We start from the raw sequence: 71,408 nt of genomic DNA on the forward strand, positions 1-71,408 counted from the left end.
AATGTGGATCAGAGCTTGGGTTGGGCTCAGCAGGGTGGGTCTTCTGGTCTTGATTGAGCACACCTAAGTCATCTAGAAGGTGGCCTAGAGACTGATTGGCCTTAGCTGGAAGGACTTGTCTACCTTTCACAGGTTAGGTTAGTCTTGTGCACATGTCCCGTGTAGGGTTCCAAGAGAGCAAGTGGAAGGACGCCAGATCTCTTGAAGTTTAGGCTTGGAAACAGTGCAACATCTCTAGTGCCTCATTCTACTGTGTTAATTGACTTTGTTACTGTGACCAAAATACCCAAGAAGAACAAAGGAAGGAAGATTTCATTTGGCTCACAGTTCCTGTGGTTTCAGTCTTTGGTTGGCTGGATCCATTGCTTTGGGCCTTAGGTAAGATAGAACATCATAGCATAAAAATGTGGTTGGAAAAAACTTCTGAGCTCACAGCAGCCAGGAAGTAGACAGAAAGCAAAGAAGGGACTGGGGACAAGATATAATCTCTAAGGGTGTGTCCCAAAGGACTTATTCCCTTCAAATATGTCCTATCTCCTACAGTTTCTACTTCCTTCTAATATTCTATACAAATTATTAAGCCATAAAGTGGATTAACCCACTGATGCAGTTATAGCTCTCATGATCTAATCACTTTCTAAAATACTGATGCATTGAGGACCAAGCCTTCAACATATGAACCTTTGGGGAAACTCCAATTCTGAACCATAATATCTACTGAGCTAAGATACTCTGTCTTATAAGATCAGCCCCAATTTGCAATCACATCAGGTGGATGTAAGAAGGAGGAAAACCCTGGCCAATTTTACAAATAACTTACCACATCATCTATTTCTTGTTTAAATCCCTTCCTGCTTGAAAGACCTAGATTTTCTCTTTCCCAGAGTGAATCTTGACATATATAGCATAAAGCTGCATTTAAGAAGGCAATCAGAAAGAGGAGGCAGGCACAGTAGTCTTCCCTTATCTGTGGTTTTCCTTTCCACAGTTGCAGCGGTTAACCACAGTCAGAAAATATTAAATGGAAAATTCCAGAAATAATTAATGTTTTAAATTAAGTGCCATTCTTATGATCATGATAAAATCTTGGGCCATTGTGCTCTGACTTCCTGGGGGCATGAATCAGCCCTCTGCCCATTGTATCCATGCTGTATATACTACCTGCCCATCAGTCACTTAGTAACCATCTCAGGTATCCCATCAATTGTTGTGGTATTCCAGTGCTTATGTTTAAGTACAATATAATGAGGTGTTTTGAAAGGGGGTTGATATTCATGTAACTTCCACTATCACATATTGTTATAATTGTCCCACTTCATTAATAGTTATTGCTGTCAATCTCAGACTGTGCTTAATTTATTAATTGAACTTTATAATAAGTATGTATCTATAGGAAAAAAAATCCATAGCACATATAGGCATTATTTGAGGTTTCAGGCATCCACTGGAGATCTTGAAATATATCTCCCAGGGATAAGGAGGAATTACTGTATTGAGATTTAGATTAAACAGTGGGTTTAGGATTAAGGATTTGGGTTTATGTAAGTCCACTTACTGCAAGTCAACCTTGGGCCAGTGGCACCTTGAGCCTTTCTCTCTCAAATGGATGAACAAATAAAATAACAGTTGTAAAAGAAGTTCGAATGAGTTAATAGTCGTTGCTTGCATTCCTGTTAAACCTCCCAACCAGGGGGCTGATAGAACAGAGGCCCCCTGATGGGATAAAAATATCAGAAAGATGTCTGTTAGTGTTCTCTACCCTTTCAAGTTTCTGGAACATTTTGGGACTTAGAAGTCAAGAATGGATTGCTAGCCAAATCTTCCATTTGAGACCTCTGTGTTGGAATTAAGTCAGAATTTGGAAAAGCCCTAGAATTGTTGGAATCAGAATAAGCTCAAGGGCTGGCCCCCTCCATCCACAGCTCCCATCTGCCCTCTCGGCTCTTGGTAAAGCCCTGCTTGTCCTGGCTCAGGCCTCCCCAGGCCTCATGGGCACAGCTGCCTGAAGGCCCACTCCTCAGCTCCTTGTTACACCCCGACTCAAGCTGGACATGAGTCACAGGGATAATGAGCTTGTAAATAAATTCCTGCTGCATCAACTCATGGGCTGAAGGTTAGGTTGGAGACGTGGCCAGAACAGGCAGAGGGAGCAGGCCCAGAGATTCAAATGTCCCCTCGGTTTTCTGCAGGGCCTGTGAGGAGGGCAATGAAAACACAAGGAATCCTGTGAATCCACCATTGGCATGTCACTCAGTGGCGGAGATCCTGGATCCCCAATCTGACACCCTGGGCTGCTCTGAGTTTAGTTTACTGCAGATCAAAATTGGGAGGCCAGTGTCCAGTGGCTGTGTGGGCATTGGGGCATAACCAGGGCAGCAAGTTCTGTGAGGATCTTTGGAGGAACAGAGAATATCTTCAGACTTCCTGAAGACATAAAATAAAGTCCAGAGCAATCTCCAAACAAAATGAAAAAATCCTAGGAGGAAGTGCATTTCCTGTGGATGGAAATGTACAAGAAGAGGCCAGGTAACTCCTAAGCATCAAAGTGGGCTAGCAGCGAGACAGTAGCTGAGGGCTCATCAGATGTCTTTGGAGACCCCTGCTGACCTCCCCAACAAGCTGTGTGGAGGGCGATCTGCCTTGGTGTTTTGGCTCTGCCTGTTTCCGCTTAAAGCCCTCCATAGCTTTTTATCATGCTTAGAATAAAAGCATGAATAGTTTTCCCTTTCAGTAATAATTGCAATATTATTTCAGACCATTCTCCCCATTGTTCACCGTGCTCCATGCCACCTGCTGTTATGGTTAGCACAGACTGGGTTGTGCTGCAGGAACACACAACCGTCTAATCCCTGCGCCTCTGGTCCTTACACATTTGTTTCTTCTTCACGCACTACTTGATGTGGGTTGGCAGCTCTTCTCTCCATCCAGTGATGCAGGGATCCTAGTTCCTTCTAGTTTAGGGTGCTGGTGGTGCCTCAGTGTACGGCTTTCAAAGTGACCCAGGTGGGACATTTGTTAGGCTCATGATTGACACTTGTCATGTACGCTCACAGCTGATGGGCTAGAATGATTGACATGGCCCATCCCTAAAGGCAGGGGAAGCTGGACACTGTGGGAGAGCTCATGGGTATCTGCTGGGCACTTACTGTCTCTGCCATGCTTGCCTGTATCTGTCAGTGTTTTGAGTAGCAAACAACAGAAAGTGGCTTCAGGTGTTTCATGCTAAAAAGGAATTTGCTAAAACAATCTCCTGGCGAGGAGGAAAATTAGGCTTGGAGGCTGGGCAGCTGAAGATCACTAACACCCCGATCATGCTACAGAGCACCTCTGAGATGTTGCTGGGCTGGGGGCACGCTCGGTGGCCTTCCCTGCCCACAGTGCTGGCTTTGGATGTGAATGCTGCTGCGGAGCCATAGCCACAGCTGCCCCCTGCAGTCTGGACGGGGTTACTGCACTGGGGCCTTTCTGCTGGCCTGCAGAGGGACTGCTTCTTTATCATTCTCTACTGTCTCAAAGTCTGAGGCCAGCGCGTCTGACTGAGGAGCTACGTGAGCCATGCACTAGCTGCAAGGGAGGCTGACGAAGGAAATGTCAGGCATCTTATGCCCTATGGAAGGAAGTGGGCCCCGGCTTTTAAGGGAGCTCCAACTAGTGAATGGTCATGATGCTGTCAGGGCCTTGGCTCTCCCTGCTCCCTCATTCTACAGGTGTGTCTCCAGATGTTCCCAAAGCTTCCGGCTTCTCTGTTGAAACACCAGTGTTGAAGATCAAATTGCATATCCCTGTGATGCGATCATGTGCCCAGACTCACTTCCTTCTCAGCACCCACCCCTACCCCGTCCATTCTTTTGTTTACTCACTTAATTCCTGTTTGCTCTGGAAGTGGTTAAAGGCACGAGCTACAGCTCTACCACTTAGTAGCTGTGTTAACCTGGGTAGCTTCCTTGACTTTATGGTTCCAAAGGTTTTCATATCTAGCAGTGGCGTGTATGCATGTATCTGGGGGGACCCGGATTGGGGACTGGCACCTACAACCTCTGCTCTATGCTGGCCTCTGTGCAAGATCGACACCTCTGTAATCTCATTAGCCCCCAGCCATCAGTGGGAAATGCTTCATGTTTGCCACCCCGTTTCCTCCAGGCTCACGTCCCTTTTCATGTTCCAACCCCCAGTGGACACTGGACCTGGGTGCCTTGGGGCACATGGGCAATTTCTCTAGTGAATGAGATATAAGATAAGCCTCCCTGGGGTGGGTATTCCTGATGTAATGGGCTGGGGAGCCCTTCTGAAAGTTAACATTTTTTCTGGCTGCAATTTTATTGCAGAGAGAAAGAAACTCAGGCAGACTGTGAGCTTAGGTGGCAGGAAGAAGACAGTTCAGTGCCCAAAGCTCACTCTCTCCTTGGAGGAGTCAGGTCTGGGGCAGACAGTAAGAATGAAGGAACAAGGAGGGACCAGGGGAGCACCGTGGGAAGCCCTGGTGGAGGAAATGACCTCGAGCAAGACAGAGCCCTCCTCTTTCCTCCTTGCTTTCTGGCTGTGATGCCAATGGCAGAGGGACTGTGGTTACCAGGCCTGCAGAGAAAGCCTACAGGTCCTGTGCAGGTTCTGGGGATTAACAGAGGGCATGTTTTCTTTGTGTAGATTCTGGCTTACTTCTCTTAGTTACCCAAAGCTGGAGATGCAAAGGCCTTTATGGAGGAAACAGGACAGTGGCAGACTGTCCCAGGGAGGAGAAGCTGTGGGGGGTGGGCAGGTGAGCTATCCAAGGGCTATGCGAGGCAAATTGGCCAATAACCTAGCCAACAACTGCCCGGTCACCTGAGGCTCAGCTTTGGGAATTGTTTTAGCTTTTTGCTGCTTTGACTAGAAGACCTGACCAGAACAATCGTAGAGGAGGAAAAGCTTATCTGAGGGTTCATTGTTTCGGAGGTCTCAGTCCATGGACAGCTGGCTCCATTCCTCAGGGCTCTAGGTGAGGCTGAACATCATGGCGGAAGAGAGTGGTGGAGGGAAGCAGCTCACATGATGATCAGGAAGCAGTAGAGAGACTCCACTTGCCAGATACAAAATATATACCCCAAAGCCACACCCCAATGCCCACCTCCTCCAGCCACACCCTACCAGCCTTTAGCTACCACTCAGTGAATCCCATCAGGGGATCAATTCACGGATTGGGTTAAAGCTCTCATAAGTCAATCACCTTCCCCTCTGAACATTTTTGCATTGTCTTACAACTGAGTTTTGGGGTTCACCTCACATCCAACCCATAACAGGCATGGGTGACCACTCTGAGGGTTCAGGCAGAAAGAAGCCCTGACATCACTGGCCGGAGGTGTTGGGGAGTCAGAGTCTCTCAGGCGAGGCTGGGAAGAGAGTGTTACAAAGCAAATGCACTTGGCTCCTAGGAAGAAGAGTGTAGTTCCTGGGTTCCAAAAAAGGCTGGTCTGGGTGACCCTGACCTGCAGAGCATGCTGCCTGGAGTCTGCAGTGGCTTTGGTCCTTTGGAGTAAGTAGCTGCTTTGGTAGGAGATGGAAGTGGATAAGTCAACAATGCTAGACTAGAGCAGGGATCAGTCAACTTTTTCTATATAGAAAGTGATTTTGGCTGCGTGGCCTGAAGCATCTCTGTTGCCCTCCTCAACTGCTGTCAAAGCAGGCAGGCAGCCGCAGACAGTAAGGTAACTGAGTGGGTGCCGCTGTGTTCCAACAAATTCATTATGGACGCTGAATTGTGAGTTTCATGTGATTTCCATGCGTCATGAAACACTCTCCCCATCCCAACCAATTGAAAATGTAAAAACCATTTTTAGTTTGCAGACTGCACAAAAACAGGTGGAAGGAGAGATTTAGCCAGTAGTTGTCGTTTGCAGCTCTTCGAACTAGGTCATCTCCAAAAGCTATTTCAGCTCTGATCCCCCCGTTGAGTGGAGACTGAGGGTCTCGGAGGTGAAGTGGGTATTTGATTTTCTTCTTCTCCTGTCCTGAAAACTACCACCAGCAGAGTCCATCAGATGTCCTGGCTCACCTGGATGTTTAGTTGGCTGCTCGTGGCCAAGGCAGCAGAAACTGAGTGCGGCTATCTGACTGTGGGGTGGCACATGCATCCCCTTGTGGTGGGTGTTGGTGGACTCTCAGGTGCAACCGTGGCCCCTTCACCTCCATAATGGTTCAAAAGCCATCTAAGCACCAACTTCCTTCCACCTCCTGGGCCCCTCTTTCCCTGAAAGATGGATGGACCACTGAATTTGGCCCACACCTCCTGAGGACAGAGTGGCACTTGGGGAACATGCCCTCCCTGTCCAACCTCATTTCAAAGCCTATCCTTGGCATGCTTGGTTGCTGGCTTGGCGGATACCAAAGAGGAAAGACTCTATGAGCGGTGGGGCTCACCAGCCTTTTCATAGGACTCAATCTACGCAGCTCTTGCCAAGTTCAAACACATTCATGGGAAACAGCATTGGCTCTGCAGCCACAGTTTGGAAAGACTAGTTTTCCATGAAAAGGTTGACCCTGATTGCTTTATTAACCACTGAAAGATGTAGGAAGGTAAGGAGTGATCCCAGCTTGTCCCTAACTAGCTGTGTGAGTTTGGACAAGTCTCCCCCATCCTTACTCTAGTAGTTCAGTGCTGGAAGCATGGGCTCTGGGCTCAGCAGAGCTGAGTTCAAACTCTGCCTCTCCTTCTCCTAGGTGTGGTGGCTTGAGTAGGCAGCTTCCTTTGACTATGGTTTTGTTTCCTTAAGGGTAACATGGCGGGGATAATGGTGGCTACTTAGGTGCTTATCTTTGACCACAGGAGAAGATGATAACAATAACAACAACAACAACAACATTTATTGTGTGGATCTAATTTGTGCCTGGCTCTAATTTGATCTTTAAAACATCATCTTCATCATCTTCCCATTTTACAGATGAAAAAAACTCAAGGGGATGGGGAGGGAAAGAAGCTTTCCCAGAGCCACACAGCAGTTCCCAGAACCACACAGCTGGAGGTGAAATGCTCAAGACAGGAAGAAATGACCATGGGCTTTCTCTGTGAAACAAAGCATTGGACTGATGATCTGAAAGGTCTAGATCTTTCTCTTCCTCAACATACTCATGAGTGCTCTCTGAGGGCACGGTCCTGGGTTAAGTACAAAAAGAGCCCGAGAGCTCACCGGCCCAGTTCTAGAGTCTTTAAAGTATAATTTATTGCTCTTTATTATACAATTGTATATATGTACTATTGAAAATACAGGTAAGGAAAAAAAAAGAACTCATAATGCAACTATTTAGACCAAAAAACAACTGGTCAACATTTTGTCATAGAATTTTTCAGACTCTTTTCCTATGCGTGCACATATTTATTTTTATTTTTTGCATGTGTGTATGTTGACAAAAATGGACACTTCAGGTGCCTCCTGTTTTGAGATGTTTTGTTTTCTCCCAGATGCAGCAGTAATCAGCATCTTTTCAGGTCGATCTTTTCTTCCGTCACTTATTTTTAAAGTTCACATAGTCATCGTTATATGGCTGTTCTGTAATTTATTTAAATAGTCCCCTATTGTTGGATACTTAAGTTAACGCCAAGAAAGTGTGATCAAGTCTTTAGAAAGTGGTTAGGTGAGGGGCTGGGGTTATGGCTCAACGGTAGAGCACTCAACTAGCTTGTGCGGGGGGCTGGGTTCTATCCTCAGCACCTACATAAAAATAAAATAAAGGTATCGTGTCCAACTACAACTAAAACAAAATATTAAAAAAAAAAAAAGAAAGTGGTTAGGTGAAGTGGCTCCCATATAGGTGGAGCTCTGGAAATACAACGTAAGATCTGAAGGGAAGAGTGGTTTTGGATCAAGGGTGGGTGAGACTTTAAGGAGTAGGTGGGGTTGGAGCCAGGCCTTGAGAAAAGGGCTGGGTTTGAAGTTAAGAAAGAGCATCTTCCAGCCGGGTGCAGTAGCCCACGCCTGTAATCCCAGGGGCTTGGGAGGCTGAGACCGGAGGATAATTAGTTCAAAGCCAGCCGGAGGAACAGCAAGACTGCTAAGCATCTCAGTGAGACCCTATCTCTAAGTAAAATACAAAATAGGGCTGGGATGTGGCTCAGTGGTCAAGTCCCCAAGTTCAATCCCGGGTACTCCCCCCCCCCACCACCAAACAAACAAACAAAAAGAGTATTTTCCATGGGGGATCAGGCAGTTGGGAAAGTACTGAGGCCAGGGGGTGTGCAGGTGTTGAGGTCATGGGGAAGATTCAATAATAAGGGAACAGTTCCAAAGGAAGTTGGGGAAGGCTAGATTTTAGAGAAGACCTTAAATGCAAATTAAGTTAAAATGGTGAATTTTATCTATCTGGGCAATGGGGAGCAACGGAAGATTTTTGAGCTGGATTGTGACCAGGTCTGGTTTTAAAATGTCTCGGTGTAAGTAGCTAGAGAGGGAATAGATGAGAAGTAGCTGTTCTCTGAGGCAGAGAGACCTGTTAGGAGGTGGGGACCGAGTCTAGAGGAGGTGATGATTCCTGGATCCAGGCAGGGGCAGGAGAAGAAAACAGATCCCGTGGGTGCGCATGGCTGGAGAGGGGTGCCCCTGAATGCACCAGGCTTTGCCTCACTGAGAGGGGAGACATCTGCCTGATACCCAGGGTTTTTGGAAGAGTTAATGGGCTGCATGTGGGCGAGCTAATTGGCCCTCCATCCAGGCTGAGTCACCCGGCATCCCACCAGTTATTACTAATGCCGGGGAGAGGGAGGAAGAGAAAATAAAACAAACCAGAGCGGCGGGAATTCTCACTGATTGAAAAGTTCCAGGGCTGGCCTCCCATCCAAGACAGGCAGCCCAGGGAAGAAGGGCCCTGCTGCGTGGTGGGGCCCAGCAGGAGGGAGGGAGGGAGGGCGATGCTGGCGGAAGTGACATTTCCATGACGCCTGCTTGAATCTCATCCACAGCTGCCCCACGGGGGTGCAGCTGGGGAAGGCTGGGTCTTTCCCAAAACAGCCCAGGTTTTCCAGCAACACCCACGGGTGCACTCCGGACGAGTGAGCCGGGCTGCAAATGTCAGCTCTGGGAGGAGGCAGACATCACCGGCCGGGGCGCAAGGCCTGGGTCTGTTCGTTTAAAAACTGGCCAACATTTGGATCCCTTTGTTTGTCATTTCCTTGGATTTCTAGATTCTTAACATTCTGTCATCAACCACATTTGCTGGGAGAGAAACCCGCTGGGGTGCAGGAAAGTGGCTTACTTGAGTAAAGATGGTGCCCTGGACACTGCCCAGAGGAGCTGGCAGATGTCAAACTGGGGTGCTGCCTGCCCGTCTCGAGGTCCCTGCTCCTCCTCTGTGAGGATCTCGGCTTTTTCCTGCAGCTGCCTGGGCCTTAACAGACCTGGCTCACACTCCAACTTGCTGGGACACTTTGGCTGGGACAATTCCTCATTTGGGGTCTCCCAGGGCCCCTCTGCTGCTTGAGGTAGAGGTTGGAGCAGATATGGCATGTGGCATTTTCCAATTCGGGGTCCCTACACATTGTTTCTCTTTTGTGCCAGGAGTGTGGGTGCTTTCCTTCTAGGTCCTACCTGATCACCTGATTTTCTTCAGAAAGGTAGACCCAACAGGACTCTTTGGACTGGCAAGGACATAGGGTTGGTCCTCTGAGATGGGTGCCTTCCCCTTTGGGGTCCAGCTGCTGGTGAACACCATGGTGTGCATCACTGGGATAGAGGGTCCAACATGGGGGAGGTGGTGCAGTCATAGGCTAAGGCCTGGGCTCTGGGCAGGTCACACAAAGCAGCCCCTGTTCCTCCCATGTGTGAGCCGCAGATGCTTCACCTCAGCTGAGGGCCAACTCTATTGCTAACTTCAGGTTTTGAGTCCAGAGCATCCCAGCCAGACATCCCACACATTGGCAATGGGAGGCCGGCCTGAATCGAGACGGGGCAGCTTGGTGTGTGTCAGTTCAGGCCAAAGGGCTCCCCTTATTCTGGAGTGCCTCTCTCTGAGGTCTCAGACCTGGATGAGGAGCCTTGGGTGGGACACAGATCAAATGGAGAAGAGTGAGCCCTGATAGAACAGGAGAGTCTGGGGTCACCAGGATGGGGAGTGGGGGGAGCCTCAGGAGGTGGTGGAGGAATCCGTTCTTCGACTCACAGTGCTTAGCTGGGGCCTGGAACCCAGGAGGTCTTATCAGAGTTACTTCCCTGCACTTTCCAACAGACCCTGAGCCAGTCCTTACTTTGTGTGTGAAAAATCAGTTTAGAAGAAGGAGGCTTAGAAGTCTAGGAACTTGCAAAATTCCAAAGCTAACAAGTGACAGAGACAGGCCTGCCTGGGGGAATCTCTTCCTGAGTGAACTGTCCCCTTGACCCCCAGAGCTGCTGGGAGCCCCACCTCCTTGTGGCGTTAGGAGCCTTTCCTGTAGGGAGGCCCGGGAAGGAAGCCACCGCCTGCTGACCCTGGCCAGCTTGGTCACTCTGTGTTTGCTCAGCTGCAGGGTGCAGGTGGCAGGAGTGAAGTGCCGGCTGATGCACTTTTAAAGGTGACAGGCCTGAGGAAATGGATGGTCGCTGGGGGCTGTTGCTCCACAGAATTGTTGGTTTAAGGATGACAAAGATCTGATACACCCGCCATGGCGAAACCAGAGCAAAACAAAAAAAGGCCAGACCGGAACAGGCCTGGCCTCCCTGGCTCTGGTCTGCCTGGGCTCTGAAGGTTTCCAGAAAGTTATGCCCCTGTTGCTTGGCCAGGATCCTGGCGCCCTGGAGCTCTGGGGTCAGCCAGGATGGAGGAAGTGCCCCAAGGCACCCGCCAGTCTAGGCATGAGCCAGGAAGGAGCAGGAGCAGCCTGGCTGGCTCACCGAGCTGCGGGGAGGGGGTTGGTGGAGAAGGGCGGGGTCTCCATCCCGGGGTCTCAGCAGGAAGGTGGGTGCAGTGGAGGTGTCTCCCAAGGAGAGAAAACACAAGGCCCTGGGAGGTTGGCAGGGAGGGGCAATAAACGCCCACCTTCTGTCATTTCCTTCCTGACCCTTGCTAGTTGGCAAAGGGAGGCGGCAGTTAGTAGGGACCACCTCTTAGGCCACTGCAGGTAGGGGGTGAGGGATGGAGGGATGGAGAACAACCTCTCTCCTGCCCCACAATGGTGACAGTCATGCTCACCTCACAAGCACAGGGCCAGGTGGGTGGTGCTGGGCCCCACAGGCAGTGGCTTCCGACTCCCTGTTTTTCTCTTTCTCAAACATACACACGCACGCTGCATTTCCTCATGCCTCCCTGCGAGGCTCTCGTAAGGAAGAAGGAGGGAACGCGCTCTGGGAGGGCCAAAGGGGACCCTGAGGACAATTTGTGGACCTGTCAGAAGGCTGTGGGTCACAGGGGCAGGCGTGCATCCCTTCACGGAGGTCCTGTTGACATGCTCCCTCTCCTCTCATCCTCATCAAGCTATCACTTCTCAATTGTTCTGGAGGATGCTGGTCTCACAGGGTGAGTTCCTTGCCCAATGATGCCTTGAAGCCAAGCTGTGTCCATAAGGATGGGCTGGGTTCTGCTGCTGTAACAACCCCCCTGATCTCAGTGGATCAAGGCAGCCAAGGTTTAGTATCCAATCATGGTACATATCTACTCGGGGTGGCCTGGGGACTCTACTTCTCATCATCCTTGCTCTGGAATCTGGTTGTCAGAACTGCCACCAGCAGTGCATGACTGGCCCCAGGGAAAGAGAGGTCTTGGTGGGTCTCTTCCTCAAGATTAAGTGCATGGCCTGGAAGTCACACATCCCATTTCCCTTTACAACTCAGTGTTGTAGAGTCTCTGCATGACTTTAACCAAGCATAGGACATCAGATGGACCATCCTCCTAGGCATCTGGAGGGTGGGGAGCTAGAATGCTTAGATGAATGGCATTGCTGCTACTATGTGAGCCATGGGTTTACTTAGAGCCTAGGAAATTCCAGGTCCAGAGCTCTTTCCATGCTCCGTAGGTGACCCTGGGCTGGAAGGGGCTGGAAGCGGCTGGTGGAGTTTCATGGTGAGGTGGGAAGGCTGGGTCAGGGTTGGTCTCAAATCCCTTGCAGGCCTCCTGAGGCCACCTAAGCAGAATGCCCAGGAAGTCCTGGTGTTGAGATAGCCCTGGGTAGTCAAAGAAGTTCAGAAGAGGCGGAGTATGTGGATGGGAGGAGAGAGGGTGTCTTGGTCCATTTTGTGTTGATCTCTCTCTCTCTATTTATATATGCATGCATACACCTGAGACAAGGTAATTTATAAAGAATAGAAGTTTTCTTGGCCCAAGCTTCTGGAAGGTGGGAAGTCCAGGAACATGGTACCAGCATCTGGTGAGGGTCTTCTTGCTGCATCACGACATGGCGGAAGGCATTGCATGGTGAGACAGCAGACATGCTAGCTTGAGTCTCTCTTCCCTTTTATAAAGCCACTAACACCAACATGGAGCCCCTACCCCTCGCAACATTAAATCCTAATTACCTCCCAAAGGCCTCGCCTTCAAGTACCATTAACCTGTGGATATGGGAGTAAGTTTCCGACACGTGAGCCTGAGGGACACATTCAAACTGCACAGAGGCCGGGAGCCTCCCCCTGGGTTTCCATCTCCAGTTTCTCTTGGCCTGCTGCCTGCACATGGTCAGCCCTCTGCCGTTCCTGGAGGCAGATCCCTCTCTGAGGCTGTCTTTCCAGCTGTGAGTGCTCTTGGCCAGGCTGGAAGTGTCCTGAAGAGCCACATGAGGTCATCGAATCGGTTTTGTTCAAACTGCTGGAAACCTGGCAGCACAGGCCCTTCTCCTCCCATGGCCCCTTACTGCATGCAGAAGGAATCCGTGTTCCACTCGGGCCACAGACGCAGGAGGCAGCGCAGGGAGAGTCGAGGCAGGGCGTTCCGCAGAGGGAGGGGAGCAGCAGAGCCAAGTGGACCTTTCCGGAAGCCCTGCTCTGTGCCTGACCCCGGCTGCTCTCACGTGCCTCAGCTCCTGTGGCGACACCACCTGCCACCCATTTCCCACCAGTCTCTTGAGGACGTGACCTTGGCTCCCCTGGGAACTCCGCTCCCTCACTGCCAAAGCCGTGAACGGCTCCGTTTTGCCCTGCCCTGCAGACGCACCCCACACAGCGGATCCCTTCCTATTTGCTTGAATGTTCTTCCCCTGGGGGTTTCTGGGTCCCCCCACTCTCCACCTCCTCCTCCTCACCCTCTTTCATGGAAACTTCTTCTACCTGGGGCTCCCTGGGCCAGGTATAGCCAACTGACTTCTCATTGCATCCCTGCCACGGGCTGCCCACAGTCCTTCCTTAGAAGGTCTATGAGAACAGAGACCTCCTTCCTGCAGGTTGGAGATGTTCATCCATTGGCAGGGTTGAAACATCTCCTTGAAAACAACTGTTCTCATCAGATGCTTTCTGACTGTGACCCAAAGACCTGACAAGAACAGTTTTAGAAGAGGAAAAATTTATTTGGTGCTCTTGGTTTTAGAGGTCTCAGTTCATAGATGGCCAAGCTCTGTTGTTCTGAGTCTGAGGTGAGCAGGACATCGTGGCAGAAGGGTATGGAGGAGGAAAACCACTCAGGACCTGGCAATCAGGAAGGAGAGAAGCAGGGCGGGAGGAAGAGAGAGAGGGAGAGGGAGGGAGGGAGGGAGGGAGAGAGAGAATGCTAGCACTCTACTCACCGGGGACAAAGTACCAATATAAAAGCCACACCCCCAGTGATCCACCTCCTTCAGCCACACCCTACCTGCCTACAGCCACCACCCAGTTAATCCCTATCAGGGGATTCATGCACCAATTAGGTAAAGGCTCTCGGAACCCAGTCATTTTGCCTCTAGGCTTTCTTGCATTGTCTCACACATGAGCTTTTGGGGACACCTTATATCTAAACTATAACCATGTCCCACGGCTCTGACAGCTGAAACTAGGCCTCTTTCCCTAAGTTTCTCCAGCAAGTCTTGTTTTAATGAATGGCCTGCCTGTCTCATCGCTGTGGCAGCCAACAACCCAGGAGGCTCCCTAGCTTCTTTTCCTCTGCCTCACCACACACAGGTCCTGAAGTCTCCTCTCCACAGCCCCCTCCGCCATTTCTAGGCTCTCTGGCACCTGGTTCTCCCCAATCCATGTCCTTGTTCAATGGGGATTTCTAAAACTCTGGTCCTGGAATTCCCTAATTCTTCACACTTTCCAGGCTCCCTTTAGCTAGGAGTCCTAAGGGGACTTATGGCACCTGTACCATCTGCTCTGCATCTCCTCCAGCCTCCCAGCTCAACTCCATACCTTGCTCACACTCTCTCCTTCTCTGGAAGACTCATCCCTGCTCATCTTTCCTGACTCAGCTGAGGCATCCTCTCTCATAGGAAATCCTCCCTGAGCAGCCCCTAAAGTGAGTGCCGTGTAAGCAGGCCATGCGGGGGAGAGGGGGCTGTCTATCTGCCTCTCACCTGGGTGTTCTTGGGGACAGTCTTGGCCCAGAGCCTGGCAGAAGGCTTTGTGCTCATGTGGCAGTCAATTCTGTTTTATGAATGAATAGACAAGTGAGCTGCCATGTCCCCTGAGGCCTCAGACTGTGGTCTCCAGCCCTCAAGGGAACTTGGTAACCATTTGGATCCTTGGTAATCCCTCATTCCACAGGTGGGTGTTGTGAGGCTCAGGGAGGTGCAGGGCAAACCAGGCGGTGGAGAGTAGGCCTAGGCCCGTGACCTTCCAAAATTCCATGGTTTTTACACAGTGCCATGTCTTATAGAGTTTCTTTTATTGACTTTATATAGGAGCATGGAACATCCATTTGAAATAATTCACAAAATACAGACAAGAAGAGAAAAAGAAATGGTAACTCACTTAGCAATGGTGGCCCCTCCCACCTCAGATAACCATTGCCGATAACTTGGTATATCACCTTCCCACCTTCTCCCTGGGCCGATAAAAGTATGTCCAGTTGTAAAAACAATACTGTTGTTACTACAAATGCATTTCACTCATGCTTTTAAAAAAGATGCTTGTGAAAACTCATTCATATTTGTTAAAGTCTCCCTGGTTTGGATGTTATTCGATGCACCACAATCTAAGTCAGGAACCACAGGTGATCACAGGATCTTCACTTGGGTCCTATTTTCTGCTGTTATAAACAGTGCTTGGAGAAGGTCATTGACGGTTTGCCTTTCTAGCCCTGAATTATTTCTTCAGGATGAATTCTTACAAGTAGAGCTGCTGGGTTGAAGGACTTGCACTTTTCCACGTCTTGCCAAATTGCCCTCCACAGAGGCTGACCAATCAGGTTTCACACTCACCAGTCTTCACTCTATAGTCAGAGGAGACCAGACTGTGTCCACCCTGCCAGAGATCCAAGGACCTGGCTTTGGCTCAACATTCCCACAAGCCACGCACCTGCCTGGAGGTGCCGAACTGATAGCCCACGGACCATCTTGTTTTGAATCCATGATGCTTTAAAAGATTTGAATTAGGAATCAATGGCGATTCATGGACCACTTCACACAAAACATCTGGCTTCTGTTTCAGAGGAGTAACTGTGCCTCACCCTCTAGAGGGGTCCTGCGTTCCTGAAGTTTGCCCCAGTCCCCACCTCTCCCTACTGACACCCGCCTGCTCCGTTCATGCACTTACCAGGCCCCTGCAGGCTTTAGGATTTGCAGCCCATGTATCTTAATTTCTTTCCCCCGTTGAAAGTGGGCCCACCAGCAAAGAAGCTCCATGCTTCTTCATTCTGATTAACTGAAGCATTAATTTTTAAAAAAACAAATCCTATTTGTAATAATAATATTCAGGTTAATCATTTAGAAAGAAGCTTCAGAGAAACCCCGAATGTCTTTAACCAATATAAAATATCATGAATCACTTTGGACTCCACAGTGCATTATGTATTTAAAAACAGAAAATTAGACACAGGAGAATTCATCTTAACTTCGTTATATATGAAATATTAATTCTCTTCTGGCTTTCATATTATTTACATATTTAATAACATGTTAGCTCCGGTCTTTGACTGAGAGCAATTAGAGGCCAGGGGCTGTCTCCTGCCTTAATCTTAAAGATGCCAAAATGTTGTGATGCTGTGGGGAGAAGGAAATGCTAAGGAGACGCGCTTGTTTCCATTTCCGTTTTCACATGTCATAATTTGTTAACCGAATGCTCCTCTTAAACAGAATATTGATGACTTTGGTTGACCCAGGGAAAATGCCATCCTCATTCCTCTCTCTCTTTCTCTCTTTCTGCTTTAGCAGGGAAGAAGAGATTGTGGTCATGCTCTTCTAAAAAACAAGGGCAAATATTGATCCAACATTTGTTGCCTTTCTTAGGTCCTCTTAGAACCTCGGTATTCTCATCAGTAAAGTGGGATAAAGGAAGAGAGAGGTTGGATTTCTGTGAGGGGATTAAAGCAAATGAACACACAGACCTGGGTCTGACATGGAGCAGATTTCTAATCAAGGTTGGGTCCTTCCTGGCCACAGAGATGGGCACAGCCTTGGGCCTCCATGCCATTCTTGGTGTTTCCCCAGAGCCTGGCATGTGGCCCTGCCATCCTGTCACTGGGCGTCCATGTGAGTCTGATCAATAGGTCGCAATGATGAACACTGTCTCTGGGAGCCACACCCACGGTCACAGCTACCAGTCAGGCTTGGGAGGTCAACAGCCTTGACCTGGGACAAGAAGGATGCAGGGGGATTGGGGGGCTGCATAAGGCAGTGGAGAGAAGGGGTGTGTACAATGTGTGCACAACAGAGTAGGTGACAAGCTTGGTGCAGAACGATGGTGAGAAGCTCAGCCCTGGGGACACAGGAGTGAGGTATGAGTGGAGTGGAGGGGCTGGCTCCCCATGGCTTTTAAGATGGTAGAGTACCAGCGTTATAAGGGACTTTGGGGAAGTCAAGAGAAGGGGATCGTCCTCTGGGGCCCTGGGCCTGATCATCCACATTGCAGATGCCCACCTGGTCCCCATGGTCTAGATATTGATAGCCCTTTTGTTAGTTAAATTTTTTTTTTTCTAGGTCCAACTTGCAATTTTGGAGTTCCACTCAGTCTTTTATTCACCACTCATTTATGTCATTCACCTGGTCTTTGCTCTCAACCAAGGCCCTCTTTCAATTTTAGGAACGAAAGGAAGTGCAGACTTAAGAATGAGAAAGGACCCCAAAAACTTGACACCAAGAAAACAAATAATCCAATCAATAAATGGGCCAAGGAACGCCACAGATACTTCAGAGAAGAAGAAATACAATCTATCAACGAATATATGAAAAAATGTTCAAGGCCTTTAGCAATCAGAGAAATGCGAATCAAAACTACTTTAAGATTTCATCTCACCCTAGTTGGAATGGCAATTATCAAGAATACAAGAAACTACAAGTGTTGGTGAGGATGTGGGGAAAAAGGTACGGTCATACCTTGCTGGTGGGAATGCAAATGTGCAAACAATATGGAGAGTGGTGTGGAGATTCCTCCAGTAAACTTGGAATGGAACCACCATTGGATCCAGCTATCCCCCTTCTCAGTTTATACCCAAGGGACTTAAAATCAGCATATTATGGTGATGTAGCCACATGAATGTTTATAACAGCTCAATTCACAATAGCTAAACTATGGGACCAACCTAGGTGCCCTTTAATAGATGAATAGATAAAGAAAATGTGGTTCATATACTCAATGGAATATTACTCAGATTTAAAAATAAAATTACAGCATTTGCTGGTAAATGGATGGAGCTGGGGAATATCATGCTAAGTGAAATAAGCCCAACTCCCCCCAAAAACAAAAGCCAAATGTTTTCTCTGATATGCGAATTCGAATTCCCAGTGCGGGGTGGTGTGCTAGAGTTACTTTAGATTAGGTAGAGGGGAATGAAGAGAGGGGAGGGGGTGTAGGGGTAGGAAGTAAATGAATCAGACATTATTACCCTACGTACAAGCATAACTATACGACGGGTGGGATTCTGCATCACGTACATCAAGAAGAATGAGAAATTGTATTCCATGATATATGATGTATCAAAGCGCATTCTACTGTCATGTATTACTAATTAAAGCAAATTAAAAAAATAGGTACCATTGGTTTAGGCTGCACACTGGGTCAGAAGTGCCCTGTAATTCCCTCCAGGCTTTCTGTCACCTGGCCCAAGACCCTTGGAGGAGCCCAGATGGAGCCTGTGAATAATGAGGAGTCCCCTGCAGGCTCCTGGGATGTCGGAGATCTTGGGCTTCGTGCTGGAAGAGAACGTGAGTCCTGCGGCTGCTGGTGCAGCAGGAACCAGGCTGCTGTCTGGCCACCAGCTCTTAGTGGGAGGCGGAGACATCAGTGTGTTCTCCGTCTCCAGCTCCTCCAACACAGTAAGCCGCAGAATTCCTCAGGGGCTTTTCCAAAAGGGTTTCCCAGCTACTCAGCAATGGAACTTCGGAGCCTGAGTGTTGGGGGGCTGGGTGTGCAGTGTTCTCACCTTGTACCCCAGATGCGTCCATCAGGATTAATGTCACCCCAATGAATGCAAGAGGAGTGAAGGATGGCTTGTGGCCTGTTGTGAAGTGTTCCAGCATCACCAATCCATCACGGCCACCCTCCCCAAGCGAGACCCAGAGAATCTGTGACATGCTGCTGGAGGAATCAGGCCCTTTCTCTACTAAAACACCCCAGGCTCTGATTCTAGGGAGCAGGGGGCCCAAGGCAGGGGTCCAGCTGATGGAGCTTTCAGCCACATCAGAGATAAAGGTGACACCCGAGCCACACTGTGGGAGCAAGTCTCCTCCTCCTGGCATTTCTGAACCTTTATGTGCACCCTCTATCCTTTGAGCACTGGGCGTGGGGTTCAGGGCTGAGGGCCAAGTGGGAGCCCCCACATTACAGTTGGGAAAGTCGGGTCAGCATTTCCAGGCAGCTTGGACTCCGTGGCAAGTAGAGAGCACTTGTAGTTTTGTCTCTGCTTCCTACATGCTGTGTGACTTGGCCTTGGTTAATAACCCTCTCGGGGCCAGAGTTTCTCTGTTTGTAAAGTGGCAGAATTAGAACAGAGTCTGTCTTCTCTAACATCCACACTCATCTATTGTTTTAGAGGCTGGGTTTTTCCTTCTTTCTCTCTCTCTTTTTTTTTAAATAGCTTTATTGAGACACAATTCACATACCATACAATTCCCACATTTAAAGTGTGCTACAATTCAATGATTTGGGGTATATTCACGGATATGTGCAGTCATCATCACTGTTGATTTTAGAACATTTTCATCACCTCAAAAAACAAAAACAAGAGCAATAAATAAATAAATAAATAAATAAACAGGCTTGGTGTTGCTAGGTGTGACCACACATGGCTACAATCTCAGCTACTCTGGGGCTGAAACAGGAGGACCCTGGCTCAAAATAAAATAAGAGGAGGGTTGTGAATGTAGCTCATGGAGGGGTGCTGGCCTAGCTTGTGCAAGGCCTGGGGTTCCATCTCCAGTAACCCCTCCCCAAAGCCTCTGCATCTTTTAACTATCACATCCTTGTACCCTCATCCCCATCATATAATTTCTGTTTCCATAGATTTCTCTATTTTGAACTTTCATATGAATGGACTCATGAAATGTGGAAAAATTCATCCCTTTTTATAGCTGAATACTATTCTCTTGTGTGGATATACCATATTTTGTTTATTGATTCAGCCTCTGATGGATATTTTTGCTTGTTTCTGTCTTTTGGCTCTTATAAATACTGCTGGATAAACATGTGAGTAGAAGTTTCTATGTGGACATCTTTCCATTTCTCCTGGGTATTTACTTAGGAGTGAATTGCTGGGTTGTATGGTAGCTCTATGTTTAGGCTTTGAAGAACTATCATAGTGTTTTCTAAAGTGGTGGTGCCATTTTACACTCCCACCAGCAGTGTATGGGGTTTTAATTTTTTTTTTTTTACATCCTCATCAGCATTTATTGTTTTTGATTCCAGACATCCCCACGGATGTGCAGTGCTAGCTGAGTGTGATTTTGATTTGCATTTTCCTAATGACTAATGCCGTTGACCATCTTTCATGTGCTTATGAACTATCTGTGTATCTCTTTGGATGTTAAGATCTTTTTGAAGTCTTTGCGCATTTATTAATTGGGTAATCTGTTCCTTTATTATCAAGTTGAAAGAATTCATTATATATTGTACATGTAATTTTTTAAATCAAATACATGATTGGTAAATATTTCCTCTCCTTGTGTAGATTGTCTTTCTGCTTTGGTGACAGTATCCTTTGAAACACAAAAACTTTTGATTTTGATGGAAATACGATGTTGTTTGTTTTGTTGCTTGCAATTTTGGTATCATAGCTAAGATCATAAAGGTCATAAAGATTGACCCTTGTGGGTTTTTTTTAAGAATTAAAAAATTTTTGCTCTCTTATTTTGGTTTCTGATCCACTTCGAGGTAGTTTATGCATATAGCGGGAGGTATTGGTGTGGCTTCATTCTTTTGCATGTGCTCAGCTTCATTTTTCTGAAGCTTCTTCTTTTACCATTGGATGGTCTTGATGCCCTTGTCCAAAACCATTTCACTGTAGATATACAGGTTTGTTTCTGGATTCTCAATTTTATTCCATCGACATAGATATTTATGCTTGTGCCAGTACCACACTGTCTTGATTACTGTTGCTTTGTAGTAAGTTTTGAAATTGGGAAGTACAACTCTTCCTGCTTTTTTTTTCTCAAGAAATTTTGGCTCTTTTGGGTCATGTGCAATTCTATATGAATTTTAGAATCAATTTCTCAGTTTCTTACAAAGAATTCAGCTAAGAATCTGAAAAAGATTGCTTTAAATATAGAGATCAGTTTGGGACGTATTGCCATCTTAAGTCTTAATACTGTCTTTCAATCTATGAATTTGGGATTTTTTTCTCCTATTTACTTATTTAGATATTCTTTAATTTCTTTAAAAATGTTTTATAGTTTTCAAAGTGTAAGTTTTACATTTTTTATTAGATCTATTTCTAAATATTCTATTCTTTTTGTTGCTATTATAATTGGATTTTTTTCAGTTTTGCATCACTGAGAATATACTAAAAACCCAATTATTTTTGTATAGTGGTCTTATATCTTGCAGACTTGCTGAACTTGTTTATTAGTTTTAATAGATTTTTTTAAAGTGAGTTCTTTAGGAGTTTAATCATATAATGGTGTATCATCTAAAAATAGTAACAGTTTTATTTCTTCCTTTCCAATCAGGGTAACTTTTAATTCTTTTTCTTGCCTAATTGCTTTGGTTACAATCTCTAGCACAATGTTGAATAGGAGTGGTGAATGGACATCCTTGTCCTGTTACTGATCTTAGAGGGAATGTACCTGTCTTTTATTGTTAAGTGTGAAGTGAGCTGTGGGATTTTCACAGACACTGTCAGATTGAGTTCTCTTCTATTCCTAGTTTGCCTCATATATTTATCTGGAAAGTGTTGATTTTGTTTTTCAAATGCTTTTTATGTGTCTTTTTGAAATGATCAAGCAATTTTTGTGTTCTGTTCTCTTGATAGGATACATTATATTAAATGATTTTCAGATATTAAACCAACTTTGCATCCTGGGATAAATCCCAGTTGGCCACAGTATATGATTATTCTTATATGTTGCTGGAAGATTCCACTTTTGTATCTGTATTCAGAGTATCTAGCATAGGTCTCCTGCTGTTTTGTGGTTTGTCTTCTGTTTTTGTTTATTGTATATTTTTCCCATGAGGAAGGATATTTTTGGGGATTGAACCCAGGGCCTCATGCATGCTAGGCAATCACTTTACCACTGAGCTACATCCTCAGTCCCACATCTCTTATTCATAAGTGATATTGATCTGTAATTTTCTTGTGATATGTTTGGCTAGTCTTGTTGTCAGGGTCCTACTGGTTTCATAAAATGAGTTAAGTATTCCCCTCCCCCCTCCTCTTCTTCGGAAGATTTTATGAAAATTGGCATTAGTTCTTTTTTGAATGTCTGATAGATTATAGCAGTAAAGCTGTTAGGACCTGAGTTTTTCTTTGTGGGCATTTTAAAATGACTCAGTTTCTTCACTGGCTCTAGATGTGTTCACACTGTCTAAAGAGAAAATATAGTTTTGCATGGGGGATTTTTCATAGGTAAAAGCAACTCCGGGATCCTGAGCTCTGTAGATCATGGTGGTTACTAGTGAGTCCCTAGGGGACTTCTGATTAGCTAAACACCTCCCTTAGACGGGAGGCTGCGGGAGGCTTTGTAGACAGGCAGGCTGGGAGAAGGACCGCTAGGATTTTACAGTGTGGAAGTGAGAGAGATGGGCATATATCTCAGTTGTACCCAGGATGCTTCCTGTTGCAGGGCACAGCAGCCAGCAGGCTGTTTCTTCCTGGTATATGTTTACCCCTTCTGTCTGTCCCCACCCCAAATGGTGGCTGTGTCCCTAGTACTTTGGGTCATCTTTGGTTCCATAAGAAAAGGAATTCTCTGTCTTGTTACCCTATTCCCCCAATGTTCCATAGAGTGTGGGTGTGCCTGGTAAGGGGTCTGGGGGGGAAATCAGAATCCCCTCTTGGTTTTTGTTTCCTGGTAACCAGTGAAAGCCGGAGGGGTTGAACTGCTCAGTCTAGAAGTCCACTTTCCTAATTCCACATGCACAGGTGCTTATTGTGCCCCACCATATGCAAGGCACGGTCAAGACAACCGAACACGAAGCACTTGCTGCTGGCCCTTGAGGAGCTGACCATGCAGTCGGTGGGAAAAAAAACAAAAAAACAATGGATTCAGCTGGAGAGTCCTCAGATGTCCTCCCGTCCCAGCCTGTGATTATGACCATGGTTGTTCTTGTACCCTTAGTGCCAGTAAGAGTGCCCGGCCTGCTGCTGCTGAGGGGTGCGGGGGCTGCGTGAGAAGGCCCTCAGCCCCATGGGCTCCTCTTGTTCTCCCCTTTCCTTGATGGGTGGTCCCATTGCTGCACATGTGCCCAGCTCGGACCTCACCGTCTGTCTCCTGTTCCCTCAGGTCGCCGGGGACACAGTCCTGGCAGTTTTAGCCTCACAGTCCTTTAACTCTCTTGGGGAAGGTAATAGGACACACACACACACACACACACACACACACACACACACATGATTTCTCAATGCCACCCACTGCGGCCTCAGAGTCGAGGATGGGGTGGCCTCTTTGTGAGACGACATGCACTCGTTGGCCGAGAGGGAGGCAAACTGGGAGATGGCCAAGAGAGTTGGCCTCGTTTGGAGGAGCTCACGGGAGCGCTGGGCATTACCCCAGGCACCGCTGGGGACCCGGCTTCACAGAGGAGCCCTGAGAGACATTTGTCCTCTGCTCAGGAACTGGAGCTCGGCCTCCGTGAGGGCATAGAGGCCCAGCCACCGGGGGGAGTGACATCAGCAGCGTCTCTGGCCTGGGAGGAGGGATGTTAACGGTGGTTCCCCGCTGCCTGGGAGTGGGGGCTCCCTGGAGGCAGTGAGTCCCCATGCCTCAGCCTGTCCTTCTGTGGTGCTGGCTGCTGACCCTGGGGTAGGGGGCTGGTGGCCTTGCTCACAGCCTCCTGGTGTTCTCAGCTATTACTCAGGTGCCGAGGTCCTGGGCTGGCGGTCACTGTGGGTCAGCCAGAGGTGGCCACAGCTCTTGGAGGAGTCAGCTGGTTAATGATGATGGGAGTCGGGGCTTGACTCGGTGCCAGGCCTGCGGTTCTCAACCAGGGGAGACTTTGTTCCCACTCGGCGGAGGGAATTCAGCCATGTTTGGAGACATTTTTGGTTGAAACTGGAAGGTGGGGCTGCTGGGGGCATCTGGTGAATGGAGATCTGCTGGACATGAGTAGGTTGCTGCTGAATACCCTGCAGTGCCCGCGACAGCCCCGTGGGGAGAAGGACGGGGCCCAACACGTCCGTCGTGCCCAGGTCTGGAAAGCCTGCTCTGGAGGGGGGCTTCCTGGGGCGTTTGATCTCAACCCAGGGGAGCAGGCAGGCAAAACGTCCACTTGCTGGCTTCCGTATTCAAGGCCTTCATCCCCATCGCCTGCTTCCCGGTGTTGAGATCAGGTGCCAGGGCCAAGGCCACAGAGGGGACATAGACACGATGCTCTCGTGTCTGGCCCAGGCCCAGAGGGGACCACACACACACACACACACGCACACACACACCCACCAGCACATGCACACACAAGCACCCATGCACACACCAACACAAATATACACGCACATACCCACAAATATGGACACACAAACCCACCCCCCGTGATAAAGGCCCAGGGACAGGAACACCGAGAGACCCCAGGGAGGAGGGGCTGGAGCTCAGCCTTGAGGGGTGTCAGGAAGCCTTCCTGGGGGAGCTGAGCTGAGCCTTAGAGGACGGGAGAGTGGCAGGGAAAGCCTCACCAGGCCCGCAGTAGGGACCAGAGACGAGAGAGCGCCAGTGTGCGGGCTCCCCGGAGCGGGTGACCTGTCTGGCTGGCCCCCGCAGCCGCTCTCCTCTCTAATCGCTGCTTCCTCTTGCAACAGTGGCCTCCTCTCCCCTCTGCCCCTCGCCCCCTCCCCGTCACACCCTAAACTCCTCTGTGAAATTGCATTTCTAACCTCGGCTGCCTGCAGCCCTCCATCACTGCCAGGAAAGACCGCCATCCCCTGACCCAGCCCTGGCCTCAGACGGGAGTCAGAGGCGGCCTCCATTATTTTCTTAACAATCAGAGGAGATGGGGGGAGAGGCAGAAGGGGCGGGAAGAGAACCTTGGCCCCCTGGGGCTTTAAATTTGACAGAGTGCCCTTTCATACCTTCTGATTGCCTTTTGTATCCTCTCTCTCTCTCTCTCATATGTAAACAGCATTAAAAATAATGAAAGGCCAGATCCTGGTAGTCCTCACTGTAGAGTCCACTGGGGACAGAATCAAAAGATGCTCACAGTTGGCTGCCCCTAGGTGGGTCTAGAGAAGATGCCAGGGGTCTGGGGTCAGTGAAAATGGAAGCTTATCATGTCTGTTTCATTATCCTGCTGGGTGACCTCAGGTAAATTACTTCACCTTTCTGGTCCTCATGCATCTCATCTGTGAAATTTGGAGGGCGTCCATCTCTAGGCTATCACTTTATACAATAATAACATCTGGTGACATCATTGCCCTTTAATTGATACGACCAAAGCAAGGAATTTAAATGTAAAAGGAAATCTGCCTGCATTTCTCCCCTTTCCCCGACTATTCATGGTCCCTAGAGGTACCAGTGGCCACATGTGACAGCTGACAGGACCAGCTGGGTTCATAGGATGCATCTTACATCCAATGAGCTGGACGCAGTCCTGCCTCTGCACCTTTGCCAATGCTGTTCCCACTGCCCACAATGCCCTTCCCCCCTCTCCCCACCCTTTCCACCAGGCGACATTCCATCCAGGTCCAGCTGGGTGGGCACCCCTCTGAGGAACCTTCTTGATGTCCCCTGGCTGGCTGTCTCTCTGGTGCTCCATGAAATTTGTTGGCTCCTCGGGGATCCACATTCCATGCTGTTTCCCTTTGTGTCCGCGGCCTGCAGCGAAGGCGCCGCAGCATCTGACCTCCAGGGGCGCCATGGAGTCGCCAGCAGAGCAGGGACCCAAGGTTCTGTGTGCACTTGGGTGATTCTGGCCCATAACACCTCCCCTGTCACTTGGCCCAGGGAGCCGGGCTCCTGGGAGAGGGCTGTGCACGGGAAGGTGCTGCTCGTGGGTACCTGGAGGAAGAGAGGGTGGGCCCTGTGTCCCCACAGGGGCTGGTCCCCTCACCAGGCTCACTGGATGGCCGAGAGGGGCCTGCTCAGGCACCTGTTGAAGGGGTTCACTGAAACGCAAGGCTGTCACCGGGCTCCAGAGACGGGCTTGAACCCAGGGCCTCCCAGGGACGGAGGTGGGTGATCAGGTCAACATGGCGCTGGATGGAGCTGCCTTTGGGTCAGGTCTCCCTGATCTCCTTGCACCGTGGTTCTGCCCCTCTCCGTCCCCAGACTGGCTTCCTCTGTCCCCCGTAACCTTGGCGGGGCCTTCTCAGCTCCTGCATGTGGCTGTGTGTGGCACATGATGGCTAAAAGAATGGAAGGATGGGTGGGTGGGTGATGGATAATGGATGATAGGGTAGAATTTCTTTGCTAGGAAGTTCTTTGAGGCACCACTTTTTAGATGATGGCTTATGCTACCATGCCAGGCTGTTGCTTTTGAACTTACAGAACCGTGAGCTAAATAAACCTATTTTCTTTATAGAGCCAGCCTGTCTCAGGCATGTTGTTGCAGAACTGTGAACCTAATACAATCCTTAAATACTGGCCAACACAGATTGAGTGCTTATAATACACCAGCTGTTGCGCTTTTCTCTTTACTTGTATTATAGTATTTTAAGTTTTGCAATCACTCTTTTGGGTAGTGATTATTTTGATCATTTTACAGATGAAGAGGAATAAGGCCCAGAAACTTCAAGCAACTGTAAGCAACAGTGGAGCCTATTCTACGCAGACTTCTATTACCTGTGGTCCTGGCTCATCCTCCTTACACAGCCTGAAATTTTGGGGGTCTTCTAGAGACAACCCTCTCTGTACTTTCTCACCCACATCCTCTTATTCTTTTGAAGTTTTCGTTTCTAACATAATGCAGCTGAAACACATTTATCCTTGGTTTTCTTCTGCTGCCCACAGTATATCGAGATGTGACTTTAGATATGAGTACATGGCTGTTCTTAGCTCCTCCAGAGCTTGAGCATGCTCAACACAGCCCTGTGACTGAAGTGCCAGCTGCTGTATAGGCCAGAGCTATGGGTGGTCTCAATACCTGGGTTTGCAATGCTGATTAGGGACCAGGAGTGTGGCTCCAGGCTGCTCCAGGCCACTGTTGGCTCTGCCATCAGGTGGAGATGAGCACTGCGTTCTGCTGACCCAGCTCCCACCAGGATTGGCGTGCCACATCTGAACCTTTCCATTCATCTTTAAAAATACTCCATCAATCTGTTCAGTCTCAGCTCCTCTGCGGCCCTGGGTCCTCAGCTCCCATGTCTGTAGGATTCGGGGGGTGTCTTTCCACGTTCTGCAGGCGTATGGGGATTGGAGATGGGCAGTGGTCTCAGGCGCTTGTCCTCTGCATGTCGCCAAGAGCCTGTAGCACGGAGTTATCTCATGGGTTCTGCCCCTCCCTGTGGCCTACCACCCTCTGGATCTAAAACTTCTGACCCATTATCCAGATGTGCTGTCCGGGTGCCAAGCAGCTCCAGGTTTGGGAACAACTGCATGAGGGCCTGCCAGGACTGGGGCCGTCCCCAACCCAGAGAGTGATACTTACCACCAAGGACTATGAAATTGTCACACTACGAACAGTTCCCTGGCATCCGGGGTCAGCCCAAGGTTTTCAGAGGGACCTTTGGGAGTGATCTGGGGAGCACTCTGCTTCTTTGTCTATTCTTGTTAAGTGGTAAAACCAGGAAGGGAGAAGCCCCAGGACCGTCCCTCTCACACAACCCAGGAAAGGAGAGGATGACTCCCTGGTCGCTGCCTCTTCCTGGCAGGATTTACAGCCTCCAAATGACGGGAGGGAATCTGGAAGCCTGGGTAATGATGTGGGAGAGAACATTCCCCGGTGCTGACGTGGGTTTCCCTGCATCAGGGAACCAGAGATTGGGTAATTGAAGCTCACGCTCCGAACGGTTATAGCAAAGGTAATCTCCATGACGGCATGAGAAATCTCCCTCCGCACCAGGGGCGGCCGTGGCGGGGGTGGGGGGGGTGGGGGGGGTGTCAAACTCTGATGAATGAGACACAACCCGGGGAACTCTGTGCTTGGACCTAGGCAAGGCTCTAGGGTCTCAAAACACTCAGAACTTGGGCAGGTTTGTTCCCCGGAGAGCACTTTTTCTCAAAATGGGGTCTTGGCTTGGTGGGTGGAGTGCGGAGAAATCTAGCCTGGAGGGTAGAAGCCGATCTGAAAGCTGAGTTAGAGCAATGGCGCTGTGTCTCTGTCCCTAGCTCTGGGCACGGCCCCTGACACCTAGCAGACCCTTAACAGTTTTGTTCAATGACTGAATGCCTGAGTGAAGGATGAATATACACATGTTCTAGAATAAGTGAAGCATCTCTTCTGCTTGGTTTAGCCTGGAAGACAGCGGCCCCAACAGTGAGATGCCACAGGTGAAATACAGTGGTGTGGGTCAGGAGGTGGGAGAAGGAACTGGGGCATTTAATATTTAGCTGTTTCCATAAATACTCATCTGAAGGCAGGAGAGGGAGCAGGCTCTGGCAGGTGCAGGTGAGAGCCAGAGCCCATGGGTGGAGGTCACATGCAGACCTGGGGTCCACTTAATCTCAATAACAGAGTTTTATTGAGCACTTCCTCGGTGCTGGGCACTGTTAACTGTTGCCACTGCAAATGGTGGAAGGCTTGGGGAGCGCAGTGGTTTATTTGTTCCTTTCTTTTCTTTTTGGTACCAGGGATGGACCCCAGGGGTGCTTAACCACTGAGCCACATCCCCAGCCCTTTTTATTTTATTTTTTAAATTTGAGACAGGGTATCACTAAGTGGCTTAGGGTCTCTCTAAGTTGCTGCGACTGGGTTTGAATTTGTAATCCTCTGGCCTCAGTTTCCCGAGCTGCTGGGATTACAGGCATGTGCCACCATAGCACAGCAGTATATTGGCTTCTTGAAGCTGCCACAAATAACCACAAACTTGGTGGCTTAAAAAAAAAACAAAACAGAAATCTCTTTTCTCACAGTTCTGAAAGCCGGGAATCTCAAGTCAAGGTGGCGGGGCTGCATGCCCTCTGCAAGCTCCAGGGAGGAATCCTTCCCCGTCTCCTCCAGCTCCTGGTGGCTGCTCCCATCCTTGTCCTGTGGACATACTGCTCTAATTTCTGCCCCTGTCTTCCTCAATGCTGGCTCCCCTGTGTCTTGGCTTGGATTTAGGGTCATCTCAAATGGCATCATCTCACAATCCTTACATGAATTTTTTCTGAAAATATCCTTATTCCAAGCAATGCCCCCTCATAGCTTCTAGGGGGGACATCTCAGTTTGGGGTGTCAGGAGCTGGATATTTGCATCTCCCCTCCCACTCGTGCTTTATCTGTTGACATCCTAACCCCTAAGGGGACGGCTGGCATTTAGAGATGATGCTTTTGGGAGGTCATTGGGGTTAGATAGGGTCACGGGCCTGGTCCCCTCTGGGTGGAACTAGTGATTTGATAAAAAACGTCAGCAAACACACACAGAAGAGAGGTCAGGTGAGCCCACGGCCTAGGAGCCATGTGGGAGGTCTCTAAATGAAACCCACCTTAGCAACACCTGGATCTTGGCCTTCTGGCCTCCAGAATTGTGAGAAGCAAATTTCTGTTGTTTAAAGCATCTGGTCTGTGGTATGTTTTTTTTTTTTTTCATGGCAACCTGAGATAACTAATATAGGGGGCCGCTGCTCCACCCCCTGCAGCGGGGGCCAGTGGAGGCCAATGGCAGGCTGAGCTGGTCCACCACTTGCCGGTGGACCCTGGGAAGGTGTCCTAACTGCTTCCTTGGGAGGTCATGAGTCCTCGTGGGAGATCTGGTGATCTCTGGTGATCGGGCGGGGGTGATGTGGCGGGATCCCTTTGAGTCTTGTGATTCCTAGGCAGCCCTGGACCAAGCTCACTGCCTGTCGTCCAGCCGCAGTGAGCCGAGAACCATCAGGCAAAGTCACCACAGGGAGTGAGACTCACCTGATCATCATGGAGGGCGACTTTCCACCTGAGCCTGACACCTGACCTCTGGGGTGTTTCTGGCCTGTGCTGCGGTTATCAGCCCAGGACCGCAGGGACAGAATGGAGGTCGTGGGTATAAACCACCCAGAGAGGGCTGGAAAGTCAGAGGGACCTTCCAGATCGTTCCCTCCCTCTTGCAAGGCTGAACCCCAGGAAAGCTCATTCGTGTGGAGGAGGTGGGAGGGGGAGGCTTCCTAGGACCCCCGGACCTCGCCAAATGTGAAATCAGCCCTCCCTCCCCCACTCCCCCAACCCAGCCTCCCCCTAACCTCCCCTGGCATCTATAATTCCGTTTGTTGTGCTCGCAAACACCGTGTTGGAAGATTTCATGCTAATGAAAGGGTTTCTTGATTAGGTTACGCTGTTACTGTAAATGTTCCCTCATTATCTATGTTATGGTAGGAATTTGAAAAAGTATAAATTGAGCGTCTTGCATAATTTATAAAACCTGAATGTTTCCTAATTAGTTCGGTTAGGTTAATGATGGTGCAGCGTCACTTCTTCCTGGTCCCTGCTAATGACCTTTCCCCTCTTCATTTTGAGCCCTTTCTATTCTTGACAAAACCCCTGTCACCATCCAGCCTCCAGCGTGGCCCCCCAACCAACAGCAGGAGGACATGCCTTGCCCAATGTGAACAGCTCCTTTTTTTGTCGGCCTGTCCCCACCCGGCTCTGAGGCCGAGAGGCAGGCTGCTTAAGGTCGAGCAGCCTGAAACGTGGCCCAGGCCGATCCCCTGAAGAATGCCCGTGAAGTGCATTCCTTCCGCAGCGTGTGCTCGGAGACTGGGGCTGCCCTCCATTAGCAGCCGGGGAAGTGAAAATGCTGGAGGAGGTGGGGGAGGGGAAAGACCCTCTCAAAAGGATTCTAAAATAACATTTTGCATCCTCAAGTAATTCCCAGTTCTCCCTGGCAACCATTCATTTCTTCCGAACAGCAGAAATTTGCAATATGAAAGTGGATTGGCTTCTCCCTCCCTTGGGGCCCCTGTATCTCTTCATCCAGCGCCTTGGGTAAAAAGCAATGCATACGTTTACAATATAAATGTGATTTAATCGACCTCCCTGTCAGGGAGAAATGGCAAGCATATCAAACAAGACCAAGATGTTAGAAAGAAAAATCATAAATTATTCCAGTGACGAGTTTGTGAGCCGCCTCCTGGACCACTAGATGATGCTATATAAGGGCTGTTCCTTGAAACGATAATTAAGATAATTCTGTATGACAAGGAGAAAAATGTCCAGCTTTGTATGAAATGTGCTTCATGTTAGCAAGCTGAATGCTTGGTATTGATTACACTCCCCCCACCGTCTCCCCCACCCCGCCGCTGCAAACCAAGGCTAAAATTAATTGAATGATGAAACATTTCTTTCCTTGAATCCTTATTTACCGTACATGCTTCCTAGAAGCCATGCTAAGTGGGCTGGGATCTAATTCTCTAAATTGATCTCTTCCTTTGGTGGTGTCTGGGAGACGCTCACATGTGTACACACGCGTGCGCGCAGGCACACACACGTGCACCCACCCCCCAGAGCCGAGTGTCCATTGTTCTCTCTCTGGAAGGCACCATGGCTCCCCCCACCCCCTGGGGGGCAGATTTGATGGACACATCAGCACAGCAGAGCCCTAACTATTCCGTTAGGAGGCTATCACAGGGCTCCCGACAGCAATATGGCCAATGCCAGAGGTCTCCTAATGTAGATGGCTACAGGCGGGGCTGTCCCCCACCCCCCCAATCCACAGAACAGCATCTAGCTTCTGTCTAGCAGAACATCCTTTCTCTCCCTCTCCAGACTTCCAACCTCCCAGGGCGCAGTGTGGTCCAAGAAGGGGCCCCTCACCCGCACTCTTGCATTCTAGCTGACACATCCTGAGACAGTCTCTGCCCCCCCCCGCCCCGCCCCCAGGCACTGGGCAATTCCTGGCAGTGAGGGATGGTTTATGACCTGGCTCTCTGGCTTTCTGAGGCTCTATTTCATCCTGACTGCAGGGCGGCTGCCGTGGTGGCTGGAAGGAGAGTGAGGCAGGGCCTCGGGTATTCAATCCTTAGTGCAGTCCCCAGGTGCCCCCAGCCAGGCAGATGCCTTTCCCTGCCCAGAGAGGTCCAGAGTGGTGCCAGAGGCAGGCCCTGCAGGCCAGGTGCCTGGGGCAAGGCCCTGACCTAGAGCCAGGCTCAGTGACTTGAACAGGTCTCTTCTCTCTTCTGAGCCCAGTTTCTTTACCACAGAGGGAGGGGTGGGTGGGTGGGAGTGGAGAATCCAAGGCAGAAGCCAGTGACAGGTTTGGCACATTGTGCACAATCCATGACTTTTTTTTTTTTTTTTTTTTTTAACCAGAGGCACTTAGGCAATTGTGAGATGAATAAATGGCTCTCAGTTTGACAATCCTGTTTGTGACAACCCAGAGCCTTGCCCCTGGGGAGTCATCCTTTCCAGAATGATGACAAAGGAGGGCTCTTCTCCGCTGCCCTGAATGCGAAGGGGTGGCGTGGTTCCAATGAGCCCTGCAGAACCGTGCTTTGGAGACAGGACATAAAGGTGCCCACAGAGCCCTGTCCTTGTCTTCCCCATGAGCACTTCTCAGCTGTAGCTGTAGCACATGCAGCCACGTGGTGACAACCAAATTATGTCATGGGGACCTTTTGGAGAGAGGGCTGCGTTGGTGTCCAGAGTGCACTGCTGGCTTGGTGGCTCAGAGTGGGAGTGGGGGCTGGGCTAGAGGGCAGGATAGGGAGCTTGCAGCCAGCTGGTGGAGGCTGGACCGTGGAGCATGCACCACCACCAACACCGACCCTTAAATTAGCTGTTCCCTACCACACCAGGGACCAAACTCCACAAGGACAAGGGCATGTGCATCTTGTCCATCCTCCCAGTGCCAAGCACAGCACCCAGCACATAGCAAGTGCTCAATAAAGGGGCGGGGAGATAGCTGGGGGCCTGGGGATCCCTCTGGAGGGGACACAGTAACAAAGCATTAGTCTGTGGCCCTTGGGAGCCACTCTACCTCATGAACGTGGGGAGGCCATCGGCAGCCCACGCTACTTTCCCCACCTCTCTGGGTGGGCTGGTGCAGCACCCAGAAGGCTTGGGTCTTGCTTTTGTTGGAAGCCTCACATCTGGTGGGAGGCCCAGCCCAGGAGGCATCTGAACTGTCCTCCCCTGACCCTGGATGATCCATCAAGTCCTCAGACATCTCTAAATCCCCCGCGCAGCCTGGTACCCTGTAGGAGCTCGACAAGGACTCTCTGAGTGCCTGGCTGCTTGACGAAGAAGCAGCCCTTCTCTGTTGATGAAAGAGCAATTAAGACTTTAGGAGTCTGCAGTCTAGACAGGGCGCTGTCAAGGCTCACATAAGTGGGTCTGGGAGCTGGCAACAAGAGATTAGGGGGGCTCCTAGAGAAGAGGAGCACTGTAGACATCTAGCGGCAGGGGGGAGCCTGGGCCACGCCCTGGTGGGGGGGGGCTGTGCATTCTTGGGGAGGAGACAAGCGTGCAGAAAGCTCGGGCCCCTCTGCCTGCCTGCTTTATGTATCTTCCAGGCTTATTTTTACACTGTTTTCTTAAATGACTTTTCACCAGAGTCAAAACAACCCTCCTGTCAACTTATTACCTTAAAAGTAGTTGAGGAGGTGACACTGGGGAGAAAGCATTCAGGAAGAACAGCTATTTCCCTGGGTACTCCTCTGGCTCTGCCTCTGGGCAGTCTTGTGTTTGCAGACCTGGGTTTTATCCTGGTGAGCTCTGCAGGTTACCACGTGACCTTGGCCATGCCCTGGCACCACCTGGTGCATGCTCCACGGTCCAGCCCCTACCAGCTGGCTGCAAGCTCCCTATCCTGCCCTCTAGCCCAGCCCCCATTCCCACTCTGAGCCCCAGATTCCTTGCCTGCAGCACAGGGTGAAGGCTCACAGGGTGCATGGGATTATGTCATTCCTGTATGTAGCTCCACACCTGCGTGCCTAGCCCAACCCCTCACGCCTTGGCCTGGGAAGCTTCCCAGAGGAGGCAGCCCAAGAGAGGCTTGCTGGTGGCACACGTCTATAATCCCAGCTACTCTGGAGGACAAGGCAGGAGGATGGCAGCTGGAGGCCAGCCTGGGCGACTTAGTGAGAAGATATCTCAAAATAAAAATAATATAAAAAGGGGTGGGGTGTAGCTCAGTGGCAGAGAGTGCTTGTGTTCAACCCACCATACAAGAAAAGAAAATTGTTGCTGGATAAAAATCTGCACTGGGAATTGGATCCCTGCAGGCTGAGCTTCTATGGGACCCCTACCCTGACCCCGTAGCCATACTGCCTGGGGGCATCTGCTCCCTGCTTGGGTTCCTGGATCTTTTCTTATCATCCACCACACATCCAAGAAGCCTCCTGCCTGCACTTTCCCTCTGCCTTGATTCCCTGGTCGCCAGCAGAGCATGCGGCTACCTACCCTGTCCTGAATGAGAGATAGGTGTAGCCTCAGTTACTGGAATTAGGGAGACTTCAATCACTCTCTTCTGTCCATGGGCAATTACAGTGACACGACTTGGAGACAATGAGGAAGATATCATTAGTTTCTGTTTGCCTGGTGCTGCCCTTGCCGGAGCCCAGCTGATGTAATCAGGCCTGGTTAATGTGGTGATGTGACCTTGGAAACCAAGAGGGAAGAAACAGACCGTGTGCAGGGGAGCCCAGCGCCTGGCGCAGTCGCAGTCCCCACTGTGTTCTGTGATGCTTGGTGCTCACGACTCACTTGCAGGTCTGTGGGGAGAGCGTGACCTGGGCCTGGATGGGGTGTCAGGGACCTGAGGGGCATTTGTCTGGTGTGTTAACTTTCTGCTGCCGTGACAAAATCCATGAGAGAATCAACTGGAGGAGAAAGGATTTGTTTTGCTCTTGGTTTCAGAGGTTTCAAGAACCATGGTCACTTGGCTCGGTGGTTTCTGGGCATGTGGTGAGGCAGAATATCATGGTGGGGAGGATGTGGCTGAGCCAAGTTGTCACCTCACGGCAGCCAGGAAGCAAAGAGAGCAAGGAAGGGGCAGGGGTGGAGTTAACCCTTCCAGGGCATGCCCCTTGTGACTCACTGCCTCCAACTAGCCCCCACCTCCTCCGGTTTCTGTCACCTCCCAATAATGCCATTAAATTATGAATGCACCTATCAATTAAGGCACCAATGAGGTCAGAGTCCTTGGGATTCCATCACTTTCCAAAGGTCCCATCTCTGATCCTGGCTGCACTGGGGACCAGGCCTTCAGCTTTCTGGGGACCTCCAGATCCAGACTCTAAGGCTGGAAGGGGCTTGCTTTACTGCTCCCCTGTCCCACGGCCATCCTCGCCCTGAAGCCCATGCCATCCCTTCCCTCCCTCCCCCTCCCTCGCTCTTCAGATAAACCCAAGTCCAGTGGTCCTCAAACTACATTTGCCTGGGAATCACCTGGCACATTCTCCAGTGGGTTGCCAGGCTCCACTTCCGGGTGCCTTGTTCTGTGGGTGAAGGGTGGGGCTGGAGAACCTGGATGGTACTGGTTCGAGACCACCTGGGGAGAACTGCTCTTCTCCACCCTGGCGGCTCTGGGGGACTTGAACCCTTATCAGCTTGCCCTCTGTTCCCGACACTGGTCCTGCTGGACTGGAGCATGGATGGGGTGGACATTTTCAGAGATTCCCCAGGTGATTCTGGGTTGAGGGGAGGCCCTTTCCTGGTGACGCCCAGTGCTGTCACCAAGACTCAGCTTGGGTTCGTGGCCGCCGCAGAGCAGGGATGCCTGGATGCTGGCTCTTGGGCCTGAGTCCAAGTCCTGACCTCCAGGCCAAGCCTGCCTTCCCTTTCCTTCTTGCAGCACCCCTTTCCTCTGCTCCCAGCCTCCTGCTTCCTTCTGTGACTAGGGTCCCTGCTCAGCAGAGTACAGTCATGACAGTGATTTTGCTCTCTCCTGTCCCTCTCTGTTGACCCTTTGGGTTTCTTTCAAGGTCATTGGCAGTCTCGTGACCCCTGGACCCTTCTGGTTGTTGGAACTTCCCTTGGTCTGGAGTGAAGCTGCCTGGTCACCGTGGTATCCCGGCCATCTCCTTGCATGGAGGAGGGAGGAGTGGCGTCTTTCCCCTCCTCTGGCCCTCCCTGGATGCTCTGGCTCCCCTCTTCTCCTGGCAGTGAAGTGGGTGACCCGCTCTGTCTTGACAAGGCTCTGTCTCCCTGTTGGGGTCTGCATCTCCCAGTGGAGGCTCCTCTGTTGCGTGGTCCCTGGGCAGGATGTGTCTGAATTCTGGGCAGTGGCCAGCTTCAATCTGACCCTAGGGGGGTCAGCTGAGCCTCCCCCTCCTGCTACCAGCAGTCCATGCTTTCATCTCCCTGGCTGGACACTGTGTGGCCTCATCTAGTTGGCAGCCTCCTAGGCAGCCCAAGACCCCTACCTCATCCTCCAACCCCTGTGCTCCTGTGTATAGAGCCCCAGGTCCTTTTTAGGGCCAAGATGGGCGGGACCGGTGCTTCTCGGTCTTATCCCCGACCCTCTGAGCTCTGGTCCCTTTTCACCTTGCTAGTGCAGGACTCTGCCGCCGGCCTCCAGCCTCCTTTCCTGCGAGACCACCTGACAAGGAGCTCTGTTTCCCGGAGGATTTCCATTCCCAACAGACTCTGGGTTCACACCATTTAGGTCCACCAGGAACTCCTGGTGAGACAAGGGACCGGGCTGCCTGACAACGTGATGGTGCAGGCAGGCCCAGGAGCGGGAACACACACCCGGTCCAACTCACCAACTTCGGGGGCTCCTGGAACATTTTCTGGCCTGGAAGAGGAGGCGACTGAGTGGGATCTTGAAGTAGGAGTAGGAGTCGACCGTCAGCGGGAGGAGCACTTCATACTGTGGGAGTAAAATACAATCAGGGACTGAGCGAAGAGATGCTTGGTGTGACTGGAACACGGAGGAGATGGTGTGACAGGGAATGGGACAGGGACAGGCAGGGACAGGCAGGTGGCGAAGGGCCAGACCTTTTCAGAAGCATCTCAGGGTGAGCAGGTTGAGCACCCCTCCCTCTGCCCCAGGGCCCTGTTGTAAAAGTCCTGTGGTCACTTTCTTCACCTGGTGGCAGCTCTGAAGCCCCAAGGGAGAGAGGAGAGATCTCCCCACTTGATAACTGCAGCCCTGGGGGGTGAGGGCGGCAGGGCCCTGAGCAGGTGGCCGAGGACGAGGCTCCCTCTGGGGACTCCCTGACTCCATGGGCTCCCTCCGAAGGAGTTCCCAGGCCCAGGACAGTTGCTGGCTCCTTTGGGGGAGTCTCCAGCTGAAATGTGAGCCGCAGAACCTCGGCTGGGCGAGGGGAAATTCACAGGACTCCGATGAGTTACCTAAGAGACAAAGCAGAACAGGATGATTTCTTGGAGGTGGGACTTAGGCATGACATTTCAAAACTGCCGGTCTCCGTTTCTCACGTGTTCTGTGAGCATATGTTGCTTTTCCATAGGAAAAAGCCCACGTTTTCCCAGAGCTGGTTCCTCGGGGCTTATGCCCTCTATGCCAGCCTTAGGACACCCTGCAGGCCCAGTGGTCCCTGAGACCCTCCCAGAGTGTGGCCCTGTGTCCTGGGTGATGAACACTGGCCATGCCCATGGTCTGGGTGATTCCTGTACAGTGTCATTGGTCTCGAGTGATGCTTGGAAAAGGGATAATAAACACCAACTCACGGGCTCACGCAGTAAACTTTCTTGGCCAAGCTCACACAGGGAAGCAGGTGTCTGTGTTGGGATTGCAGCTCAGATGCGCGTGTCTCCCAAGGCGGGGTCCTTTGAGGCCGATTCTTTTGGTCTATTGGGCACCTCTAGAGGTTCTCTGGGCCAGGCCTGATGCTTTTTTCCTGGGGTGGCCCTGGGGAAGTCATGCTGCTTCTCTGAGCCTCAGTGTTGGCACCTGGAAACTAGGGATCACTGCTCCCTTTGCAGGCCTGCTGTGAGGTACGGGGAGGGTACAGGTGAGCTCCCTGGGACAGTGCCTGGCACTGGCTGCTCACAATGGGAGTTTCCAACCACAGACCCTGGCAACCCAAGCTGGTGCTGGAGTCCCTGTTCTTACAGCAAGAAAGAATCCATTTCCTCTGTCTGCTTCCAGTTCCTGGCTTCAGAGGATACAGATTCTTGGCTTCCTTGAGCTCCTATTCTCAGACACAGGGGAATGGAATCTGCATAGCAAAGAGATGCCAACCCTGTCCTCATTCTCCTGCCCCAGGCCCCGTCTCAACCCAGTCCCCAAGCCCCCAGACATGGACTGTCAGCAGAGCAGGCTCCTGTCTGCACGTGGGCTTGGGGAGAGCCACAAGGCCAGTGCCAGGGGAGCCCCGGGCAGCAGCCCTTCTACACACCCTTTTGCTGTTAATCGTTGTGGCTGTCTTGGACACTTTTTCTGTCGCAGGTTCTTTGTACGTATCACTCATACTTTCCTTCTGCCTGAAAAGTCACAGCATACGGCTCCTCCCTTATGGGAACACGGGCTGTAGCCCTGCTGGTTCCCCTCAGAGATGGCGATCGCCTACTCCGCAGTCTGAAGGAGACTGCTTCTGTGGGGTTGCTGGAAGCTTTGGCCGTCCACCCTTCCCACAGGAGAGCGGTGCTTTATCTTCGTTTTGAGGTGGTCCAGTCCCTATCTCACTGTGCATTTAATTCCCAGTAGATTTACCTCTCTGAGTTCCACTTGGTGTGGCGCCATTGACCGACGTGGAAAGCTGGTATCAGGAGGGGACGAGTGACTGTGCTATTATGGGAGGGTGCTGCCCAGAAAATTGTCGGGGACATTGTTTGTACCCTCAGAACCAGGAGAAGGAGCCTGAGGTGGTGAGCTTCTCTCTTGGGGAAAGCAGCCTGTGAGAGGTCCGTGCTTCCTCTCTGCTGGGAAGCATGAGGCCACACGTGCAGCCCCGTCCCCAGAGCTGCCCAGGGCCTCGCCTCAGGACCTGGACCTCAGGCCTGCCCAGGGGTTGACAGGTATGCCGGTCCTTTTGCCTGTTCTTGGGCTGTGTTTCGGGGGCCCATCTCCCCCTCTGACTTAGCTCTCCCTGTCCCTGTGACACCAGCTTGGGCGCAGGTCCTCCCTGGTCCTGGCTGCCTCTCCTGGCAGACCTGTGCCTTTGTGGCATCCCAACAGACGCGGCTGACATTTCCTGTTTCCATGGGAACAGAGTCTGACTGTAGCCAGACAACTAACTAGAGAGGCTGCAGCGGAGCGTGTGTGTGTGTGTGTGTGCGCGCGTGTGCGTGTGTCTGCTCTTGGAGCCCTGGGTTCTTGAACAGATTCTCTGTGTCTTGTGCCGACTGTGGCAGCCTCCTCCGGGCAGTAACTGTGCCCATCTGCAGCTCTTACATCTCCTTCGCTGACATAATAGTGCACCGGGGTCCATCCATCTGCATAATCATCTTAACCTGCTCCCACAAGAGAGTTTAAGAGGTCTGGGCTGTTGGAAAATGACCATAAAGCCTGCAGCAGATACCTTCAGCAATCGCACCAACATCTATCACCCGGTAATTATGAGTGGAGAGCGAGGGCTCTGGGCCCGCCTGTGTGGGCAAGGCAGAGGGAGAGGCGAAGGAAGGCTGCCCACAAGGGACACAGCAGTTCTTGGGTCCTCTGTCCACACCACATTGGAAAGAACAAAAGGACCCAGGCTCTTCCTACTGTGTCCTAGATCTCAAACACTTCTTCTGGCTGGCTGTGTGGCCTTGAACAAGCCCCTTTCACTCCTTACTCTCTCTCCAACTCCATTTTCTTATCTATGAAGAAGATGAAGGGATTGGACAAAACCATCAGTTTCCAGACTGTGTGCCCTGGAACCCTGGGGTTCCCTGGCAGGGTTGGGGAGGGGCGGGGTAGGTGGGAGTGAGCCCCGCCCCCTGCACTGGGCACAGCTCTGCTTTCCTTGGTCCGACAGTCAGGATTCTAAAGAAGATCAGACATGCAGAGCCGTCCTTGCTACCAGAAGAGCTAGGCCTCTACCAGGCTCCAGGATCTGGTAGGGTTCTGGGATTCACATGGCGATGGTCTAGGAGCCAGAGGACCAGATGTGGTGGCCTGTTTCGCTTAGTGCCTGTTTGCCAACTGGCGATTGTGTTGAGTCCAGTGCTCTTCAGAAGAAGAGGTGAACCTCTGCAGGCCTAGAACGGAGAGTGTGAGGACCGCGGGCCTGGTGGAGGCAGCGAGCCGACTGCCCTTGAAACACAGTGGCCAGCAGCGAGCTGACTGCCCGCCTCCTGGGTCTGTGCGGCTCCACGTTTCTGGGAGTCTCCGGGTGCTCAGCTTCCTGCCTCCGGACAGCAGGGAGCCTCGATCGTCTCCTCCCAGTGTCCATCAGTGGCCTGTCCATCAGCTGGTGAAGTCCAGCTGTGGCCTTTTGTTAGCTGACCTCTTGTTCTGCGGCGGCCTGAGAACTCCCGGTGACTGGCCTCTGCTCTGGCCTGAGGGTGGGGGGCTCAGGCTATCCTGACTGCAGGACTCACCACCCCCAGACCTCCTTGGCCAGGCCTTCCAAGCTCCCGGATGCTTTCCTCTCTGCTCTTGTGCCTTTGAAACTTTAACCTGTCTGTCCAACCTGCATCTCTGGGAAGGATGAGGAGAAAACAAAAACTAAAACACAGAGTTTCCCAGTCTGTCCATCCCAGGACCACAAAACACCACGTCCACTCTCTGCCCAGCCCAGCCATGCTGCTCTGCTGCCTCTCGCTGGCCTGTAGCCCAGTCTGTTCTCCGTGGTGGGGGCTCCTGGAATGCCCTGAGGCCGGGGCAGCTGTCCCTCACCATGTGGAGGGCTCTGGATCAGCTCTGGGGGTGCCTCTCTTCCCAGGCGGCACCCCATGCCGCAGCCCCTAGCAGCCCCCTCAGAGCCCATGGGCACCTTGTCGGCACTGGTTGTGGACTGGAAGTTCTTCTCCAAACTTTGTCTGGGGTCAGTGAATGGTTCAAACACTCAGGGTGTCCCTGGACCCTGAGCCGCAGCACGGCCCCACGGTGGAGCTGGGTGTGTATCGGATTTGTCAAACAGCAGAATCCCTTTGTTCCAGGGCCCTAGGCATGAAGACAATGGCAAGCCAAGCTGCCCGGGTGGGAGCCGGGGTGGGAGCCGGGGTGGGATCTGGAGTCCGTATCACCCGCCACGTGCAGCTGCACCCCCATGTGCTCATTGACCCAGACCATGATCTTCCCTTCCACCTGAAGGAAACAGTCTCCTGAGGTCCTGGAGGCCCAGGAAGGGGAAGTGCCACAAGTGGTCCTAGAACCCAGTCTCCAATTTCCAGTCCAGACTTGGTCACACCTGCCGTAGCCACCTGACCTGCAGCGGTTACATTAGCGAGGGGAGCTTTGTGTGGCAGAGAGGGTCTGGCAGTTAAACAGAGGCACAGACATACCCACAGAAGACCCTGTGGAGTGCTGGACTTCTTGGGAGGACAGAGGCTTGTTGTGGTCTCAGATCTGCTATTCTGCTGTGTGACAGTGGGTCAGTAGCTTGCTTTCTCTGAGCTTTGGCACCTGTGGTTGAACAGTGACTGATTTGACTCTGAGATCGATCAAGGCCTCCTCCTGGCTGTTCTTCTCTGCCTGCTGCCACTCCCCCCCCCCCCCATCCCCTGGCTGGCACCATGAGCTATCCAATGCTCTGGACCTTTGTCCCTGTGTTCCTCCTGGGAATCTGATGGTGACCAATGTCCACAGATGCTCCTTGGTAGAAAGGGGGTGGTCAACGTCCCCCCACGTGAGCAGAACCCAGGCTCTGGATGGGAAAGTGCCACCTGTTCTCCTGGGGCACCTTCTGATGGGACCCAGGGGCAGAAGCTCTGCACCTGCCCCAGGACACACAGTCTGTGGCCACGTGGCAGTGGCTGGGGCAGGGATCAGGTCCACCCTCTGGCACATTCCCATGGGCCCAGGAGGCGGGAAGAGGCCCTGCCGTTGCTCCAGCCTGCAGGACAGCCCACCTCCTGCCTGCACAGCTCTCAGGGCCCAGCCTGCCCTCTGCTACCTCCCAGCCCCGTCCACAGTGTGGACACCCAGTCCTGACCCCCAGATCCTCCGAGAGACGTTGCTCCAGGTTCTTGCTCTGGAGCACCAGGCGGGCCGGCCGTCCTGAGGACAACCCCCCTGGCTTCCGCCCTCCAGGTTGGGACACGTTTTGGTCTGGGGAGGAATAATCCCCCTTTCCTGTTTTCTCTAGGATGAATGCCCCTCCCCAAAGTCCACATGGTAAAGGCCTGGTACTCGGGATGGTGGCAAGAGGAGGTGCTCAAAATCTTTAGGAGTAGATCCTTGGAGATCACTGGGTCATTTGGGGCGTGCCCTCAAAGTTCCCACGTGGGACCCCAGTTTCCCAGTCTCTTTCTTCTTCCTGGCTTAAGGTGTGGGCAGCTGACACCTACATACACTCCCTAACATTGTCATCCAGCCCCCTTGATAGAGGTCCACAGCAAGGAGCCCACCTGATTTTAGACGGGAACCTCCAGGACCCTGGGCTCAATGAACCTTTTCTCTTTATAAGTTCATCGCCTCAGGTGTCCTGTTGTAGTAATGTGAAGTCGACTTCTACACTCAGAGAGTCCCTTCCTTTGTCATTACTACAAGCTCTGAGCATGAGGGCAGGGCCAGGTCAGCCCCAGATCTTCTCCATATCAAAGGGGAGATTAGCTCAGAGCCCCTAACCATGTTAGATGTACTGCCCACACTCAGTGGCAACGCCTCCTCCGGGACTGTCAGCTTTATATCTGCTTCTTTTTATCAATACGGGCAAATAATTCTCTAGACATTTATCATTCTAAACTGTCACAGTCCACTGCCTTTCCCGAGGACCAAAATCAATACTGATCTTGGTTTGAATACTTTTCTGACAAGGTTCCTATTTGTAGATTCACAAGTAGAACTAATGTGTGTTAAAGCTATTCAGTTTGGCATTTTGCAGCTCCATTGACACATTAAATATAGGCGTTCACCACGACGATTAACCTTACAACTATTAAGTAATAAAAATCCCGCATACATATTTATTAGCTGAACATCCAACTTGCACGTGGTGCCTTCCCCGACGAGAGGGAAATCAGAGGAGGTGGAGATGGCTGCAGAGAGACAAGCTCACTGCTTGCAGAGGAGGCAGGAGGAGGCGGGGCTCTCCAGGCTGGACATCTTGGTGGGAGGAAGGGAATTTGCTCTGTGGATAGGAGGCCCGGCTGAATCCGGAGCTGACAAGCGGCTGAGCTGTGCTGAGATGAGGACCCTGACTTCCTGGTTCTAGGTGCTTTCTGAGTAAGCACCTTCCTCCTCTTGAGCCTTGGTTTCCTCATCTGCATAATGGGGTCAGACGAGAATCCATGCTTCCCAGCCTTTTATAATGCCTTGGAACACACAGAGATGGTAACATTCTACAAGGTCCTGGGATCAAGAGACAAGGCTGCTTACAGCCAAAGTGACCAGCTTGGGGGGACCCTGACTGCCCCGTGAGTCTATTCTGGCCATCAAGAGTGTCAAGGAGATCCACAGCTCAGCCTGCTGGTCATTTGCCAGTTGAGACTGTGGAGGAGAGGAGAGCAGCTGTCCTCCTTTGAACTGAGGCTTGGTGACTCTGGGTGCCTTCCCAGTGCATTGGTGGGGACTCTGCTTCCTGGATGCTGCCTTTCCTGAGCCAGCATCAAGATGGGTCCTGAAACCAGGTGCGGTGGCACATGCCTATAATCCCATCAGCTTGGAAGGCTGAGGCAGGAGGATTGAGAGTTCAAAGTCAGCCTCAGCAAAAGCAAGGCACCAAGCAACTCAGTGAGAACCCGTCTCTAAATAAAATACAAAATAGGGCTGGGGATGTGGCTCAGTCAAGTGCCCCTGAGTTCAATACCTGGTACCCTCCCTCCCCCCCCCAAAAAAAGAAGGATCCTGAGCATGTGTTTATGTCCTGGCCTGGGAAGGCACGGACCCTAGCATCCTGGATGTGGGCCCAGGCAGGTAGGTACCTATAGATGCCACTTGTCATTCTGACCCATTAGGGCCTGGCCCCTACTCGTTACTCATGATTTATGCACCTCTCCCAGAAGGGGCTTCAAGTGCTCTGGAGTCAGCACTCCTGAATTTAGGTACCCCTGTCAGCCTCTGGATCATGTATCTGTCATCTCCACTCTGCAATATGCATGAGCTCTGGCCCAATCTCAGACCCAGGGTGGCACAAATGTGAGCAGGATGTACCATGTAGTGGGGGAAATAAGGATCTCTGTGCAGTTGCAGTGTGTGGCACGGGGTGTCAGGGGAGGGAAGGGAGCAGGGTTAGAGGGGCTTCTTTCTGGACGCAGGGACCTTTGCTCTGAGATTTCTGTGAGATCTACCAGCTGGGCTGGGACTGTCAGAACAGTGGAGGAGAACAGTGTTGCAGGCAGACGGACAGCATGTGGCCTTGGGGACCTCCCACTGTGGTAGCACAGCCCAGCAGAGTCCCTATCCTGAGTTCTGACACCTGTGGTTGTCTGTGCTCCCAGTAGTGACCGAGCACAGCGGGGGCCACTAGTTTCGGCTTTGCTTGACCTTCTTGTGTGGCACCTGGCCTTCTGAGGTGGGCCAGGCAGGCACTGTGACCTCCAGTCTTCCCCTCTCCCTTCGGCTTCCTGTCACAAGGGCGTTTCCCTGATAAATTCCCTGCATGTTGAGTCCCATCTGGGCGTCTGCTTCTCAGAGGACCCAGAGTAACCCAAGAAGGAAGAGCTTCAGACACGCAACGTGAGGGTGTGGCCTGTCATTTCCATCTTCCAGACAGGGAACGAAGGCTCAGCAAGTTCCAGAAGGAAAGCGCTTTGAACTGCGATGTGCTGGGCCTTGGCGGTTGCTGTTGACGGGGACAGGCCTCCAAGCAGCCACTTCCTGGGCACCCAAAGGCACGTTTGCCATCTCATAAACGCTTTCCCATGGAGAAAGGCCAATGCTCTTGTCTCTGTGGACATTCTAGGAGGTCGGAGCCTGGAGATGCCAGAGGTCGGTCAAGGACTCATGGACTTGGCCTGGGGTTGGCACCCAGGTCTGTCCACTGCAAACTGTGCCTGGGTCCTCTGAGTTGTTCGTGCATTGTCCACGTGCTGGTGGACAATCTGAATCTGTCCCTTGTCTGATTCTAGTTGACAGAAGATGCTTCGCCAGGCACTGAAGGAAGTACTTCTGGGCTGGCTAGTCTGGGACTTAAATCTGCTTGGACACCCCTTGCACACATTGGCCAAGAGCCCAAGAGATGGGGGGTGACTTTCCCAGATGGTGGGCTTGCTCAAGACCCTGTTCTTCAGCTTGTTGCACCTCTCCTGCCCCCCAACCCCCGGCACTCCTGGGCACGAGGGCCCACGCTGGCTTTCTCATGGATTGGAGGATCCAGGTCAGCTCTTCTACCACTGAGTGGCCAGCCCCAGTCCCTGTCTGGGGCTCTTATCAGCCCAAAGCCCTGTCATTAGAGGTCAGCCACTCGCTGGAGGGGAGCACAGGAGAAGAACCTGATGTCACCGTGGGAAGGGACGCGATTCTCCTTTCTCAGTTGGAGGGTCTGCGGGGAGCCTGGACACCTTCTCGGGGGAGAGGAAGAGGGCACGGGTCAGGGCCAGGGGAGCCCTGCTCCCTCAGACCTGTTTCTGGGCTCTTCCCCCTCCTGGGCGGGACGAACTTGCCGCTGTCAGGGAACGTCTGCCGAGGTGCTCCTGGCTCTCCTCTGTTTCTATTTTCTATCTTGATGGAAAAATTGTGATTTTCACACTGTCACGAAACCAATAGGTCCCTGACATATGTTTTTGTAATCTGTGTAGCTGGTTTCCTGTACTTCTGACAGTTCTATTACATGTCTGACAGTTATATGAAATTTTTCCTCTGGGAAGTGAAGGGGGGCACGTGCCTCTCCCCGCCCCCATAACTCCCTGGTCCCCCGCGCTAACTTATATTTGGAGACTGAAGAACAGAGTGGATGCTTTTCTTGTCCTTGCCCTATGTTAGCTGCCAGCCCCCTCCTGGGAGGGACAGGGTGAAGCTTCCAGCCAAATGACATGTGAGGGACACTAAGTGATACGGGAAAGTAGGAGGGGAGCAAAGCCAAACTGACTCAGGACTCCACGGACCCCGGCTGGCCGAGTCCCCGTGAGCATCCGGCCCCATTCCTCCCAGGGCAGCGCCCTGTGCCCGGGGGGAGAACCACCTCTGCTTCGTGGCCGGGGCAGGTGGGTGGCACTGCTGGCCCTGCAGAAAGGCCGGCTTTGGCAGCAGCCCATGTGCACGAATGTGGCTCTCTTGACGTGCTTGTTGAGTTCAGCGGTCATGCTTGTGCACATCCATCTTGGTAAGTCACCGTGGCGGGCCCTGAGGTGGTGGGGCCGTGTTAGGGGCCACAGGGGTGTGAACCAAGTGGGTGTGAACCCACTTCTCTGAGTGGGCTCTGTCCTTGTGCTTGGGAGTGCACACTGCAAGCACATGTGTCCGTGGACATGTGTCACTGGACTGTCCACCTCTGATGTCCTCAACTGGGGACAGCAGGAGGAATGGTGGGAGAGGTGGGACACTGCAGGGAGGAAATGGGAGCCAACGTCCCCTGGGCTGTGAGCATTGCCTGGTCTTGGAGGTGGAGTCTGGTCACTGGCCTTGTCACTGCCTTGCTGGGTGGCCTTGGGCAAACCTCACTATCTGGCAAGTGAGGGGGAGGCACTGAACATTCTCCTGGGGATTCTCCATGAAGCACATACAAGGTGTCCCCGAGACGCCCCCACCTCCCCGCCCCGTCCCACCTCAGGCTCTTTGAACACGAAAGCCGGTGTCACATCTCAGCCTGGTCTCCAGACATTATTTGGGGCCTCTCAATTGACTTAGCCACTCTGATTTTCCTGTCTATGGAAAACGAGGTGTTGCCATGGCAACTGCCACATTACACGGTGCCGTGCTGACGATGCCTCTGAGATACAGAGCAGCTTCTCAAAGAGATACACTTTTCAACATGTCATGTAGGGCTCTGTACTTGTTAGGGAAAATCGCATTTCCAGCAAAATGACATGCCAGCGCGCGGCTCACGCCTTTCTTAAACAAAGAATTTCATTCACTGCCTCTCTCATGCCTGTCTGGCCTGCCACTGGCTACCCACCCGCCGGAGCCCCGATTCCCTTTACGTAACACGCAAAGCTGGGGACGGGAGGTGGGCTGGGTGCGGGGCAGGGCTCCAGAAGCAGGAGCGAGGTGCTCAGGGCTGGCGTCCCCTCCAGCAGAGGGGCTCTGGGGACAGGTCTGGGGTGGGCACTGTGCCCCTGACTCTGGGCTCAGCCTGCAGGAGACGAGATGTGCCTCTGAGGCCCCTCGTGTGTTTGCCAGTCCCTGACCTGATCTTCAGGGTGGTGTCTGGAAGACGGGCCAAGGACACTCCAGCCTCACCCTTGAGTGAGATGCAAAGGCCACAGTGAGGGGCTGGTGCGGCTGTGCATGCCCCTAAGTGCTCTGCACGACTATGCCGCTGTCCTCACCCAGGAAGGTGGGCAGTGTGCTCAGTCCTCCCCTCAGTCATGGTGGTCTTGGGTCCACCACTTCCCGCCTTGACCTCAGATTTGCCATTTGCCCCGTGGGCAGGTGGAGCTGGACATCTCCAGACCCAGCATCCTTGGAGTCCTGCTTGGAGAACTAGAAGCCCCTCTCTCCCAGCTATTGTGACGTAAATGGGCCATCAGGCTTTCCCAACCAAGCCTGCACTGACAGGCAGATGTCCCATGCCCTGTGTGGACCATGCTGTTGAGTGAAGGGGCACACCAGCAGGCATCAATGCACTCATGATACTCAACTGGTGGGTGCAGTGGCCCTCGCCCCGAATCAGTCATTACGTGAGTTATTGCACAGAGTGCTGGGCACTGGGAGCCACTGGACTCACTGACCAGGCTCTGGGACAAGTGCAGCTGGGCCATCGGGAAAGCTGCCATGACAGCACGGCCACTCACAGTGGGGAGAGGGCAGCCCAGCAATGGAGCATCTGGGCCCAGGTGGGAGGCCCCTGAGGGACTCCAGCCCCCTCTGCTGTCCGGAGGGTCTCTCTTGCTTTCCAGCCATATCCGTGGGGCTCCGTCCTTAATTCCTGCGTGAATGGCCTGAGCTGAGCTGCTGGTGGGGCTATGCCAGTGGGCATTAGTCTCTCTCTCTGGGTTTCGGGGCCTCTGCTCCCCCACACCTGCCCTGGACCACTGCATTTGTCCTGAGAAGAGCGAGGCTAGGAAGAGCTTTCTGGGCTTCCTGTGCAGGTGAGGGACCTTGCTGGGCTGCCTCAGGCTACCTCTTTGTTGGAGCCAGGCTGTCTCACTGGGTCTCCCTGCCTCCAGCCTCCCCTGCCTCCACCCCAAGGTGTCCTCCACCATGAATGAGTTTTCTAAAGGCAGCCCTGGCCATGCACCTTCCTGCCAAGTTCCTTCTGGGGCTCTCTGTCCCTCTTAGGATCAAGTCCAAGTCCCTGAGTGTGGTGTGAGGCTCCTGCCTGGCTCGGTCCCTGGGCGCCTCTCCGAGTTCACCTCTCAGCCATCTTGATTTTTTTGTGTAGACACAGGATTTCTTCCAGTTCTCCGAAGGCGCTGCTCTCTCTCACCTCCCGGCCTCGGCTGGGCTGCTTGGCCTTCGGGGATGGCTCTCCCTTCCTTTGGCTCAGCTAAATCCCATTCCCCTGTCATCAGGTAGATGATATCGCTGACCCCCCTCTGCCCAAGTGTCAGCCAACCCCTTGGAGGAATTGCAAGGGCTTTGGCTGGATGGCATCCACTGCTCAAGTCTCCCACAGATCTTTCCTCCTTATCCACAGAGTCTCTCATTTTGGTTAGGCTCCTGGCTGCTCAGAACAAACATGGCTCCCAGCCTCCCTTTGGAGCCAAAGGTGGTCATGTCACCAAATTCTAGTCAATGGGATATGAACAGAGAGCTCCTGGGCAGTGTTCTTAAAGGAAAAGACGCATGCTTTTTTCTACTTTTCCTCCTTTCCACCAGTTGGAAAGCAAATGTGATGTCTGGAGCTTGGGTAGCCATGTGCTTGGGAGTCCCATGCTAAGAGTGACAGAACAGAAAGAGAAAAGATGCTTGGCTCTCTGATGACCTTAAACCGGTGCCATGACTTTGGATTGCTTAACTTTAAACTTCTTTTCTATGAGAGAGAAATAAGCTTCTATCTTGGACAGGCCACCATTAGTTCAGGGCTTTCTGTTACTCATAGTCAAATCTAATTTTCATTAATGCAGGTACCAGTAACTGGACATCTGAAAGCAAGGAAGACATCTAGGTTCTCCTCTTTAACCAGGCCTCTGGAGGAGGAGGCTGTTCTAAGTTTGGTTCCACAATCCCATCTGTGTCTGTGACATTCTCAACCTTCTTCTCATGGTCCCAAGATAGCTACAGCAGCTCCAGACATCACATCTTCACAGCCTTCTCAAGTAGAGGCTGAGGATGAGCTACAAAAGGTAAGAGATGCCCTCCTCATGCACTTGTCCTTTAACCTTGGAGGGAAACCCTCCCTGGCAGCTCCAAGTAGATGTCCCAGGGCATCTTGATGGCCAGAATCCTAGCTCAAGGGAGGTTGGGATAGCGAGTCTCTGGATGTTTGGCCTCTATAGTAGAGGCAGGTAAGGACAGAACAGGGAATGGCTCCTGGCTGGAAGGCCAGTGGTGCCTTCACATTGCCTGTTTGCAGTGTCTGTTCACTGGCCTCTCTCCAGGGCAGGAGGCCCCACAGCAATGCTCTTAAAAGGGTGCAGCCTCTGGAGCCCGCCCACCAGGTCAGACCCTGTGTCTCCTGTTCTACTTCGGTGGAGTGGACCTCCCTGGGCTTCTCTGTGGAAAGGGGGTGACCATTCTTACCAGTCTCAGAACAGCGCTGGAGGAGTAAGCTCACATCTGCTGCTGCAGGAGACTCTGGCTCTCTCTCGTGGGCTCTGCACCCATAGCAGTCACCGCAGGGTGTTACAAATAGATGGTGCTGCCCTGCCCCCGCCCCCTGCAGAGCCTGGCATCTACTGGTCCAGGGTGTGGCTCAGACACTGGGATATTTAAAAGCTGCTGATCAATTCTAAATCTGAGCCAGCACAGAGTGAGCTTTCCACAAACGCTAGCCCCGATGGCTTTGTTCACGATTGTGGCCCCAGTCCCTTGTGTGGCTCTCAGTAATTATTTGTTGAATGAATGAATGGAAATGTGGGGGCAAGAAGAGAGAGGTGGCTGGGCACAGTGGTGCACACCTGTAATCCCAGCCACTTGGGAGGCTGAGGCAGGAGGATTAGGAGTTCAAAGCCAGCCTCAGCAAAACCAAGGCACTAAGACACAGTGAGACCTTGTCTCTAAATTAAATTCAAAATAGGGTTGGGGACGTGGCTCAGTGGCCAAGTGCCCCTGAGTTCAATCCCTGGTTGCAAAAAAGAGAAGAAGAGGGAGTTGGTTGAGCTCAGGTGTCTCTGCCCGTGGACACGGGGAGTGCTCTTTGTCTACTTGGTCATTGCTTCAGTCAGAAGACCTGAGGGGCCAGGAAGGCCTGTTCCCTCCTCCTGGCAGGTCTCCAGGGTCTAAGTGGGCCAGCACTGTCCACTCCCTCATCCACGGGAAAGATGAAAACAAAAACAGAAACAAAACCCCAAGAAGCCAGGAGGAGGAACAGAGCGTGCAGAACCCACAGGCTGGCTTTGCGGACTGGGCTGCCGGGGCCTCCGTCTCTCATCTGGCCACCAGCTTGGGTCCCAGCTGTAGCATCCCTGGGGATGTGTCCTGGTCCTTGCGGGGGCCTTGTCCTTTCTGGGGGTGCCATGCTGGCTGGGTGGTATGGATTTCCGCTGTAAACGTGGCCCATCTGGGAGAAGCCCAGGTGCCATGTTTCCAACAGCCCTGAAACTTAAAGCTCAGAAGGCTTTGAAATGCAAATATTTTGAAGGAAACATAAGGTAAACATGAGTGCTTATTTCCCCCTGATGAAAACAATATGCTGTTTGCTCTGAAATGTAAATAGGGCCTAGATCGCTTTTAAAGAAAGCCATGGCTCATATTTTTAGGTCCAGGGTAATAGCGTTCCTAAAAATACGAGCATCCGGCAGCCTTCCCACCCTGCCGGAATCCGCACCCCCGGCTCGGTCCTCCTTCCAGGCTTTGCTATCTTCTCCCATAAATATTCGACATCTACCTCCTCCCCTTCCAATCCGGAATGCTGTACTTCCCCTTCCTCAACCCTCATCTAATTTTTCCAATACTCTCCGGGAGTTCCTTTCGGATAGAATTGGGGGAAGAAAAAAAAAAATCTGTAGCCAAAGGCATTTCACTGACTTGAAAGAGATTTTATGGTGCATTGAGTTCTAATCAACTTTAATAAGTATTTAATGCAGGAGGAAGACTTTGCCCCCAGCCCCGAGGCCGACCATGCGTGCTGGTGGCCCCCTGTCGGCCACGGGAGAAAGGACCGCTGCTGGGGCCATGGTTTGGGTGGGCGCGGCGAGTGACAGCTGCAGAGAAACGAATAATTAGCGATTTCAACCCCTGATAATGAGTAGCTCCATGATCCTTCTTGGAGCCGTTAAGAACATCTATCTTATTAATGATCCCGCTCGACAGCCACGGGCCCCGGCGCCCGCGCCTCTCCGAGGAGACTCTCGTTCCTCATCTGCGCACCGAGGAGCAGAGAGGGAAGGTGGTCATTTGTCATCCCCTTAGTAGTGCGAGCTCGGCTCTCGGGGCCAGCCGTGCCCCTGGGGCTGCTCGGGAGACCTCCACCGAGTCCCGTGTGCCATTCACACGGCGCGCAACGCCCTTGATCCTGTGCCCACGTTGCCCCGTTGCCAGGAGGGGTTTCCACCTGCGCTGCGCGCCCTCCATCCCTCCCACCCACTCACCTGGGCGGTGCGATTATCCTTATCTATGGGAGGCCTGCCTGCCAAGGGAATTCGGGGCTCCTCCGAGTTCACACCGCGGGTTCACAGAGCCAGGACTGGGAAGCCTGTGTTTCTGGTGGATTTTCCTGCCACCCCATGCTGTCCTATGGATTGAGTCTGGGAAATTGCAGCCCTTCCTGGCTGGGTTTTCTCAAAGGCATTGCCCTAGCTGAGTGTTGCAGACTCACTGTCTACGGGCTGCATCTGGTCCACAGATAGGAATCTGTTTGACCTGTACCTGTCTTAATAATTGGGAAATATCCACAAAATAATTCCAGACTTGCTGAAAAATTGCAAGACTCTGGCCCACTGAATTTGTAGTTTCACCTGATCTCTGGGCACCTGATTATTTTAGGCAATTTACCACAGGCCTCACCACTCCCAGTTGTCCCACACTCTGCCTGACTTGCTCATTTATATATCTGTCCCTTGCTATAAGTGTCTGAGTTTCAGGGAACCATTTAGACCTGTGATTTTTTTTATACCCTTTTTTTTTTTTTTAGTAGATCCCTTTTCTCAAACTATAAAATAGGTAATAAGAAACACTGTGGTTAAGGTTGTTGTGGACCCAGGATCTCATTTCCTTGAACGTCACTTTCCACTCCAGTAGTTCTTAAAAGTTTGTGGAGACCTCAGGGCCCCATGGAACACAGTTTGAAGTAGCTTTCATTGAGAACAAATAAGTGACGTCATCCCCAGGACATGGGATGCAGCAGAAGATTCCTTGCTGGAACCGACAACTGGCAGTTCAAGGTGGAGATTGTTATCCAGAGGGCGAAAGAGAAGCCTGGACAGGACGACCTGCTGCACATGGTGTGAAATGCCTCGCTGGCATTTGAACCATCCTGTGGATCTTCTTGTCACTCCTAATGTTTTCTAGAAGAACCTCACGTGTGCAGCTACTGATTGTGTGCACACCTCTGGCCCCAGCCCCAGCCTCACACCAGCTCTTGATCTCTCATCTCTCTTTGGGAGAAATGAAGAGTATCTCCCCTCACCAACCAAGCATCACCTGTGGCCGTAATGGTACTCCCGAACCGCAGTTTGACCCAGACGTGGAGCATTTTTAAAATTGTTTTGGACCCAGGATCTCAATTCCTTGGAGCATATTCTGGCACTTTTAGTTAACCAGAGCTCAGTAATTTAAAATTTACTTTTATGTGTGATGTATATGCAAAAGCATGTAAAATAGGAGGGGCTACAACATACACCTGAGGCTTCCAATTGAACAGGAAAGTTTAAAGGGATTTGGGGGTTGCAGTATTGTAGATCACATCTCCTGGGTTGGGGCCATCGATATTTTTTCTATAAAGGGCAAGGTAGTACATATTTTAGGTTTGACAGAGCGTACAACTTCTGTCATGATGACTCGACTTGGCGATTTTCATTTGAAAGCAGTCGTAGATAATATGTAATGGAATGAGTGTGGCTGTGTTTCAATAAAACTTTATTTACAAAGACAGGTGGTTGGTGAGAATTGGCCATCACTGTTGATTCTTCCTATGGGTCTGTGTGGGCATTGTGTTGTCTTTAGAGGTACCTTAGTAGACACATCTGACAGAAGAAGATGGGGTGGCACTGGGACTTTCCAACACCAGCTTTCTGTCACTGACTGGATTCCTTACCTTGTGACCAATTCTGATACTAACTCCCAGGCACAGACCCTGCAGGTTAAGGGCTCAGGCCTGAATTCAGATGTACTTCTGTCTAGCCAACTATAACTTTGGGGGGTTCCCATGACCCTTGTCCAGGTTTAAGGGTTCACTAGATATTGCACAGAACTCCAGAGAGAGAGCTACATTATGACTATTGTTTTATTAGAGTGGTACCCAGAGCAGCACAATGAGGAGATATAGTCAAGGTCTTAGAGATGAGGGTACCATGGATGTTCCTATGCCCTCTCCCAGTGGAGTCAAGTTGTCCCCCTCCAGCAACTGGGAACAGTATGTCCTGGCCTCGTCATTTCTGAGTTTTATCTGATCCATCGTTAGGTTGCATGATTGATCTGTCATTGACCATGTGATTGAATTCCATTTCCAGCTCTCCTTTCTCCCTGAACACTGGAGATGGGGGAGACTTTCCAACCCTCTAATCTGGTGCTTAGTTTCTGGTGTGGCCATCTCCTCTCCTGAAGGCCCATCATGAATCACCTCATTAGCATATAGTCAGACCAAGAGGTGCTCATTATGGATAACAAAAGATTTTCCTCTCACTCAGGAAGTTCTAAAAGTTTTTGAAGCTCTGTGCCAGGAATGAGAGAAAAAGACCACATGTATTTTTTTTTTTTAAATTTTACTGTTATACCATAGTTTGCCAATGGATTTCATTTGCTTCCTTTGCCAGCTCCAGTCAATTGGCCTTGCCTGGAGTGCTAGGCTGAAGGGTCAACCTGGGGTCCAAGCTCACTGGAAAAGATTGCTGTCATCAATAGGTGATGTCTGCCGTGAGTGACATAATAGGCATCGGCAGCACAAAATCTCTGTATCTCCTGTCCATTTTCCAAATAGTGTCTTATCTTTCTGAATTTGGCCTTCTAATCTGTACTATATAACTACCCCTTGCTTTATCTGGGACAATCCTCTTTTTCTCAACATTCTCTCTCCTGTAGCAGTCATTGCTCTACTTGCTCCCACCACTAGGCTGGCAGATGCCGCCATGTTTCTATAGGACTTCACTTCTCTGGTCTTGGTGGCTTGGTCTGCAGATAGACAGGTGACCAAGTAGAGGCAATCATGATGGGCTCTGGTATGGGCGTGGTGTCCAGGCTGGGCCTCTCCCTGGCAAATCCTCCATGTTTTGCACATGCTCGTGGGTTGACCTTCAGGGAGAGGATGAAGTAGAGATGTAAGATGGAGAGAGGAGGTTCTGATCCAATTCTGGTCCCTGTTGTTCTGGGACTCTGCTGCTTCTTGCTTTCCACTCCCTTTTGAGTGGATATAATCCCCTTTTGGCCTCAACTAGTTTGAGGTGGGTTTCTGTCAATGGGAACATGAGTTCTGAGTGACACATGGCCCATGTGGAAGCATTTGCCATTCTTCCAGCCATGAGCTATTATGGGACTCATCCTATGTGAATGGTGTTGCTCACAGCTGCAAGGGCACTGGATGGGGGACAAGGTGGGGCTCTGTTCAGATTTAGGGTGAAGACAGGAACCAGCTGGAGGGGACAGTCTGATACAAACTTAACTCAGACTCTCCAGGAATTGAAGGGACGCTCTGCTCCTTGCTCCAGATGTCACCTAGCCTGCTTATGCCTGGGATTGACCTCGTGACCTCCCAAATGATCCATACATCTGTCTTCACCTTGGATGTAGGTACCTCAAAGCTTGGGGAAAGGACTTCCTGACTCTTGAGCCAGAATAAGGCCAGTGTACTCTGTGTTTGGGGATTAATTCCAAGCACCAGGTATGGTGCCCTGTGCCTGGGACGCACTCCTCAGTGGGAGCAGAATGAATGGATGAATGAATGCTCGGCTCCCCTGTGCTTGCTCCTTTCTCAAAGCCAGGGGGCGTGTGCTGTGTCTTTCAGATGTGTCCTAGAGATCCTGATGTTAGCAGCCCTCTGCTATCTGTCCAAAGCCTTCCCAGTCTCTGCCCCTCCACTCCCCCGCACCCCCCACCACCAGGAGAACACAAAAGAAGGTCAAGCCGCCCCAAACCCAAGGTCAATTTCTTCCCTCCACTGAGCCAAGTCCAGCTTCTTGTTCAAGTCAAGTCTGCTGGTGTCTGGCTCCCTCCCCTGCCCTGCAGCCTCTCCTGCCACAAATCCCCCTCTACCCTGCACTTCTGTATGTGCAAAACCAACCCTATCCTGGCACCCACTGTCTTAGAGGTACTCAGGAAATATTTACTGAACAAATGTGGAATGAATGAGATTCCATGCATTTGCATGGAATCACATTCATTTCACATATATACTTCCCTTGCCCTGGTCTTGGTGAGATGGTTTGCTTTAAAAGAGTTCAGCAACTCACAGGGTAGGTGAAACCTCTGGGGTTGGGATGAAGAGTGGACCCAAGTGCTGAAAGAGAAAGAGGTTCAGGGCCTGGTGGATTATGGGGAGGGACTCCCAGAAGGGGTGACATTTGTACTGGACTTGCAGGGAATGAGTTGAAGTGTACATAGTCAAGAAGCTTGTTTAGCTGTGGGATGCTTTTAGAATTACAAGTGACTCAACAACAATAAAAAAAAAAAATCTCAAACACAGGGATGTAGGTCTCAGGAAGGGTCCATGTGGCAGTTCTGTAAGGATACTTGGGACTTGGGCTCCTTTTTGCTGTCCACATCCCCATCCACAGTTTTGATTTCGGTCTCATCAAAAGATGGCATGGCGGTCAGCCACATGGGGGGACTTGGGGTGTCCCTGTTCTTGTCTAGTAAGAGAGAGAGAGCGGTATCATTGGCCCAAGAGTGGATTGTAATTAGATTGGGCAATTTTGGAGAAGAACCCGTCCCTGGTCCAGTAAGTCTTCATGGTGATCCCTTTTAAATGGGCTTAGACTATTAGGACTTGCTCAGAGGAAGGATGAGATCAACGGCTCCTGAGTCACTGGGTGGCCCAGGGAAGCAGGGTGGAAACCAGACTCAAACAGAGTTGAGGCAGGAGGCAGAGGGATGGGCAGACAAGAGAGGGTCCTTGCTGCAGGGAGGAAAGTCCCCTGGAAGCACATTTCTGGCTCAGGGAACCAGGTTTGGTCTCAGGAAGGGGCGTCGAGTGTTTGAGGATGGCGGAGGCCAGTGGAGTGGTGGCAGGGCACAGCTGGAGGAGGGGCTGGGAGGGGGTGTCTGAGTGGCAGGTCCTGAGTGCCATCTTGAGGAATGGCTTCTCCATGGGACAGTGGATTTCTGTTGCCAACCGAAGGGGAGATGGGAAGAATGCTGGACAAACCCCACCCTCCCCTCCCTGGGTTCACTCTGCTCCACTATTCTCAGACTCACTCTCCGGGACGGTGTGGGGTCTGTAGATTTGGCCAAACCTGGGACTTATATCTCCCAGAATCCCGTTCTCTGTGGGTTTTGAGTTAGGGTTGACCAAAGTGAATTGTATGAGATTTTGAAGGTGGAAGCTCATAAGAATTCATCATTCTCAAAAGGTCACGGCAGTCAGACACAAAGACAGATGCAAAGGTGCCCAGAAGGCTCCAGGGTCCCGTTCATCTTCCTGACTCCTGGCCTTGCACATCTGACGGGTGATGGTCTCAAGCCATCTGCCAAGTGCTGGCCTTCAAGTGCCCCAGAGGGGCCTCCACAGTAAACTCCATGAACCCCCTGCACCTGCCCTCCTGAGCCAGTGCCCCAGGCTGCTGGTGACTTCTCTGGTCCTTTTCAGACCTCCACCTGCCCAGCCCCACCTATATTTGCATAAGCTCCCCAAACCCAAATCCTACAGGGAATCCCTCGTTACCTTAACACCCACCTATCCAGTGGAACTCTCTGTGGCGGTGAGCAATAATAGCACACTTTGATCCTATCAGAGAAGCTGTGTAGGGTAGTGGGTTTCTTTCTTTCTTTCTTTCTTTCTTCCTTTCTTTCTTTCTTTCTTTCTTTCTTTCTTTCTTTCTTTCTTTCTTTCTTTCTTTCTTTCTTTCTTTCTTTCTTTTTGTACTAGAGATTGAACTCAGGTGCTTAACCACTGAGCCACATCCCTAGTCCTTTTTTATGTATTTTATTTAGAGACAGGGTCTCACTGAGTTGCTTAGGGCCTCACTTAGTTGCTGAGGCTGGCTTTGAACTCATGATCCTCCTGCCTCAGCCTTCTGAGCTGCTGGGATTACAGGCGTGCACCACTGCATCCACGCATTTTTGACAACACAAATTGCTGAGTTCAAATACAAACTCCTCACCTCCCTCCGGTGTAAATTCAGGCGAGTGTTTTGCCTCTCTGTGGCTCCCCTTCCTCCTCTGGGAAGTGGGGATAAGAGCAGGACTTATGGCCAATGGCTGGATGAGCCGGTGGTTTCCCCAGGCAGTGCACTCTCGGACACTGCTGGAACATAGTAGGTGCTGCGCAATGTCGGCCATTGTTATCACCTGCTGGCTGCGTGCCAGGCTGCAGCGCAGGTGTTCACACAGGTGTTAATTCATTTAATCTCCCCAACAATTCAGGGAGAGTGGTACTGCTATTAACCCCATTTACAGAGTCACAGAGAGGCTATTAGGTTGGAACATATGAAATTGCTAGTTTTGTAGGTCAAACATAGTTCTGGATCAGCAGTTGCATGTGGCTCGAAGCTAGCACGACTGCACTTCTCAATGCTGGGCAACCTGCCCAAGCTACGCAGCCTGCACACTGATTGGAGTTCCTACTGGGCGCCGGAGAGGCCGCACCTCCGCCATTATGGGGGCTTGTGATAGTACAGTCGAGAGGTGGCTGCAATGAACGCTCTGTGCACGTGCAAGAGGGGGATCTGGGCTGTTAGATGCCTTTCCCCTACACCTTTGCTCACCTCTCCAGCACCTGGCATAGACATCACCTGGTCTGCGAAGCCTTCCCTGACTTCCCCAGCCAGAAGCACCAACCTGTGCCAGGTCTCAGAGGGAGAAATGGGCCCTGCTTGTCTGGGGACAGTGGGAGGTGTCTTGTGGCTGGACTGTCAGAGGCACTTGTGGGGAGAGGCTGGGAGGGGTCTTGAGCACGACGGGGAGGACCTCAGAGACCCGGGGGAGTTGGACTTTATTGTCACCATATAAATGAGCCCCCAGAGCCATCTCTTCTGACCTCTGAGGTGTCCCTGAATCTGCTTCCTGTTTTTTGGCCACCTTTGGGACTGCTGCAAAGGCTCCTTGGTGAGGCCACATTCTGGGAGGCTGCAGTGGCCTGTCCCATAGTGCAAGGAGAGTTTCCAAGCCAGGCTGGCGCCTTAGCCATCTCCCTGCTCAGGCACGAGTCCCCAGGGCCTAAGGAGTAACCGAGGGCCTTGGCTTCTGCTGCGGGAATCTTGGGCAGCGCTGCCTGCACTGTCTGCTTTGAGTCTTTCTTTACCTAATCTAATCTGTCTTCTGAAAGTGCCACCTTGGCCCAGGCCTGACGTTGCCTCACTTGGCTTCATTTTCCTGCTGGCCTCTCAGCACTTCCTTGCTCACCTGGGCTCCCTGTCTACCCCGTCTGTCTCCTGTGCTCCACCTGCAGGGATTGGCCTGAGCCCCTCTTGTCTGGGGTGGGGAGCAGACGGAATAGGCCAGAAACCAGCTCCCCCTGAGGGCTGGTCCAGGATTACTAGGGAGAAGGGGGCCATCGAGATGCTCTGGGGATGCAGAGCTTGGCTCCTGCTGTGGCTCTTTCTAACCTGGCCATTTCTGCTCTGAAGAATCAGGCCCACCCAAGAGGCACCCACCCAAGAGGCACTGCATGTCCGTTGTAAGTGTTTAATAGCAGGTTCTCTGGGTGCAGTTCCTGCCTGGAAGTTGGTTGGGACTTTTGTTTACCTTGAGTAACTTAAAAAATGAAGAAGCAGGGGCGAAGGAACCAGTGTCGCTCGTTTGTCAAAGGCATGAATCGACTTGGTTGAATTGGATGACAAGTATTTTCTCCATTATTTTCTTGCGTCTAGGAAAACCCACCACAACACAGAAATCAAGCTCTGGTTGTCGCCTCTGTCCATTTCCACCATGACGTCACCAGACACAGATCCTGGAAGAGACACTCGGGGGGCCACCATTGTGTAGTGTTTCCACCAGGCAGACGAGGTTGACGCTGACGGCCTCAGGACCCGGGGAACAATAGCAGGCGGTGAGATAATTGGGAAGCGATGAACTCTGAGAATTTATTACTTTTGTTTTTTACAATAATTTATTTAATTGTGACTTTATGTAATTTAATTTTTTAAAAAATAATAGCTGTATTTAACACCCTGCTTGTAAAATTCCTGAAAATTTAACAACTGGCTCTCGTGAGCAGCTAGGAGCCGGCCCCAGCATGCCACCCAGGGTTACTGTGGTAAGTAAATAATTCAATGCTTTCACAATGCTCAGGAAACCCTGGCATATTGAGTAAGCCCTCAATAAACGTTAGCTAATCTTCTTATTGACTGTGCTTTTTCTTGATTAGAACTTGGGCGCCAGAAGTCAGGGACTGGAATTAAGTATACGTTCCCTCTAGATTGAGCCCCACCTGAGGACGGGGACCTGCTTGGGGAAGGTTCCTTTCCCTTCAGGAACCAGCACAGGGCCTGGTGGAGAGCGGGTTGGCAGATGTTTTCCGAGTTGGGCTTTTCCCCTCGACTTAGATGGAGGTCACTGCACTTTGTTGGGTCCATGGCTGTCCATGGATCATCCTGGACCTCACAAGTCACAGATGCCGTCTGGCTGGCCCTTGGCCTCCCTCTGATAGTCTGGTAAATCCCACGTGAAGGTGTGTGTGTGGGGGAGCTGCATGTCTCCGGTGCTGACCTGGAACAGAAGGCAGATGCTCTCCTTGGCTCCCTGCCTGCTTCCCACCTCCTAAAGAGACCCGGATGTTTACAAATTCAGCGAGAGCCCAGCCATGCTGGGACGGAAGTGGGTGCAGAAAGTAGCTCAGTTCCCATCTCTCTGCTGAGCCCACAGGATCCACCAGCTCCGTGCGTGGAAAGTCATGGCCTTTAGGATCTAAATCCTACCCCAATCCTGCTGGGGTAGGTGGCAGTTGTCAGTTGTGGGGGACAGTTGGGCTCATGGGAGAGGTGGTCAAGGAATAGAGGGAACAGTGCTGCGGGTGGGAAGCGCTGCATGGACACAAGAAGGGACCAGTGTGACATAGGCGGGTTGGTGGAAGGGCACAGGCAGGGTTGGGTGGAGGAGCGGCAGCCAGGGGAGCATTCTACGAAGAGATGGGAAATGAATGTGAAGAAGGGAAGGAAGATGAGATGGTGATGGGCACCCCAGAGTGGAGCCTATGAAGGACTGGGGTAAGTGCAAGTTGATCCCTAAAACTGGAGAGGGTAGGAAGGGCAGGTCAAGAAAGGGTGCACACTGCATGGCCCCTGGGGCTTAAGTCCACCAGCACTCTTTGGGGAACTGTGGAGAACATACCATAGACTTCTTCCTCCCAAAGATGGCCATTCACCCTCTAGCTCCCATCCCCCATCTGGTTGCCTGTTGCCCTTGGGAGTATTAACCCTCCATGTTTTGGCCTTGCCTTCATGTAAGCCAAGGGTTCTGGCTTAGAGGACCCTCGAGGCACAGAGGTGGACTCCCTTGAGGGCACTGGCTGTGAAAGTGGCAGCAGGTACACAGCTGCCCTCTGCTGTGCTGAAACTGGAAGAGCCAGGTGAGGAAACTGGGCCACAGACAGCATTTGCTAAGGAGTCAAAGGGAGAGTGAGTTTGGAGACAGAGGAGGGCCTGGGTGCCTTACCACAGAGAAGTCCCGGATGAGTCTTCAAAGAGCATCCCCTGGGCTTGCCAGAGGACCCGCTCAGGATGTCGGAGAGGTGACAAACGCGAGATCGGAGAAGCAGCAGAAATGATGATATCAGTGGGTTCTCCTTCGATCGTTAGCTACGCAAAAAAGAAAAAGAACTGGACAGGCACTGGGGGTGGGTCTAGAAGGGTGACCCCTGAAGTCATGGAGTGAAGTGCAGGAGCTTATGGATCAAGGGTGATGTGACCTTGAGGAGCTTCAGGGTTTTGCTCACAGTGTTCTTTCCTGCATCAGTTTTGTTCGTGCGCGCTGGGACTGGAGAGAGGGCCAGAGAAGCTGTTCTTTCCTTGGAGACCTCCTGGGGCTGTGGGTTGAGCCCCCTCGCCTGGTTTGGAATCCTGGCTTTGCTGTGGATCTGGGCCAGGCACCTCTGAGCACCTGGGTGCTGTCATCCCTCCCGTGGGGATAACACCCCCCTCTCCTGGGGCCGTTGAGGGCTTTGATGAGGATAGGTTTGTGGAAGACACAGGGTGGGGTCAAAACCTCAGTGCTGCCACACTGGGCCACATGGCATGGTCCAGGTACTTCCGGGAACACACTGGCTACAGCATGGACAAGGATGGGGCATGATGAGAAGCAAGGCTGGAGAGGTAAGCATGGCCAGTTTGGTGCGGGCTGCAGGTGTCAGGCCAAGACTTCATCCCATCCCCCTGGAATCTAGCCACTGGCCATTCCCTTCCGCCAATGGGCTTACTTTTTTGTTTGTGCAGGGAATGGGCGAACCTGATCATAGTTGGCAAATGCTTGGTTTGTGTATCAGCACTTCCTGTCTCTAGCAGACAGTACTGGAGGTCTGATACGCTTTCCACTAGAGCATGGACACTCCTTTGCAGTGTTTCTTGACATGGGCTCCAGGTGGACTCTGCAATCAATTGCATTGGCCACAAGAGATTGGCCAGCATGGACTAGAACTCTCTGGATGCTCCTGTCCTTAGTCTTGGACAAGCCTGGCTTGTGCCCATGACCCAAATCAAGTTTAGGACAGTTCCATCACCCCAAAAGAAATCCTATACCCTTTAGCCACTTCCCTGTACCTATGTCCCTGGCCAAGCAAATATGAATCTATACTCTTTCTCATCTGAGTCTTGAGTTCCATGTTGTGGTCGTTTTAGATGCATGGAATCATACAATATTGATCTTTTGTGACCAATTTCTCTCACTTAGTATGTTTTCATGGTTCACCCCTGCGGTAACATGAATCAGCACTCCATTTCTTTCTGTGGCAGATAGTGTTCAACTGCAGGAATTTCACATTCTGTTTATTCATCTGTCTATTGATGGAACTTTGGGTTGTTTCCACCTTTTGGCTATAATGAATAATATTGCTGATTTATTTCCTGTGGTGTTTTTATGTAGACCCATTTTCATTTCTCTTGAGTATATACCTAGGAGTGGAATTGCTGGGTCAGATGTTAGCTCTATGTTAATCATTTGAGGAACTGTCAGACTCTGTTTTCCAAAGCCACAGTACCATTTTCTTCTTCTGTCAGGAGTGGATCAGGGTTCTATTTTTTCTGAACCCTTCCCACCTATTGTTATTTGACCTTTTGATTCTAGCTATACTAGTGGGTGTGAAATTATGTTTCATTATGATCTTGATTTATATTTTCCTATAATGATAGTAAGCATCTTATTTTGTGTTTGTTGACCTTTGTATGCCTTTCTTGGAGCTATGTCCATTCAGATCCTTTGACCATCAGAAGTTGGATATTTGTCATTTTATTATTGAGCTATAAGAGTTCTTTATGTATGCTACATACAAGTCCTTTATCCAATGTGTGATTTGCATATTTTACACCTATTTAGTGGGTTGTCTTTTTACTTTGTTGATGATATTCTTTGGAGCACAAAAGTTTTGCATTTTTGTGAAGTCCAATTTTTCAATTTTTAATTTTATTGCTTTGCACACTTGGGGTGACATCTAAGAAACCATTGTCCAATCCACGATCACGAAAGTTTACCCCATATTTTCTTCTAAGAGTTTTATAGTTTTAGCTTTTATATTTGGGTTTTGATCCACTTTTTGGTGATTTTTGCATATGGCATGATGTGGGGCTCCAAATTCACTCTTTTCTATGTTGTCCCAGCACCATCTTGTTGCAAAGACTATTATTTCCCCCATTGAATTGCTTTGGCACCATTGCCAAAGATGAATTGACTGTAAATGTGAAGATTTATTTCTGGATTCTTAATTTGATTCAATTAATCTACATGTTTGTTCTTATGCCAGTACCACACTGTCTTGATTACTGTAACTTGGAAGTAAGTTTTGAAATCAGGAAGTGCAAGTCCTCCAACTTTGGTTATTCTAGGTCCCTTGAATTCATTTAGAAATTCATTTAGAATCTTAGGACCAGCTTGTCCATTTCTGAAAAAAAAGAAAGCCAGCTGAAATTTTGATAGCATTTGCATTGAATCTGTAGATCAATTTGGGAATATTTCCACCTTAACAATATGAGGTCTTCTGATCCATGAGCCTATGATGTCTTCCCAAATAATTTCTTTTAGACCTTTGATTTCCTTCCACTGTCTCTTAGTTGTCAGAGGATAAGTCTTGCACGTCTTTTGCTAAATGTATTCCTAAGAATTCTTTTTGACACTATTGTCAGCAGAATTGTTTCCTTCATTTCATTTCAGATTGTTCATTATTAGGTATTTTTTCTGTAGGTTGGCATGTGATTACATCATGGGATGCTGCTGACAGCCTGATTTTGATTGACTCAGATTGTTTACACAGACAGGGACTCCATGAAGAAGATCCGCCTCACACACACTAGGGGCATACTAGCTCCTTCTAATTCTGAGATGTCGTTTCATTGCAACTGTTCACTTATTGATTTATTTGTGCAGGGCCCCCTATGGGCCAGACACTGTTTCAGAAGTGAGGGGAACAGCTGTGGACACGCCGAGTTTTTTGCCCTTGTACAACTTGCCTTCTCACCAAGAAGGCAGACAACCAGCTCAGCAGCTAACCAAACACTTAATGGATTTCAAGCAAACACAAGGGCTTTGGAAGAATTGGAATTGGCCTTAGGATAGAGAGTTCAAGGGCACTGAGTCAGATTTAATGGGGTGGTGGGGAAGGGCTCTCTAAGGAGGTGACGTGGGGATAGAACAAAGGGCAGGGTGAGCAGAGTGGAGAGCCAGAGAAGGACAACAGAAAATGCACTGCAAGGATTTGGGGACTACAGGGAGGCTGGTGCGACTGGGCAGAGGCAGGGACCCCAGTGGAGGAGAGAAGCTGAAGGGCTAGGTGGGGGCCAGGCTGGGTGGTCAGGTGGGCCACTAGAAGCACCCTGGCTTTTATCCTCAGTGTGTTGCCGTGTCACAAGGGAACACCGAGAGACCGAATTAATGATTAACGGGAGCAACAGCCACCAGGGAAGGTGGCTTGAAGGTCAAGGAGTTAGCAGAGTTCTGTAGGGTGAGCCTGTGTGCGCAGGATCCAGGGGAAGACAGGCCAGGCAGGGGCCACAGTAGGAACAGAGGTGTGTGCAGTGAGCTCATCTGAACTGGGGGAAGTGGGGTGCTTGGGAGAGCAAGACAGGATCCAGGAGGGAGCCACATCCCAGGAGGGCTGGTCTGCTCCCAGGTATATGTCTCTGTGAAAGGTAGCACTGGTTGTAACCCACCGTGGAAACCAAGGCTTGGGAACCCTTGACGTTGACTCACGCGTGATCTTGGGCAAGTCACCTCTCTTCCTTGGGGCTTGATGCTATCGTTTGCACAGTGGATGCTTTGGAGCAAGAACAACCTCAGGGGTGCCACCATGTGATGCCTGTCTCAAGGACATTGCACACCCTGGCGAAGGACCCTTGATGGGCGAGAAGCGTGCCCTCCTGTTAAGCAGCCAGGTCTGTAGCTACCCTGAGCTCTGATGCTTCCTATCCAGAGGACGTGGTGGGCCGGGGTAGAGTGTTGCTAGGATATTCCTCTCCCTTTCATCATTGCCAACTGATGTCATTGCCTGTGGCTGGTCTGTAGGTGGCTGAGCTTGTGAGGATTAAGGGTTGGGAGGCATGGTTAGTTAACTGGCTAGGGTGAATGGATATGGAGAAGTTAAACGTGGCAGTGTCACGAAGGCCCACTACTACACCCTGACCTTCCAGAAGGAATTAGCAGGGCCTCGGGCACTCACTAGTCCACCTCCATTGGTTTTTAAAGGAAGTGTATAGGATCCAGAGAAGGTGTTTTTTCTATCCTAGGTCACACAGCCTATTGGAGGCAGAAGAGAAAAACAAGGCTCCTGGCTTCTAGAACTATCTGTCTTTCCATGGCAATCCACTGCCTTTTGTGATTTGGAACCCAACTGGCTGGCCTGAGGACAAGGAGAAAGAATTGGGGGCACATAGGGGAGAAGAGGAGTCATATGCTTCCTATGGATGGTCTAGCATCTGGGAGAAAGTAGCTTCCTCTTTTCCAAGTGGGCACCCACGGTGCAGCCTGCTAGCACCCAAGTAGCGTTTTCCACTTCAGGGTCTTTCCTCATTCCTGACCCTCTGTAGGGTGCAGCCTGCCTCCTTCACTAACTGCAGTGTGGTGGCAACGTCTTTCCCTCACCCCTCACCCTCGCCTTCTCCTGGTTCTGACCTGGGGGACCGCCATCCTGGTCCTGTGCTCTGAGTCGGGCCACTCAGAGCCCTTCCCCAGCATCGTTGCCATTTGAACTGGTCTAGAAGAGCTTTGCACCCCTTTTGTATAGATTTGTTTAGATCTGAGCCAGAGATGCCTGGGACCAGTATTTCATCCTCCTAAGAACCTAAAACTGGAAGAATAAAGTCAACTGTCAAAGAAAAGCCGATAGAAGGTGGAGAGGGCATCTCAGGGCAGTCAAGTACCTGGATCCCTCTGTTCCTGTGGCTGGATCCCTCTTTGTGAGAACGCTGGTTCACTTGAGTTTCTGTAGCAGCTGAAGGAGCTCTGCTAATCTCCACTACTGGGCCACATCCCCAGCCCTATTTTGTATTTTATTTAGAGACAGGGTCTCACTGAGTTGCTTAGGGCCTGGGTTTTGCTGAGGCTGACTTTGAACTCGTGATCCTCCTACCTCAGTCTCCTGAGCCACTGGGATGACAGGCCTGTATGACCACACCTGGTGGGAGGCTCATTCTTGCCTGGCCTTTTCATTGGTTGTGAGCATCCATTCTAAACCCTCCCCCAGTCCCAGCCAGTCAGGGGTCAAGGACAGGTCCCAGGAGCTAAACGATGTCCCACGCTCCTACTGACATGGCGCAGGTGGAAGGCTCTATAGGTCTGGTGGAAGTTGCTTGGTGGCATTTTATTCATGAGTAGGATCTGACTAGGCGACAGGCATCTTTGTGAAAGATTCTGGAACTTATCCCTTGAAATTCTGAATATTTTTCCTTTGCTTTTATGAGCTCAGCTAGGAAACCTGTATCTATCTTCTCTCCCAGAACCTCCTTTTCTTGCAAATACAGAACGTACTTCAAAGAAGTAATCTATAAGTGGCCAGGCAGAGAATTCCCCAAGGAGTAAAAGGATAAACCATGGGCTGTGTCCCAGACCCTCTGTTCAGCCAGACTTAGCAAAAGTCCAGTTGGCCAGTGGCTGGTCGAGGAGGGGAGCGTCATCCTCACCTTCCTCTCTCCCGCCTCCTGTCTGTCACCTGCCCAGAGTCTGGCCCTCAGTGAGGTCTTCAGCCAGGAGGGTGTCTCTCTAGTGGTTGATAATAAATGGGCTCCATGAAGTCCCAAAGAGAAACCGGTGAAGACATGACAAGAAAAGGGGCAAAGGGGAGAGCCTTGGGTAGGGAGTCACAGGGTCTGGGCTTAAAATCCTGATTCTGCCAAATGTTTGCGGAGCCAAGTCACCTCACCTTCTGGGCTCCCCCACATACTGCCCCGTGGTGTGGGGCTAATTACAGCAGTCTCCCCTTATCCAAGGGGGATACATTCCAAGACCCCAGGGAATGCCTAAAACTGTACTAAAACCTACCCATTATGGATTATAGATTTTTTTCTCTTCATTCCTACCATGGATCTTAGTGACCTCAGCATAATTTTTTTTTTCTTTTCTCATTAAGTTGAGAACTTTCACTTTTTCATTTTAAGAAAGCACTTTGCCTGGTGTGGGGGTGCATGACCGTAATCCCAGCAACTCGGAAGGCTGAGAGGTGGGAGGACCGTAAGTTTGAGGTCAGCCTCAGCAATTTAGTGAGCCTCTAAGCAATTTAGAGAGATCCTGCCTCTAAATAAAATAAAAATTAAAAGGGCTGGGGATGTGGCTCAGTGGTTAGGCAATTCTAGGTTTAATCTCTGTTAATCCCCCCCACCAAAGGAAGTACATTATGGCTTTTGTTTTACGGATTTACATATCCAAATTTCTAGTTTCACTACTTCTGTGCATTGGGGGCCATTATTAGGTAAAATAAGGATTGCTTGAACATGGATATTGTGATAGATCCACAGTCAATCGGATAACACAGAAGGCTACTAAATGACTAAGAGGTGGGTAGCATATACAGCGTGGACACACTGGACAAAGGGTGATTCATGCCCCAGGCAGGATGAAGGAAGACAGATTTCATTGTATTTCTCTAAAAGGTGCACAACTTATAATTTACGATGGCTATTTCTGGAATATTCTACTTAATATTTTGAGACAAGGGCTGGGGATGTGGCTCAAGTGGTAGCGCGCTCGCCTGGCATGCGTGCGGCCCGGGTTCGATCCTCAGCACCACATACCAACAAAGATGTTGTGTCCGCCGAGAACTAAAAAATAAACATTAAAAATTCTCTCTCTCTCTCTCTCTCTCTCTCTCTCTCTCTCTCTCTCTCTCTCTCTCCTCTCTCACTCTCTCTTTAAAAAAAATATTTTGAGACAATATTTAACTGCAACCATGGGAGGCAAAACTTTGAATAAGGGGGGCTACTATTTCTCTTTCTCTTATCCTTACTTCTTGGGAGGCCTAAATGCCAGGAGGAAGAGGGGAATAAGATGGTACACCAAAGCTCTGGGTGCAGATTGAAGGATCAAGAGACCCGTCCCTGGTGCACTGGGCCATGCTGATACCTCTTGAAAGGAAAGCAGGAGAACAGGGAGCCAGAGACAGCCATATGACAAGTGGGACAGTGACTGAGGATTTAATGAGATGACAGTCGGGTTCCTCCAGCTCCTGATGCCAACAAGCACTTCTCTCTGGATCTCTGGGACTGGGACTGTGCTAACTGCTTGTGAAGTGCAACTTGTCCCCACTGAGCATCTGTTTTGCTTCTCTCAGCACCAGCCCCGCAGGAGGTTCCCAGCAGATCCTGTGTGCTCCAAAGCTGGGCCTCTCCTGCTCTGCCGCCAATAGCCTTCCAGCAGGGGCACCTTGTTCTGAATGCTAAGTCGGGCTGCAGGCAGGTGCTTCTCTTAGAGCTCTCAGCAGGGTGCAGAAGGGACGGAGGTGAGGGGGGGGTGACGAGCAGCAGGCTTGGTTGGGGTCCCTGGATGCTGTGACAGACAGGACAAAGTGCTCCTGCATCTGTCTGCACAGGTCTCTAAGGCTCGCCTGTCAGTCTGTAGCCAGTTCAGTGCCTTATTTCTCAATCAGTGTCCCTGGCACTGGGTGGGCGCGGCCACAGAGAACAGCAAGAGAGGATGTTCACGTTGCTTCAGGGCAAGAAAGCTAGTAAATCCAGTGATGTGGGGCTGGCAACGTGTTCCACACTTACCTGGCCTTCGCTCATGTGTCCGCATGGAGTGACTGACTCCCTGCCGGGGCCCGGGAGCCCTGCTGAGTGTCTGACACCTGAATCGCAGCCACAGCAGGGCACACCAAACAGGGAGACAGGCACACCCTGGGGCCAGCCTGGCCAATTGGGTTTTCAGGGTCACTATTCCTTGATTTGTGACTCTGGACAAGAAACTCACCTTTCTGTGTGCCTTGATGTTCTCATCTGCAAAATAGGATAACTGTATACAGCCCCTCACTTATGCCGTTGCCCTGATATTTAATGGGTCAAAGAATGGGAAGAGCCTGGGGCAGAGTCTAGAATCTAATAAATCAATCACAAAATAATAAAGGCACCATTGTGCTATTCTTGAGTCGCATCCTTCTAAGCCACTGTCCCCAGCACCCTGAGTGGTCTTCCTAGATCGGAGATTTGAGGGGGGTAGAGTCTTCCAAGTTTCCCCTTGGTTTTTAAGTCCAAGAGGTGGCATGGCCTTCTGACCCCTGCTTTTTACCCTGTTTCCTGACAGCACCCTGTGCCTGCTTCTCTTTCCACCTTAGCCACCCAGGTGGCCTGCCCTGCCTTCCCACCCTCTTTCCTCCTGTCCTCCCTGGACACCTACATGGATCCCTCGAGAGCAGCTTCTGATCTGGGCTTGAAGGTAGAGAAGTTCTCCCTGTTTCCACTTCCCTAATCAAAGCCAGCCCCTCCCCTGCCGGCACCCACATCAGCCCCCTCCCCCCCGGGGTCCACTGACCTGTGCGGTGTTCTGTGACTGTCCACGTCTTCCATGGAACGCTGCATCTCCTGCTGTGTGGGTTTCTCTCTGGGATGGCACAAGCGGGCCCTGGGCGAATGGTTGTTGGATGGATGAGTGAGCCAGCGCTTGGCAGAGGCTTGTTAGAGCAGAACAAAGCAGTGGGTGATCTCCCTGTCCTTAGAATGCTCCTTAAAGCACGGGGAGAGCTCCTAGCAGCCTTGGGGACTTAGCAGCAACTTTGTCAGTGTAGGTGACAGCCGGGTGGTTCCAGGGTGGAACAGGACAGTCCGGGGCTGGTTTGACTCCTGGGACAGTGCTTGTCCCCCACCCCTGCGGTGAGCACAGTTCTTTTACCTGGGAAGACCAGGTGCTGCATATGGAAGATGAAGCTTCCAGAGATGACTACCGTGCTGTTTCTTGCCACATGCTCTTCTGCAGGGTGACTCGGCCTCTCCCGAGTTAAGAGATGAGTTCCTCCATCTTTCTAATCAAAATAAATGAAAAGATGTACCCCATTTGTGTACAAGGAATTGAACTGCATTCTGCTCTCATGTATAATTAATTAGAACAACAACAACAACAAAAAGAGGTGAGCTCCTATCTCCATCACCTTGAATCTGGGCTGGACTTGGGTCTGTTTGACTAATGGAATGGGTGGAACTGATGCTCAGAGGCTCCCAAGGTTGGTCCCTAAGAAGCCCTGCAGCTTCAGCCTGGGACCCTTGGGTTCTGTCTTGGGACACCAGCCGCCATGTTAGGAGATGGGCAAGCCCCTTGGAGAGGCTATGTGTAGTTGTTCTGGTGGACAGCCCAGAAGCATGAATGCGCCATCTGTGAGGTCCGGACCAGTCAAATCTTTGAATGACCAGCCCCTCTGTCATCCCAGTTCACCTCTGACTACAGTCCCATGTGGAAACGTGGAGCGTGAGCTGTCCACGAAGTCCAGTCAACCCACGGCAACGTAAGAGGGGATGATGATGTTTGCTTTAAGCTACTGAGCTTCATGGTGGCTACAGACCAACAGAACACTGGACTGAGTGCCAGCTGAAAGAAGACAGTGGCTGCTGACCACGTCCCTGTCTCTGGAGATGATTGCAGAGGGTTTATGATTTCTAAGGATGTGGAAGTTGGGAACCACAAGGTCTCCATTATAAGGTCCCCCTCTGAGATGATTTCTCCAAGTTGCAGGATATCCTGGGGCAAAATGCAGAGGAGCAGGTTTGAGACAGCTTCAAGGTCATCGGCTGTGGGAAACAACCAAGGTTCAAGTGCACATATATGATGCCTTTACCTACATCTCACCCCGATCCCCACTCTGTCCACTTCTCCATGGAAAATGCCTGGCACGTGAAAGAAGGAAGGAAAGAAATGGCACTGGAGCACCCGCTCTGTGCCCAGGGCCTGACCTCCTTACTGCATTTGACTTTCACAACAACTTAATGAGAGTGGAAGTGTTACTCCCATTGTACAGACAAGGGAACTGGGTCAGAGAGGATCAGGGACATGTCCACAAAGCGAGTCGCAAAGCCAGAAAAACATAAGCTGGTGTCTCTGCTATTAATGACGTCCGGACGGTCTTAAAGATATTGGGAAGTTTCCAGGGCTTCCCCACATTGCCAGCCGTTGGCCAGGGCCTGAAATCCCCATTATTGCTTTTCTGCTTTCCCTTAAATCCTGAATCCTGCCAATGCTAATCCCTGTGGAAAGATGATGCATTTAGATGTTATTAACCACTTACCCCAGTCGGAGTGAAGTCCGATGTCTCTCCTGAGAGTCTGCTTTATTGGGAGGGAGAGTGGGGTGGGGCAGAGGGGGGCTCCCTGCAGGGGCGCAGGCGGAAGACAGGATGGGAACAGGGGACAGCCCAGGCTCTTCTCAATTCTTTCCAGATGGAGCTTGTAGGTGGGGTAGAAAAATCAAGAAGCTGGAGCATTGGACACAGGACGAGCCCCATCCCCACCTAAGCTGTGTTTCCCCCAGCCCCAGGGGCAGCTCTAGAGAATGCCCACTTCTCCAGCTAATGGAGTCCATCCCTGGCATGGAGACCAGCGTGTTCATACTCCTCATCAGCTTCCCCC

The sequence above is a fragment of the Urocitellus parryii genome, chromosome 5, assembly GCF_045843805.1.
Source record: "Urocitellus parryii isolate mUroPar1 chromosome 5, mUroPar1.hap1, whole genome shotgun sequence".
NCBI classification, from domain to species: domain Eukaryota; kingdom Metazoa; phylum Chordata; class Mammalia; order Rodentia; family Sciuridae; genus Urocitellus; species Urocitellus parryii.